At 46.6% G+C, this 60,948-nt stretch overlaps 1 protein-coding gene across 1 annotated transcript; it reads right to left on the bottom strand.

Annotated features, from left to right (window-relative positions):
* Nucleotides 1-2,121: 2,121 nt before the first annotated feature.
* Nucleotides 2,122-44,941, bottom strand: FAM174B (family with sequence similarity 174 member B). The gene is made up of 3 exons (XM_077871092.1): nucleotides 44,574-44,941; nucleotides 18,377-18,508; nucleotides 2,122-3,871 (listed from the first exon to the last, which is right to left on the bottom strand). Exons 1-3 carry the CDS (start codon nucleotides 44,924-44,926, stop codon nucleotides 3,868-3,870), a joined length of 489 nt encoding a protein of 162 aa, XP_077727218.1. The 5' UTR covers nucleotides 44,927-44,941; the 3' UTR covers nucleotides 2,122-3,867.
* Between the last annotated feature and the right edge of the window lie 16,007 nt (nucleotides 44,942-60,948).

The raw sequence follows: 60,948 nt of genomic DNA, 5'->3' as shown, positions 1-60,948 counted from the left end.
CTGCCAGGCCCAAGGTCAGCCCTGGCCCCACCGGTCTCAGGAGCCATCTGGGAGTTTGCTGGGGCAGACCTTTTCTCTGCCCTGGTGGGTTGCAGCAGACACCTCCCCAACCCCAGAGCTCACTCGCCCATCGCCCTCAAAGGATGAAACCACTTAACTACCGAAGACAAGACCTAACTCCAACACCCTCAGAAGACCCAGGAGACCATTAATGGTGAGAAATGTAGGCAATGTTGGGTCCTGCAAATTCATGACTCTGCTCCAGGAAGAAATGCGCCAGGGGGAGGTGGCTGCAGGGGGCACAGTCAGAGAGGCAGCATGGGGTCCTCACAGAGCCCGGTACTACCTCTGGCTCCAGAGCTGATCCTCTTCCCTCCCCTCCCTCCCAGTCCTCCCCTATCCCTCTCCCCTCCCCTCTCCTCTCCTCCACTCCCCAGTCCTTCAATCCCCTCCCCTATCTCCTCCCCTTACCCCTCCTGTTCCCCTCCTCCCTTCCATTCCCCTCCCCTCCTCCTCTCTCCTCCCCGCTCCCTCCCCTCCCCGCTCCTCCCTTCTCTTCCCTCTTCAGGACAGGGCAACACCAATGTCCAATCTGCTGACATGGTCACCACAGTCTCGCTGGCAGGTCTGGGGCACGGGTATATCCCATCCCTCGGATCTTGCTCTTCAGGGCCATCTCCCTCTGATTCCACTTAAATGGAATCCAAACACAGGACTCCCACTGGAGAGGGCAGGGAGAGGAGACAAAGACTTTCAGGGACAACGTGCCAATTCCTTATAAGAAGTCCTTTGGCAGGACTCCTGGGTGGCTCAGTGGTTGAGTGTCTGCCTTTGGCTCAGGGCATGATCCTGGGGTCCTGGGCGAGTCCTGCAGGGAGCCTGCTTCTTCTTCTGCCTGTGTCTCTGCCTCTGTGTGTATGTGTCTCATGAATAAATAAAATCTTTTAAAACAAAAGTCCTTTGGCATCAAGACTCCCATCTCTCCCCCATCCCACACGCTGTGGGAATAGCTCTGTGAATATACTCCTGAAAGAACACTCAGGCGGTAGGGGGAAGGGCTCTGACACTAGGAGTCACCTTTCCCCTCAGGCTCTCTGCAGGCCCCACATGACACACTGGGAAAGACCAGTTTTGTCTGCGTAAAAAGGGGCACTGTGGGGGCTGATCCCCCAACTGAATTCGCCAAAATAAAAGGCAAGGGTGCAGCATGGGCCAACTCTTGGGGCCCACCAACTCTGGAACACCCTCTCCCCCAACCAGGCTGGCCCCTCCCTGGGTGTCTGAAGGCCCCTACCCCCAGGAGACCCTACCCAATGGGACCTTCCCACAGGGGCTTGCTTCCCCATAGCCCCACTGGGAGGAGGAGCCACCCTGACAATTCCAGCTGCGAGAGAAGTGAACGAGCTGCTTCTCTGGGGAGAGTAAGGTAGAGCACGCTGCCAGCTCCTCCCTAAGTTCCAAGGACCCCACGTCGGGATGGAAGCAAATGAGCTATCCTTTCTGGCGCTCACCCACAGGCCTGCTGACCCGGCTTGGACTCCGCCCGTTCCTGCTGTTCACAAGCTGAAGCCAAGCCAGGTAAGGAGGAGGCAATAATCAGCCGGCACTTTGACACAACTGGTTCTTTCTTCTCCGGAGATACCCCAAGATTCTCCAAACACATTAGGTCTCAGTTATGTTCTTGCCAAAGCGGCAGCCTCCAAGAAATGATCAGATGCACCTACACATGCATCTGGAAGCATCCACCATGTGTCCTCCTGTCCTCCAGCCCGAGTGCATTCCTAAGCTGTCCTCTAAGCCACCAGGACCGGGACGCCTGGGTGGCTCAGTGGTTGAACATCTGCCTTTGGCTCAGATCGTGATCCTGGGGTCCTGGATCGAGTCCCACGTCGGCCTCTGTGCAGGGAGCCTGCTTCTCGCTCCGCCTGTGTCTCTGCCTTTCTCTCTGTGCCTCTCATGAATAAATAAAATCTTTTCAAAAATTTAAACACCAAGACCAGGCATCTCCCCCTGAGCCCCCCACCTCTGCCCTCCTCCCAGCCTTGAGCCCATACCCCTGAGCCCCAAAAGGCACCTTGCTGGTGCCTCCTCAGAAAACATCCAAACTGATGCACACCTGGGTCACGCCAAAAGGGTTTTATTTAAGAGCCTGTAGTGCTGAAGCTCAAGAATTTGGAAGGTCACTCTCGGCCAGCCAGCAGGTGGCCCGGTGTTGATGTGTAAGGCGGAAGAATCCAGCTTTCCCGCATGGAGTTCCAGTTCCAAGGTTCAGAGGGTGCCCAGCTGCTGGCGGCTGGTCCCCCTGAGTCACCACTCTGGCCCAGGAGTACCCTGTGGAGGGGAGGCAAACAGGGCGGAGGAGAGCAGAAGGAAAGCAAACCAACACATGAGACAGAGTGGGCAGAGGGACAGGTGGTCGTACAGGTGTGTTCTGCACTGCACTCCGCTCGAGCCGTCTCCCCGGGCACCCCCTCTTTCCTGCAGAGGCCCTCACGCCTTCCCAAGAGTCAGGGCCTCAGGAACCCAGGGACCCAGCAGACCTGATGGCCCTTCTAAGAACAGGTGAATCAGAAAAGCCTACAGAGTTTTCATCCAAAGCAACAGGGCAGACTACCAACAGGCAAATGCACAAACCCTGCACAATGCCAGAAAAGAAACAAGGGGATAAAAAAAAAAAAAAAAAAAAAAAGCAAAACCCCTCTCCAGAACAGATTGCCAGGACCCCAAAGGCACTGCTAAACAGAGCTTTAGCAGAAGCAGCTTGGCTGCAGCAGATAACCTCAACCCTTAGGAAACAGCAAAATGCAAGGTCTTCACCAACCTGAGAGGTCAGCCCTGCTTCTGGAAGCCCACAGACGTCTGGGCCCACAAGCTCTGAAACAAGCCACCGCCCACCATCCCCACCCACACCTGCAGGAGGAGGCTTGCTGCTGTAACCTCCTGGGTTCAGGAGGATTTCCAGGACAGCCTGGCCTACACCAACTTCAAACCTGGCCCCCAACACTGTGCCTTTTCCAGCCAACCCAACCCCCATTCATCTGAATCACCACAGTGATTTTTTAAAATTCCATTACCAAGAGCAACAGTGTAGAACAGGGCAGAGAAACACACAGAGGATGTTCCTAACGAAAAGTTGCCTTATACTCCTCTTCTCCCCCCAGAAAGGGAGAAATTCTAGGTGTACAGACACACACACCCACACACACTCATGCATGCACATGTACACACGCATACATATAGGTTTTTCCCTGATATTCAAAATTCTTTGTGAATTAGCTCTGATTCTGCTGAACCCTTCTTTTTAAAAAGGAAAGAAAAGGAGCCACAAACACCAGTATACTTCTGCAAGGGCTGGCCAGCTCATGACATTTCAACTGAACTTTCACACAGCCATCACCAAAAGCAGGCCAGAATTTGGCCAAGCCCGGAAGACCACCAAAAGGTCAGACATCTAGAATGTTGTAGATCCAGGAGAGCAGAATGTCAGAAAATTAAAAGCTGAATCCTTCAGGCTTTTTTTTTTTTTTTTTTTTTTTTTAGGTTCCTGTTAACTTCTGATCTTTACTCTTTACTTTTAATAACAGTTACCTTATTTTTTAAGTCAAAGTGTTTTGACCTCTGCCCCTTAGCAAGGCAAAAGCCTTCTTGAGGAGGAAAGGGTGGCATTTTAAAGGGGCTTCCAGAGCGTGGTAGAGGAGACTCCTGCAGTGATATTCTGAGCTGATGTTCGACACAACTGTGCCAGAGTTTCATCAACAACATTTGTTTTGGTTTCAACACCTCCAACGAGACAGATTCCAGATCCTTCACACCCCAGGCTGCAGCTGACCAACGTTCCACAGGATGCCAACATGCTGGAAATAGGTTTTACCTGAAAGAAAAGGAAGAACCAGTCAGTGCCCTCAGCAGAATCCTGCATCCATTCTGAGCCTAAAGTCTCCAGCCTGCAGGTCACACTCACCAACCACAGGATTTTTGAACATGCTGTCTGGAAGGTAACTCCTTCATTCCCTTCAGCTCCTACCTCAGGATCCTAGCTCCCTATGCAGACTCCCTAGTACATCACTTCTTTTCTCCTTGCATCCTTCCTTCCTAGCAATTCAACCAGTGTTTACATCGGGGCTCAGCAAAAGTTTTCTGTAAAACTCCAGAGAGTAAGTATTTTTCACTTGCTAGGTCCTACATTCTCTGTAACAACTACTCAACTCTGTTCTTGTGGATCAAAAGCAGCCACAGAGAGCATGAAAATGCTTGAGGGGCACCTGGGTGGCTCAGTTGGTTGAGCATTTGCATTGACTCAGGTCATGATCTCAGGGTCCTGGGATTGAGCCCCATGTCTGGCTCCCTGCTCAGTAGGGAGTCTGCTTCTCCCTCTCCCTCTTCCCCTGCCTGTGCTCTCTCAAATAAATAAAAATCTTTGATGGGATAAGCACTGGGCGTTACACCGTATGTTGGCAAATTGAACTTAAATAAAATATTAAAAGAAAGAAAAAAGAAAGAAGCTTGAGCATGACAGTGTTCCAATAAAACTTTATTTGTGGACACTGAAATTTAATTTGTAAACAATTTGTACATGTCGTGAACTGTTGTCTCCTAATTCTTTCTCAACCATTAGAAATGTAAAAATCTTGGCTCGTGAGCCACACAAAAACAGGCAGACCACCAGATCTGACCCACAGGCCATAGTTTGCGAACCCCTGGTTTACATCATTACCTGCTTCATATCTGACTCATTTAGGCTGAGAGCTCCTCGCAGGCAAAACCCTTGTCTGAGCTCCCTCACCTTTAACCTCCAGCACCAAGCACACAGTACCAGGCAATGTGGGGATACGAAAAACATTCATGCAGCAAGTGAAAGAAAGCTTGGAAACCAGATCCACTCAAGACCTCATTCATCCAAAGAGATACAAGAAAGGAGGGGAAATCCGCAAGGTCAAAGCCACCAATGTTCTCTGTTCACGCTGGATCATGGGCATCACAAAATCACACATATAAAAACAGTGGGGATTTAACAGAAGTTACAAAATAATGAATTTCTTTTCAAAATGTTACATGACCCCAAATATAAATATCATCATTATTGGGTGACTGTCTTTTAAAGGACATGGACATCCTAGTTTTAGGAAATATTTGCTGGAAAAGGGACATGATGTATGTCACTTACCCTCAAATGAGTTCAGAAAAAAAAAAAATCCATATGCACACACACAGAGCCATCACCAGGTAAATGAGGCAAAATGTGAAACCAGGAAAATCTGGGTAAAGAGTATACTATTTTTGTTCTTGCAACTTTTTTTTAAGTTTGAAATTACTTCTGAATAAAAACTTCTTTTAAGAAAAGAAAAAAAAAAAAAAAACAGATAAGGGTATCCTCATATTGGCCACTAGGGTATCTCCCTCAACAGACTGGAGGGTGAACAAGGCAAATCGCATAGCCATGTCCAAGCCGTGCAGGGTGGCTTTCCTCCAACACCCACAGGCACTGCCCCCCAGGCTGGGGTGGGGGTAACCTCCGAACGGCTGACATCCAGGGAGCCCAGGTATTCGCCCCCCGCCCCCATTCTACAGATGTAGCCTGCAGACCTCAAGTGTTCAGACTCCCACCAGGCCTCCCCACAATTATCAGGCTGCACCACTGCAGGTTCAACATTGAGGATGGGGCAGTGGGGGCTAGGGGAACCGGGGGACAGAGGAAAGAGTTTTCAAAGCTTTCAAAGACCAAACCATGAATGGGCATGCCAATATTGCTGATGTGGTGACAGCACATCTTGGGGATGCTACAAGAGCCTGTCCCCGGGTTTTCCGCCAGGATCTCTATCAGTGCACATCCTCCCAGGCATCTGTTTACACCCCTGTACTTAAATCTTTTTTTTTTTAAATAGAGTTTATTTGAGAGAGAGCACAAGCAGGGGGAGAAGCAGAGGGAGAATGAGAAGCAGACTTCTCACTGAGCAAAGAGCCGGATGCGGGACTCGATCCCAGGGCCCCAGGATCATGACCTGAGCCAAAGGTAGATGCTTCACCAACTCAGTCACCCAGGCACCCCACACTTGTGCTTATAGAATAAATGCACACAGTGGATGGTAGAATGGAGCAGACACAGGGATCCCCCCTCCCCACGAATCACCACACTCAGCACAATTCCTCGGTTCCTCCACAGCAGAGCTAAACCTGCAGGGCTGCCACCAGAAAGGAGAAAACAGAGCTTCCACACACCTGCACAGGGGAGCAGTCACTCTGGACACATGCAGTTGCCTTTAGGGGTCACCAGCTCCTTGGCCTCTTAAGAAGGAGGGGAGCCCCATGGCGAGTCTGAGCAGTGGGTTTAGCTTCAGACTCTCCAGTGATGCTCTGATTCAGGAGGTTCCAGGAGACCATGGACACAGACACTACGTCTCTTCATTTCATCCTGCTGCCTCCCCAAGGTCATGCAGCTTTGGGGTTTTCCTCTGGAGAGCTCTGGGGCTGGGGGGCAGAGGCTCACAGCTGCAGCTCACCTGGTGCTCCCTCCACTCGCTCAAACTTGCACACTTCACACATGCTATTAACTCCTCCTGCAACGCCCTCGCTCCTCCCTGGCCCTCAATCTGCTTTGGGGTGCTTCCTTTCAAACCCACCACCATCTTCCTCTCCTTTGGAAAGAGCTTCTTGCCCAAGAAAGGCACCCCTCCTGGCTGTCCACAGCACCCCATTCTTTCCTCCCCTGTGGTTCTCAGGCTGTCAGTGCTCCTGCTGTCTCCTCATCTCAGCACCAGCTTCCCAAGAGCAGGTTGGGCTCAGCCTGCCTCACTCATGGCCAATGGAACAAGCAGGCTCCCAAGCTGGACACATGGAGTGCGGGGTGAGCAGAGATGTTTTTTTTTTAATCTAAATTCAATTTTCCAACACAGAGTATAACACCCAGTTGAGGAAGATTTTTAAAAGGACTCTTTTAGCCTCCTTCTCTCCTCCAGAAGAGCCAAACTGCTACTGACACTCCTGCTTCATCATTAAAATAAACCCGACAGAGTCTCGATGCTGAGCCCACCCCCATCCTCCTTTGAAGCTCCCTGAGAAGTGAAGGCATGGTTAGGCGCCATGCCTCATGCCTGTTCCCTTCAAAAACTTCCAAGTGTCCTTCTTGCCCAACAACACTGGGTTATAACCATCATGGAGAGAGACGTGTCCCAACCTGTCCATGTCCCTCCCATGCTTTGTTTGGCAGCAGAAAAAGTCCTCAACACAAGAAGCCCCTGGCCAGCACCCTGGCAGCTGACCTCTCAGTGCAGCAGTGAGGGCCACCTCAGGAAAGGGCACACCGGCCACAAGAAATAAATGACAAAGGAGCAAAGGGAGGAGCCCAGGCCCTTGCTGTGAGGATGTGTGAGATGGAGACAGACGGAAGGATCACCACGACCTGTGAGCACTCCTCCAGCTTTCAACCCAGGACGCCAGAGAAGGGAACAACTGAATAATGTGGCTAGTTATTTTTTTAAAAAGCACTGCTGGTGAGAATTATTTGTGCTGGGTTCTTGTTTTTGTTTTTTCTTTGTGCCTGATTCTTACATAGATCTATATAAATTCTGTGTGTGTGCGTGTGCGTGTAGGCAAGAAACTGAGTAAGTCATGTTCACTTAACGGTAAATTTTCATTGCTGCACAAATTCCTGGTTTTTTTTTTTTTAAGATTTTATTTATTCATGAGAGACACAGAGAGAGAGGCAGAGACACTGGCAGAGGGAGAAGCAGACTCTATGCAGGGAGCCCGATGTGGGACTTGATCCCGGGTCTCCAGGATCAGGCCCTGGGCCAAAGGCAGTGCTAAACCGCTGAGCCACCCGGGCTGCCCCACAAATTCCTATTTGCATAGGTTCTCCCCTCATAGACCTGAAACTCAAAGAGTTTTGAGGTGCATGATACCTTATCAAGAACTGACCCCAGACTCCCAATATGGCTTTTCAAAGAAACAAAAATGTCTCATGACGTGCCCATTTTACACATATAAGCTCGGCATCCTATAAGGAAGATGACTAACAGAGCTTCATTCAAACTGGTCCGGGAAGGACTCCTGTTTGTTGTTTCAGGTCCAGGTAGGATACTCCCCCAGCATCCTCAGTGGGTGGTAGGGGCCTGGGTCACCGATGCCTTCCAGGCCTCAGAAGTTCACAATACCCATCGCCTCCACAGCTGTCCACATGTTGATGTTCCTAACAGTGCCATTCCTCACTCTAAAATCTTCGTTCCAGAAGATGAGGAAGCACGGGATAGGGAGAAGGGCCTTCCGAGTCCAACCTTGCAGAAGTCACTGCTCTGAGTGTGCTTAGCAAGTGCCATGGGTGTCCATGGGGACTCTGAGCCCTGGGGTTTCAGTCTAGGACAAGCAAGTCAATCTGTTTCCTCCTGCTCTCAGCCTAGCCTCCTGGGGCCTCTTGCTGCAAACAGCCACCAAATGCCCTTTGTTCCAAAGACAAGATGCCAGGCACAGCGCCCGGCATCACAGCAGAAATCCCACTGGTTTCTAATGAGATTCCCACAGGAAGCTCTACCCACAAGAGGGTGGGAAGCAGGCATTTCTAGGATGCATGACAGTATTCCCACAGGCCACAGCTTTTCCAGACCTAAGAGGCAAAGGAACAGGGAATGGAAGCATGCAGGTAGGAGCAGTGTGTCTCCCAGCCTCCCAGCAGCCTCCCTTCGGGCTGCACCTGCCACGGCCACTTTTACCACCCACGGAAGACAGGACAAAGGGCAGCATCTGCCTCACCTGGGGGGGTGGTGAGGGGGCACAGAAGTCTCCTGTAATAAAGCATAGGGGCACATGGGATCCCAAAATATCAGCCACAGCTGCACACCAGGCCAACCAAGCTCAAAGCACAAAGAGCCAGAACTCAAAACACCATGTGAAATCCAGAATCATTCCAAAACCCCAGGGTTCTCCATAATCTGTTCAGCCATCAGTTCTTTCCTCTAATTAGGCTTCTGAAGTGCAGAGTTGGAAAGACACTTCTACAGACTTTTTTCCCTCCCCACCCCTCCAAACCAATCCCCACCACCACATCGGGGGTCTTACCTCGAGGATGAGCACATCCCAGTTGCGTCAGAGCCTAACAAGAGGGCTCTGCACAGAAGCCTCACTTGGCCACCTCCTCTTCATTCCCTGCCTGGCTGATGCGTCCAGGCTCTAAGTCACAAAATGTTACCAAAGAACTGGCCATGCAACAGCATGGACCAAGTTACTGCCTCACCGCTCTGGCATGAAGAACACAACTCTCCTCTTTGTACTCACACAAAATAACCCAAGGTCCCCATTCAGCTGCACCAATTTAAATATGGCCCGTTTCCCAGAGGGAACCTCAATACTCATCAGCTACATCTACACAGAAAAAGACAAGTACCTGTGAGCAGATTATCAGGTGCAGACCAGGAAGTTCTCAAAAATGCTAAAGCGAACATAAAACTGGTCTTAAAATTCTTGTTCTTTCAAACTTACTGACCTATAAAGTTGTTTGCAATATGCTGTTCTGATGGAAAATGGTTTCAAAACAGCATGTGTAACCTGGTCCAACTTCTACAAAAAAGAAAATTCACAGATACAAACTCACACACACTCTAGTGGTTACCATTAAGCAGTGAGATTACAGGTGATTTTATTTTCCCTTTCTCTTATCGGCCACATCTACAGCATACATTACATCTATACTAGGAAAGGTCTTGCTCCGTCTTCCTGAACCATCCGTCACCTTTGGGCCTGAGGACCAGAGCAGGCTTGTGTCTAGTGACCTGGCTCCAAGTTCATGCGCATCCTGGTATCATTTCAACCACGAACAACACAAACTTCTACCCGGAGCTGCTTGAAGCACAACACACAGGGAGGCAGGCGAGCGCCTGGCAACAAAGAAAGCCTATGGGAGTCAGCAAATGGAGATATTACGGGATAAATGCTGACACCAGGAAAGTAAGCTGCAAATTAAGAGCTCACTGCTCAATGGAAGACACTGGAAAAGATAATGGAACACACCTGAAGAAAGCTTAGGAAGGGAGGCAGAGCCCCCGCCCCCTTCTGTCTTCTCCACACCAGGAGCAACTCTCCTGCCATCCATCCCTCAGCCCTTGAAAACAGACACCTGTGCCAAGTTCACCTCCACCTGCTTCGAGGATGGGAGCACCTCTCACTGTTGGCAGTGGTGCTAAATTCACCGGAGACAATGACAGATGAGAGCCCCAGCAGCATGATAGCCTCATGTCCCCTGACCTCACTCCTTCCCAACCAGTGCCATTTCAAGGACCTTGCACAGCTACCAAGTGCACTGGGCCCGGGGCCGCCATGGTAGGGGTGACTGGCTCTGGGGGTGGATTTAGGACTGTGTTTGGGAGCCTCATCATAGGTTAGGCCAGGAACCCCTCTCTGAAGCAACAACTCTTCTCCTATGCCATCCTGGGCTTTGCCCTCCTGGAGGTCATGGGGCTTTTCTGCCTGATGGTGGCCTTTCTCATCCTCTTCGCCACGTAAAAGAGCCATCCACGCTTCCCATAGGTCTTTCTCCCGTGTCTCGTCTGCCCAGTATGTTCCGTTCTCTCTACCTCCCCAGGCAGCCTGGGGAAAGTGCTTGGCTCAGCATTTGACAGAGGGAACACAAACAAATACTGTATTAATAGAAGAAAGAAGAAGGAAGAAGAAGAAAGAAGAAGAAAGAAGAAGGAAGAAGAAGAAGAAGGAGGAGGAGGAGAAGGAGGAGGAGGAGGAAAGAAGAAGAAGAAGGGAGGCATGAAGTTGCAAATCAAAGAAGCCAAAACATGGTTCTTTATGTAGATAAATAAAATTAAACTTCCAGTAAGACTGATCTAGGAAACCAAGAAAAGGCAAATATAATCAAGAATTATTAAGAATGGAAAGAGGATTGTGTCTGTACATTACCAAGATTAAAAAGATAGGAGAATGTTGTGAGCAACTTTAGGGTAATATATTTGAAAACTTAGATGATGTGGACAAAGTCCAAGAAATACAACCCATCAAAACTGACCCAAGAAGAAACAGATAAAGACTATATAGTCCTATCATGACTCAAAGAACCAAACGTCAATAGTTTTTAAAAAGTCTTCGCACTAAGAAAGCATCAAGTTCCAGTGGGTTTCAGCATGTTTTACTAAACATTTAGAAACAAATAATTCTAATCTGACACAAACTAGTCCAGAGACAAGGAAAATAAAGAATGCACCCTAACTTCTTTTATCAGGAAAACTTGTTCTACTACTAAAACTCTTAACAAAGCCTACCCAAGACCTTGCAAAGTAGGAAAAAGACAAACCAATCTTGGTCACTCAGAGAACCAACAGCATCCTAAACAAAATATCAGCCAACTGGAGATAGCAGCGTGCATGACTGGGCACCACAACCACAATCAAGCTCATCTTATCACATGGATGCAAAGCCAGTTTAGTATCAGAAAAGCCAACAAAGATAATTTCACCACCTTAACAGACTGAAGGTAACGATATGACCCTCCCAATAGAACTAGAAACAGCATTTAAATAAAATTTGACATTAGCTAACCAGGAACAGAGAGGAGCTTCCCAGAAAAGAAACTCTACCTACCACCCTACTGTGACCACCACTCTTAGTGGTCAGTATGGAAAGCATGCGCTTTAAGGTAAAGAATAAGATGGAATAGGGCGCCTGAGTGGCAGTCGGGTAAGGGTCTGACTTTTGGTTTCTGCTCAGGTCGTGATCTCGGTGTCAGGAGATCAAGCCCCTTGTTGGGCTCTGCCTGAGATTCTCTCCCTCTGCCCCTCCCCACTCCTCTCTCTCTCTCTCAAATAAACAAATAAATCTTTAAAAAGAAAATCCAGAATGTCTATTATCATCACTTCTATCTAAGTGACTTAGAGGCCAAAAGTGAGTACAAAAAGGCTTAAAAAAGAGATGAAATGTTGAAGGATTTGTGGGGGGGCTCTCATGAGTCCAGGTTGATATATCTACATAGAAAACCCCCAAATCCCCATTTATACTACTACAATTAATGAGAGTTTGGTGAGGTTTCTGGATTGTTTAAGAAATCAGTATTTCAAAAAATCAACCATAATTCCAGACACCATGAACAAAAAATGAGAAAATTATATTTTTTAAGCAATATAGGAGACACAGTCACAAATCATGTGACAGTGGATTGCAGAAGAACCTGTCTTTGAAGCTGTCCCCAAAGTAGCAGGAGAGAGAAGCCAGCAGCCCCGGAAACAGAAACCCAAGCATGGACAACAAGCCTGCTAGACACAGGCTCATTAGGGCTAATGATCTGGGACAGAAGGCTAACACAAGTGGATTGGCTGGGACCTGAGTCCAATGGGACCTTAGGTCCTTCCTGATGTCTTTCCTCTACCCCCTAAAATGGATTAGAATGGTGGTGGAGGAGAGACATCAAGGTGCCTTAGGTACTTAAGGTAATTCCTGTATTAAAAATTACTGGGACATGTCTTTAGCCCATTTCATGATTGGATTGTTTGTTTCTTTGCTGGTGAGTTTATTAAGTTCTTTATAGATCTTGGAAACTAGCCCTTTATCTGATAGGTCATTTGCAAATATCTTCTCCCATTCTGTAGGTTGTCTTTTAGTTTTGTTGACTGTTTCTTTTGCTGTGAAGAAGTCTTTTTATCTTGATTAAGCCCTAATAGTTCATTTTTGCTTTTGTTTCTCTTGCCTTTATAGATGTATCTTGCAAGAAGTTGCATGGCCAAGTTCCAAAAGGGTGTTGCCTATGTTCTTCTCTAGGATTTTGATGGATTCTTGTCTCACATTAGATCTTTCATCCATTTTGGGTTTATCTTTGTGTGTGGTGTAAGAGAGTGGTACAGTTTCATTCTTCTGCACTTGGCTGTCCAATTTCCCAGCACCATTTATTGAAGAGACTGTCCTTTTTCCAGTGGCTAGTGTTTCCTGCTTTTTCGAATATTAGTTGACCATAGAGTTGAGGGCCCATTTCTGGGTCCTCTATTCTGTTCCATTGATCTATGTGTGTTTTTGTGTCAGTACCACATTGTCTTGATGATCACAGCTTTGTAGTACAACCTGAAATCCAGCATTGCGATGCCCCCGGCTCTGGTTTTCTTTTTTTATGTTCCCCTGGCTATTTGGAGTCTTTTCTGATTCCACACAAATCTTAAGATGATTTGTTCCAACTCTCTGAAGAAAGTCCATGGTATTTTGATAGGGATTGCATTGAACATGCAAATTGCCCTGGGTAGCATAGACATTTTCACAATATTAATTCTTCCAATCCATGAGCATGGAATATTTTTCCATCTCTTTGTGTCTTCCTCAATTTCTTTCAGAAGTGTTCTGTAGTTTTTAGGGTATAGATCCTTTACCTCTTTGGTTAGGTTTATTTCTAGGTGTCTTATGCTTTTGGGTGCAAATGTAAATGGGATTGACTCCTTAATTTCTTTTTCTTCAGTCTCATTGTTAGTGTATAGAAATGCCACTGATTTCTGGGCATTGATTTTGTATCCTGCTATACTGCCGAATTGCTTATGAGTTCTAGCAATTTTGGGTGGAGTCTTTTGGGTTTTCTATGTACAGTAGTATCATGTCATCTGCAAAGAGGGAGAGTTTGACTTCTTTGCCAATTTGAATGCCTTTGATTTCTTTTTGTTGTCTGATTGCTGAGGCTAGGACTTCTAGTACTATGTTGAATAGCAGTGGTGAGAGTGGACATCACTGTCGTGTTCCTGATCTTAGGGGGAAAGGCTCTCAGTGTTTCCCTATTGAGAATGATATTTGCTGTGGGCTTTTCATAGATGCCTTTTATGATGCTGAGGAATGTTCCCTGTATCCCTACACTCTGAAGAGTTTTGATCAGGAATGGATGCTGTATTTTGTTAAATGCTTTCTCTGCATCTATTGAGAGGATCATATGGTTCTTGTTTTTTTTCTTGGTGATGTGATCTATCACGTTGATTGTTTTACAAGTGTTGAACCAACCTTGCATCCCAGGGATAAATCCCACTCGGTCATGGTGAATAATCTCCTTAATGTACTATTGGAGCCTATTGGCTAGTATCTTGTTGAGAATTTTTGCATCTGTGTTCATCAGAGATATTGGTCTATAATTCTCCTTTTTGGTGGGGTCTTTGTCTGGTTTGGGAATTAGGGTAATGTTGGACTCATAAAATGAGTTTGGAAGTATTCTTTCCCTTTCTATCCTTCAGAACAGCTCCACCAAAGAAGACATACACATGGCCAACAAGCACATGAGAAAATGCTCCGCATCGCTGGCCTTCAGGGAAATACAAATCAAAGCCACATGAGATACCACCTCACACCAGTGAGAATGGGGAAAATTAACAAGACAAGAAACAACAAATGTTGGAGAGGATGTGAAGAAAGGGGAACCCTCTTGCACTGCTGGTAGGAATGTGAACTGGTGCAGCCACACTGGAAAACTGTGTGGAGGTTCCTTCCTCAAAGAGTTAAAAATAGAGCTATCCTATGACCCAGAAATTACACTACTGGGGATTTACCCCAAAGATACAGATGCAGTGAAAAGCCGAGACACCTGCAGCCCAAACTGTGGAAGGAGCCTTGGTGTCCATTGTAAGATGAATGGATAAAGAAGATGTAGTCTATATATACAATGGAATATTACTCAGCCATTAGAAACGATGAATACCCACCATTTGCTTTGACATGGATGGAAGTGGAGGGTATTATGCTGAGGGAAGTAAGTCAATCAGAGAAGGACAATCATTATATGATTTCACTCATGGGGAATATGAAAAATAGTGAAAGGGATTATAGGGGAAAGGAGAGAAAATGAGTGGGAAAAATCAGAGAGGGTGACAAAACATGAGAGACTCCTAACTCTGGGAAACGAACAAGGGGTAGTAGAAGGGGAGGTGGGCAGGGGGATGGGGTGACTGGGTGACGGGCACTGAGGGGGGCACTTGATGGGATGAGCACTGGGTGTTATATTATATGTTGGCAAATCAAACTCCAATAAAAAATATACAAAAAAAATTACTGGGATGGGGTGCCTGGGTGGCTCAGTGGTTGAGCATCTGCCTTTTTGGTTCAGGTTGTGATCCTAGGGTCCTGGGATTGAGTCCTGCATCTGGCTCCTTGCAGGCAGCCTGCTTCTCCCTCTGCCTATGTCTCTGCCTCTCTCTCTGTGTCTCTCATAAATAAATAAATAAAATCTAAAAAAAATTAGCATGTATTGAGGGGCTCCATGCTATTGTCATGTCAGATAGAGGTGGAGTGCTCATTATTAAAGTGGCCAATGACAGTGCTCCAGAGCATGCCCTGAGACATAGTTTCCTACCTGCTCTTGCCTTACATCAGACCAGGGAGCAAACTCAGACTTTCAAAAAACAAAAGTATTAATATGTTACCTTAACATCTACCAGGTGGTTCAATTTAATCATTTGCTTTTAGAAATAAAATCATTATGTTGAAGAGATATCTGCCTCCCTGCATTACTGCATCAGTATTTACAATAGTCAAGACATGGAAACAGCCAGTGTCCGTCGACACATGTACAGATAAAGAAAATGCAGTATAGGAGCACCTGAGTGACTCAGATGGTTAAGCCACTGCCTTCAGCTCAGGTCATGGTCTCAGGGTCCTGAGATTGAGCCCCGCATGGGGCTCCCTGCTCAGCGGGGAGTCTGCTTCTCCATCTCCCTCTGCCCCTGCCCCTGCTCGTGAGCTCTGAAAAGAATAAATAAAATCTTAAAAAAAATAATAAGGGAAATGTGGTATATATACACAACAGAATATTATTCAGCATAAAAAAAGAAGGAAATCAGGCCATCTGCAACAACATGGATGGACCTTGAAGCCATTATGATAAGTGAAATAAGCAAGACAGTGAAAAATTAATACTATATGATCTGACTCATGTGTGGAATCTAAAACCAGAAAACAAAACAAAACAAAAACAAAAAAAACCACCTCATAGAGAAAGAGATCTGATATGTAAGTGACCAGAAGCAGAGGGCTGGGGGTGGGGGATTTGGGTGAAGATGGTCAAAAGGTACAAACTTCCAATTAGGATATAAACAAGTCCTGGAGATATAATGCAGAGCATGCTGGCTGTGGCTAGAGCTACTTTACAGTATATGTGAAAACTGCTAGCAAGGTGCCAGCGTCAATACAGCACAAAGTGTCAGCCTGGGAAAGGCACTGGCTCCATTGTCTGAAGAACCAAGATGAGCTGGGAAATGTTCATAATCCGGTGGTGGTTTCAATATGCACTTTCTTTTCATGATCCCAGCCTCAGTATCAACCCAGCAGTCTCCAGACCACAATAACCCCTGTATCCAAGTACTCAAGAAAGGGCCCCTTTTTCCACCTTGCACTAAAGTAGGAGTCTAAAGATAGAGTATCGGCACAGATTGATTGTTATATTTCTTTGTTAGGGTCTTTTTCCTGTTTGGTGAGATGGAAGGCTTCCACCTTTGGTTCAATCACTAAGCATGGATGAGATTCTATTCAGTATCTCAGAATCAAAACAGTACATTGATCCACTTAAGCCCTCAAGTGCTCTCTATTGTATGATGCTCCTGGCCTGTGGGATGCAGCAGGACCCTCTTCATCGTGGCTAATAATGAGGACATAGTTTGCTTCCCATTAGGTTTCATTTCTGTGCAATGAATGTGAGACAGATAAAATGGCTAAGCAATAAAACCAGGACAATCACTGACTTTCTGATGTGTCTATTATGTTCCAGTATGAATGAATACCACCAATTGTTTTGATTCTACTCAAAGAGTGCTACTATTTACCTAACACGCAAACTACAGCTAACGGTTTGCTCTGCTGCTCACAAAAAAGCAATCTGTGTTTTAATGTTTGCGCGTTCTTAATAAAATTTAGGTGTGATTCATTGACAAACTCTGTTTCTAATATTGGTATGTATATAAACATGATAATGCAGCCTTTTTTCAGACGTGAGGATAAAGAAAATAGTATTTTTAAGTCAAAAATACACACAACACATATATATACTTACACCTGCTTCTCCCTCTCCTGCTCCCCCTGCTTGTGCTCTTTCTCTCTCGCTCACTCTCTCTCAAATAAGTAAATAAATAAATAATCTTTGATAAATACCTAAACAAATGACAGTCATTTCATATTCATGGATTGGAAGATTCTCATAAAGGGACCGATTCCCTCTTAAACTGATGCATGGAGTCAAAATCCCAAACATCGTTTTGTTGAATCTGACAATTGATTTATACAGGAAAGCCAAGAACAGCAGAGGCTGTGCTGATGGAGAACAAGTCAGGAGAGGTGTGGAGGACCTGCCTTCTCATGTATAGCAAAGCTGTGTGTGCTGGTTAACCTTTCATGTCACCTTGACCAAGCGAACGGGTGCCCAGATATTTGGCCAAACACTATTCTGAGTGTGTCTGTGAGGGTGTTTCTGAGGAGATTAACAATTTTAGCAGTAGCTTGAGTGAGGTAGATTGCCCTCTCTAGTGTGGGTGGGCCTCATCCAATCAATAGGAGGCCTGAGTAGCACAAAAGGTAAGTAAGACGAATTCATTTTCCTTGCTGACCATTTTCAAGCTGGGACGCTTGTCTTCTCCTTCACGTGGACCTGGTTCTCAGACCTTCAGGCTTGGACCTTTATAATACATCTTTCTATTGGTTCTGTTTCTCTGGAGAACTCTGGCGTAGAAAGTTCAGGATGGGGTCCAGCCCAGATTTGTGTCTCCCCTTTGTTGGTAATAACTGGAACATTGGGCAAACAGCTTCCTCTTCTCTGAGGCTTTGAGCTCTCATCTCTAAACTACACTCACCCCCAGCCTTACAATGAGAATCTCATATATCAAGAGGACACTCCTAAAGGATCCCAAAACCTAACTACAACCCTGAAGTCACAGTCATTCTGACTTTCCTATGGGCTACCTTTTTAGGTCACACCCCTGCCTTTGGAGCTCATTGGTAAATGCCATCCACCGTTTTAGGTCCACCCCATCCCATGCTCTCAGCCATGAGTTTTAGAGCAGCTGAAAGAAAAGTGTCCATTTGTGTGCACCGTGTGTAACACATACAGCTGCTGGGACCTGATCCCCCCAGGCAGCATGTGACAAGCTCTCTGTCTGACACTCAGCCTTCCTTGTCTTCATGCAAAGTGGATTTCTCCAGCGTTCATATCTGGGGAAAGTGGGAATAACCACATCTCTGCAAGCATTTCTCTGCTGGCTTTCTGGGTGCTGTATGTTCTAAGAGGGGATCAAAGGGGTCCCCTCCATACACAGAATGTCCCAAGGTTAAACAAGTAACCAAAGCACAAGGACACACAGACACCACACCTGGCCTCATGTTGTTTTCCAAGGTGAGCCATCCACCACCCCAACGCCTGAGAGACCAGGAAGAAGCTTCTGTCCCCACCCGATACCTGTATTTGATGTCAAATACTGTGGAATCCTCATCCTCATCATCCTCCTCATTCAATGGGGCCATTTCCACTCGTTCAGCTGGAGTAGTGATGATGTCATACTTACGGGTCTTCTTCAACCTCTTTCCCAACCTGGAAGAAGAGAAACACATTCCTGAGAACTATGATCCCCCAGGGTAAGTCACGTAGCCACCTCCAACCCGCTCCCAGAAGCCCTGGCAAACCTCCCAGCTACCGCCCTTTTGGCCATGGGACTTCTCCAGACTCCTGACCCCCTAGTCCTCATGGTCCTCACCTGCAAAGTAGAGATGATTATGCCTGCCTTGAGTACTGCAAAGCCCCATCATCAAGATAAATAATATCCCCAACGCAATATTTTTAAGAGGGCAAAATTAATGCAAAGAAAATCTGAGATGAGCAAAAGATCAAATTGTTCAATGAAGGCAGGATCCAGCACTGCATTTGCAGGGGTATAACACACCTGTCCCCTGGCCCCCTTGCTCCCTCACCCTCATCTTGGCCCTGCTGTGTCAGTGTGTCACCACTGCATGCACAGATGACACAGGTGACCCAGGCAGCATTGAGAGCAGTGCCCGCAGGTAACCGGGTGGGATCTGGGTCAGGGCTTGGGCATCCTCTACCTGTGTGATCACAGACAAGTCAGTTCATCACCCAAAGCCTTAGTGTCCCCCTAAATAAAAAAGGATAAGGATAGTATTTATCCCTCACAGGCAAGAGAAGATTAAATGAGATCATGTATGGAAGGAGCCTATACACAGGAAGCTCTTGGCAAAAATTACCGTTAGTAATAATAATAAATAAACAGAAGTGCTATAGCCTCTCTCGTATGACAAGGACTTGTAAAAACAAGTCAATACTGTTTCTATCACGAGGATTTACGAGGATAGTGAGTTACAACACTACGCTTTTACCTCTGGGATGGTAAAGGGCCACTGTGGGCCACAGGGAAAGTGCTAAGACAAGCCTTTCAGCCTCTGGCATTAGTTGCTCTGCACAAAGGATACAATATTTATCAGGGCATGGCTGAAAGCGTATGACGCCACTGGGAATAATACTATTATCCTGACTACCGATGCTCTTTGCATTTATTTCTTCACTATCTCAAATGTTTTCCCAAATGCCTTGTATTCAATGATGTCCCTCCTCCTTTTTGAGTACATTTGATACTATGAGAAACCAGCCAAGCCCCTTGCCCCACCAAAAAAAGTCGTAAATGGGGCACTGAAGAATCATATGCTCCTGCTGACAGAATAGCTCCTGTAAGCTATTCCCAGGTGGCCGCCACATCCAGGACACACACGAGATCTCCTTGTCCCCAGCATACAGAAATCCTTCGCTGAGTTTATAAAATGATGAAATGAGAAGCTCGCTTTCAGGTTTCTCAAAATTTCTTCGTGACAACAGATTGTTCTTGTCTTACCTAATACACTTTACCAAAAACATGAAAGTGTCATTTATGTAGAAAAATATGTTTATCTGTATGTGCATCTGTATCTTTGGCAAAAAGCACCTGCTCCTCATGGTCCTCTGGGCAGAGACTTTGAGAGACAGGAAGAAACCAGCTATAAAGCCTGATGATCCCCACACCTGATCATAAAGCTATCCGTCCTACCCTGAGGCACGTGCACTCGTGTGCACGCACGCACGTACACACAGGCATGAGTGTGTGTGAGTGCCTGGATTTCAAATAAGAGATAAAGCACAGTGTCAATGTCAAGCTTGGAGTCAGAAGGTAAGAGGGGCAGAGCCTATCGCCTCCCCAGTGGCCCTGCGACAGTGGCATTTTAGAAGCAGGTTCTGTGCAGGAGTATAAATGCTAACCTTGTAGACACCACTAGTCCTACATGCTCACCATCAACAGAATCTTTTTCTCTGTCCACCTTTCCGCAAAAGAGCAAAATAAGCCTTTGCATGCTGCCCTGGCTGACTCATAATCCCTGACCAATCCCATCTCCAATACTGAATGGGAGAAATGAGAAACTGCTCCATATACCACAAGTCCCCCAAGACAAAGCCACAAGGAACCACCTATGTCCCCAAGCCCTCAAGACTAGAGTCAACACCCCCTCCCATGGATGCAGACCCGCATACCACACCTTTGTCAAGAAAACAGCCCACATGTCCACCCAGATGATTCACAACTGTTCAGAGCTGTTGGCAAAACGTAGCTTTGTAAAGGAGCAGGGCTTGCCCTTCTGCTGACCCCACCTGTGCCTGGGTCACCCGTTCCAAACACACATCTGAACATTAAAAAAGGAGATGTCCCATAAACCTGAGGACTTGCAAAAGCCCCCTGTGGATGCCAAAAGGGACAGACACACTGATGGTTTCAGATAAAGGAATCACAGTGCTGTTTGTAACTCTTTTCCAGGGATCGTGAAGCCTAGAAAATGCAAAATCTGATTTGAAAACCTCATTGCACACTTGGAACTTCAAACCTAGTTTAGTCATTGGCCCTGGGGCAGGACTGACAGCTGACCCTAGAAGAAGGTCCAGGAGCTCTGACTTTAACTCTGCTTCATGGGAGTGGGTCCCTATCACCTATAAAGTCACCTCCCTTCTTTCTGATTGTTTATAGTCTTGTCATGAGAAAATTAACCTATTTAGGGGGGGCGGGACCAGATGCGGAGGAGTAGGGTCCCCAAGTCACCTGTCCCCACCAACTTACCCAGATAACTTTCAAATCATCCTGAAAACCTACGAATGTAACCTGAGATTTAGAGAGGACAGCTGGAACGCTACAGAGGGAAGAGTTTGCGCTTCTAACAAGGTAGGAAGATGGAAAAAGAAAGAGAAAGAATCCAGTGGGGGAGGGGCCCCGCGAGGAGCCGGGCCAAGGGGGCGGCGAGAGCCTCGGGGCAGGAGACCCCAGCCCCGGGGAAGCAGGAACTTTAAAAACCCGCACCGGGTTCTTCCCGGAGGGAGAGGCCCTTAGCAGGGAACCCGGGCAGAACCCAGGAGGGGCAGCGGAGCCCCCAGGTTCCCGGGTCACTAGCAGAGGAGGTGCGCCCGGGGAGAGCGCGGCTGAGGGCTGGAGCGCGCCCGGCGGGGCCTCGGGAGAAGCGGGTCGGGCAGGCGGCGGCTCCGCGGAGGGGGCTGCGCACCCCGGGGGGGTTCCAGGCGCAGGCCCCGGAGCCCAGGGCGCGGGGGACACAGCCCAGGATCCGGCCTCCCCCGGGACAGGCGGAGGCCGCGAGGGCCCAGGACAGCAAGGACGCTCCTGCCACCAGGCGCCCCCGAGCTGTGCAGATCGGTGCCGCCCACCCCAGCGCCCCCCACACCCGGAGCATCCAGGCTCCCGCGGACTGGGAGCTGCGGGAGTTACTGGAGAGCTGACTCCAGGGCTGAAGAGCTGGCCGCTGCCAGGGGAGTTGTCCCTCCTGGTGTCACCCTGAGCCTGGGACGGAGCAGGGCCGCAGGGAACAGGGTAAACAGCTCCCACCTAGTGGTGCACCAGGCAGGGGCGAGGCAGCTCCCCAGGTGCACACACCTGAGAATCAGCACAGCAGGCCCCTCCCCCAGAAGACCAGGTGGAAGGACAGGGGAAAAGCAAGTTCTTGGCGGAGCAGCCCTGGAAAGCTCCAGGGGAAGTCAAGGGATTTACAGTATATAGAACCAGAGGATACCCCGCCTTGTTTTTGTTTTTGTTTTTGTTTTTGTTTTCTTCCTTTTTCCAATACAATTCATTTTTAGCCACTGTGCACTAAGCAAAATGACTAGGAAGAAGAACTCACCACAAAAGAATCACAAACAGTACTCTCTGCCACAGAGTTACAGAATTTGGATTACAATTCCATGTCAGAAAGCCAATTCAGACGCACAATTATAAAGCTCCTGGTGGCTCTGGAAAAAAGCATAAAGGATTCAAGAGACTTCATGACTGAAGAATTTAGATCTAATCAGGCCAAAATTAAAAATCAATTAAATGAGATGCAATCCAAACTGGAGGTCCTAACAGCGAGAGTTAATGAGGTAGAAGAGTGAGTGACATAGAAGACAAGTTGATGGCAAGGAAGGAAGCTGAGAAAAAAAAGAGAAAAACAATTAAAAGACCATGAAGAAAAGTTAAGGGAAATAAATGAGACTCAGAAGGAAAAATCTACGTTTAATTGGGGTTCCAGAGGGCACTGAGAGGGACAGAGGAAAACATATTTGAACAAATCATAGCTGAAAACTTGCCTAATTTGGGGAGGGAAACAGGCATTCAGATCCAGGAGATAGAGAAATCCCCCCCTAAAATCAATAAAAACCGTTCAACACCTCAACATTTAATAGTGAAACTTGCAAATTCCAAAGATAAAGAGAAAAATCCTTAAAGCAGCAAGAGACAAAAGATCCCTAACTTATATGGGGAGAAATATTAGATTAACAGCAGACCTCTCCACAGAGACCTGGCAGGCCAGAAAGGGCTGGCAGGATATATTCAGGGTCCTAAATGAGAAGAACATGCAGCCAAGAATACTGTATCCAGCAAGGCTCTCATTCAGGAGAGATAAAGAGCTTCCAAGACAGGCAGGAACTGAAAGAATATGTGACCACCAAGCCGGGTCTGCAAGAAATATTAAGGAGGACTCTGTAAAAGAAAGAGGAAGTCCAAAGAAATAATGCACAAAGACAGGGACTGAACAGGGATTATGATGACACTAAATTCATATCTTTCGATAGTAACTCTGAACGTGAATGGGCTTAATGATCCCATCAAAAGATGCAGGGTTTCAGACTGGATAAAAACACAAGACCCATCTATTTGCTGTCTACAAGAGACTCATTTTAGACCTAAGGACACCTACAGCCTGAAAATGACAGGTTGGAGAACCATTTACCATCCAAATGATCCTCAAAAGAAAGCAGGGGTAGCAATCCTCATATCAGATAAATTAAAGTTTATCCCAAAGACTGTAATAAGAGATGAAGAGGGACACTAAATCATACTTAAAGTGTCTATCCAACAAGAGAACAATCATGAATACTTATGCCCCTAATGTGGGAGCTGCCAAGTATATTGATCAATTAATAGCCAAAGTTAAGACATACTTAGATAATAATACACTAATACTGGGAGACTTCAACATGACGCTTTCTGCAAATGACAGATCTTCTAAGCACAACATCTCCAAAGAAACAAGAGCTTTAAATGATACACTGGACCAGATGGATTTCACAGATATTTACAGAACTTTACATCCAAATGCAACTGAATACACATTCTTCTCAAGCACACATGGAACTTTCTCAGAATAGACCACATACTGGGTCACAAATCAGGTCTTAACTGATACCAAAAGATTGGGATTGTTCCCTGCATATTTTAAGACCATAATGCTTTGAAACTTGAGCTCAATCACAAGAAGAAATTTGGAAGAAATTCAAACACATGGAGGTTAAAGACCATCCTGCTAAAAGATGAAAGGGTCAACAAGGAAATCAGAAAAGAATTAAAAAGACTCATGGAAACTAATGAGAATGAAGATACAACCATTCAAAATCTTTGGGATACAGCAAAAGCAGTCCTGAGAGGGAAATACATCGCAATGCAAGCATCCCTCAAAAAAATTGGAAAAAACTCAAATACAAAAGCTAACCTTGCACCTAAAGGAACTGGAGAAAAAACAGCAAATAAGCCTACACTCAGCAGCAGAAGAAGAGAGATAATAAAGATTCAAGCAGAAATCAATGAAATAGAGACCAGAAGAACTGTGGAAGAGACCAACAAAACCAGGAGACCAACAAAACCAGGAAAGAATTAATAAGATAGATAAACCATTAGCCAGCCTTATTAAAGAGAGAAAGACTCTAATTAATAAAATCATGAATGAGAAAGGAGAGATCACCACCAACACCAAGGAAATACAAACGATTTTAAAAACATTATGAGCAGATATATGCCAATAAATTAGGCAATCTAGAAGAAATGGGCGCATTTCTGGAAAACAGCAAACTAACAAAACTGGAACAGGAAGAAATAGAAAACCTGAACAGGCCCATAACCAGGGAGGAAATTGAAGCAATCATCAAAAACCTCCCAAGACACAAAAGTCCAGGGCCAGATGGCTTCCCAGGGGAATTCTATCAAACGTTTAAAGAAGAAACCATACCTATTCTACGAAAGCTGTTCCGAAAGATAGAAAGAGATGGAGTACTTCCAAACTCATTCTATGAGGACAGCATCACCTTAATTCCCAAACCAGACAAAGACCCTACCAAAAAGGAGAATTATAGACCAATATCCCTGATGAACACAGATGCAAAAATTCTCAACAAGATACTAACTAACCAATAGGATCCAACAGTACATTAAGATTATTCACCAACCATTATCCCCGGGATGCAAGGTTGGTTCAACACTCATAAAGCAATCAAAGTGATAGATCATATCAACAGGAGAAAAAACAAGAACCATATGATCCTCTCAATAGATGCAGGGAAAGCATTTGACAAAATACAGCATCCATTCCTGATCAAAACTCTTCAGAGTGTAGGGATACAGGGAACATTTCTCAGCATCTTAAAAACCATCTACCAAAAGTGCACAGCAAATATCATTCTCAATGGGGAAACACTGAGAGCCTTTCCCCTAAGATCAGGAACACGACAGGGATGTCCACTCTCACCACTGCTATTCAACATAGTACTAGAAGTCCTAGCCTCAGCAATCAGACAACAAAAAGAAATCAAAGGCATTCAAATTGGCAAAGAAGAAGTCAAACTCTCCCTCTTCCCAGATGACATGATACTGTACATAGAAAACCCAAAAGAGGGCAGCCCCGGTGGCGCAGCGGTTTAGTGCCGCCTGCAGCCCAGGGTGTGATCCTGGAGACCCTGGATTGAGTCCCACGTCAGGCTCTCTGTATGATGCCTGCTTCTTCCTCTGCCTGTGTCTCTGCCTCTCTCTCTCTCTCTGTCTCTGTCTCTATGAATAAATAAATAAAATCTTTTAAAAAAAAAAAGAAAACCCAAAAGACTCCACCCCAAGATTGCTAGAACTCATACAGCAATTCAGCAGTGTGGCAGGATACAAAATCAATGCCCAGAAATCAGTGGCATTTCTATACACTAACAATGAAACTGAAGAAAGAGGAATTAAGGAGTCAATCCCATTTACAATTGTACCCAAAAGCTTAAGATACCTAGAAATAAACCTAACCAAAGAGGTAAAGGATCTATACCCTAAAAAACTATAGAACACTTTTGAAAGAAATTGAGGAAGACATAAAGAGATGGAAAAATATTCCATGCTCATGGATTGGAAGAATTAATATTGTGAAAATGTCTATGCTACCCAGGGCAGTTTGCACATTCAATGCAATTCCTATCAAAATACCATGGACTTTCTTCAGAAAGTTTAAACAAATTATCTTAAGATTTGTGTGGGATCAGAAAAGACCTCAAAGAGCCAGGGGAACATTGAAAAAGAAAACCATAGCTGGGGGCATCACAATGCCAGATTTCCCACTGTACTACAAAGCTGTGATCATCAAGACAGTGTGGTACTGGCACAAAAACATAGATCAATGGAACAGAATAAAGAATCCAGAAATGGGCCCTCAACTCTATGGTCAACTAATATTCGAAAAAGCAGGAAACACTAGCCACTGGAAAAAGGACAGTCTCTTCAATAAATGGTGCTGGGAAAATTGTACAGCCACGTGCAGAAGAATGAAACTAGACCATTCTCTTGCACCATACACAAAGATAAACCCAAAATGGATGAAAGATCTAATGCAAGACAAGAATTCATCAAAATCCTAGAGAAGAACACAGGCAACACCCTTTTTGAACTTGGCCACAGCAACTTCTTGCAAGATACATCTATGAAGGCAAGAAAAACAAAAGCAAAAATGAACTATTGGGGCTTAATCAAGATAAAAAGCTTCTGCACAGCAAAAAAAAAGTCAACAAAACTAAAAGACTACAGAATGGGAGAAGATATTTGCAAATGACCTATCAGATAAAGGGCTAGTATCCAAGATCTATAAAGAACTTATCAAACTCACCAGCAAAGAAACAATACAATCATGAAATGGGCAAAAGACATGAGCAGAAATTTCACCAAAAAAGAGATAGACATGGCTAACATGCACATGAGAAAATGCTCCACATCACTTACCATCAGGGAAATACAAATCAAAACCACAATGAGATACCACCTCACACCAGTGAGAATGGGGAAAATTAACAAGACAGGAAACAACAAATGTTGGAGAGGATATGGAGAAAGGGGAACCCTCTTGCACAGTTGGTGGGAATTTGGTGGGAATGTGAGCTGCTACAGCCACTCTGGAGAACTGTGTGGAGGTACCTCAAAGAGTTAAAAACAGAGCTACCCTACGACCCAACAATTGCACTACTGGGGACTTACCCCAAAGATACAGATGCAGTGAAACGGCAGGAAACCTGCACCCCGATGTTTATAGTAGCAACGTTCACAATACCAAACTGTGGAAGGAGCCTTGGTGTCCATCAAAAGATGAATGGATAAAGATGATGTGGTCTATGTATACAATGGAATATTCCTCAGCCAACAGAAATGACAAATACCCACCATTTGCTTCAACGTGGATGGAACTGGAGGGTATTATGCTGAGTGAAGTAATTGAATCGGTGAAGGACAAACATTATATGGTCTCATTCATTTGGGAAATATAAAAATAATGAAAGGGAATAAAGGGGAAAGGAGAAAAAATTAGTGGGAAATATCAGAAAGGGAGACAGAACATGAGAGACTCCTAACTCTGGGAAACGAACTAGGGGTGGTGGAAAGGGAGGTGGGTGGGGGGTTGGGGTGACTGGGTGACGGGCACTGAGGGAGGCACTTGATGGGATGAGCACTGGGTGTTATGCTGTATGTTGGCAAATAGACTCCAATAAAAAAATATATACAAAAAAAAAAATCAACCTATTTAGTTTAAAATAAGACCCCTGAACAGTGAAGCTGGGAGAAGGGAGAAGGGAGAAGCTGGAAAACACCACCAGTCTCTAGAATGCCACAGTCTACTTGCTTTCACACCAACTATTCCAACCACAAGACCTCAGAAAAGAATTTTAAACCCCAAGATTACATAGAAGATATTGTGGTTAATTGTATTTGTCAACTTGACTGGCCACGGGCTGTCCAGACATTTCATTAAACATTATTTCTGGGTGTGTCTGTGATGGTAACTCTGGATGAGATTAACATTTGAATTGGCAGACTAAGTAAAAGTAGACTGCCCTCCTTAGTGTGGTGGGCCTCATCCAATCAGTTGAAGGCCTGATCGGACTATAAAGCTGCTCCTCAAAAAAAAAAAAAAAAAAAAGCTGCTCCTCACACAAGTAAGAGTTCCTCCTGCCTGACTGCCTTGGGGCTGGGACTCTCTTTTTTGTTTGTTTCTTCCCTAGCCTCAGACTTAAACTGAAACATTAGCTTTCTTGGGTCTCAAGCCTGCCAGCCTTACGATGGGAACTTATGTCATTGTAGACTCTTGGGTGCCTAGAATGCAGATCTATTCACCCTACAGATCTTGGAACTTGTCAGCCTCCACAAACTCATGAGCCAGTTACTTAAAAGATATGTATTAATCTATTGATCATATTAATATGAATGATTAATTTATATTGATATAATTCATTTGTTACATATTGATATATACCCATTTATCTCTCGATAGATAGATAGATAGATAGATAGATAGATAGATAGATAGATAGATATACAGATAGATAGACGGATCTATGGATATATACATCTTCTTGGTCCTTTTCACTAGAGAACCCTGACAAGTGCAAAAGGCCATTAGCAAGAGCCCTCACATGTGCTTTATTTTTTTTTAAGATTTTATTTATTTATTCATGATAGTCACACAAAGAGAGAGAGAGGCAGAGACACAGGCAGAGGGAGAAGCAGGCTCCCTGCAGGGAGCCTGACGTGGGATTCGATCCCGGGTCTCCAGGATCACGCCCTGGGCCAAAGGCAGGCGCCAAACCACTGCGCCACCCAGGGATCCCCTCACATGTGCTTTAAATGCCAGTTTTGACCTCATGAGCTGAAGAAATTACATTTCAAACAATCAACTCTCTGAGACCCAAAAACCCTTCACAAACAAGTAGCAATGTCACTGTCCACTGCTGGACGTGTGATCAGGGAAACTGGGACCTGTGTAAAGTTGCAGAGCCTCAGACTCACTGGCAGAGGCCTCCGTGGACAAGTACCATCATGGGCGGGCAGGTGGGTGGGCAGTCACTGTCCGACATATGTACACCCTGCATCGGAGGCAGCAGGATGGGAGGCTCCCCACATATTTCTCACCATAGAAGGCGACCCCTCCTTCCATAGCTGTACAAAAGTAGGAAGTGAGGAAATGTCTGAACCATCAAGGAGCCTTTCCCACAGACTGTGTCCTGGGGCTGCAGAACAGGGCCATCCAGAGAGAGAGAGAATGTGGGAAAACAGAAAATGGACAGCTCTCCAGTCTAAATAACCTCACCAAGTCCTGCTCTGTCCTCTCCGAGTGTGGACACCCTACCTCATCTTTTCAAATTAATGCTAGTTCATGATAGTTGGGCTCTTACTTGGTGCTAGCTAAGTCATTCACATATACAATCACGTGTAAAACTTAAAAATCACTCTAGAAGGTGCTGCTGTATGCTTCACAACTGAGGAAAAGGAGGCTCAGGGTGGTAGATATCACCATGGCCCTGGCCAAAGGCCACCCCAGAACAGAGCTCCTTGAGGGTCACCTTGAACCACCCATGCCTGCCAAGAGGCAAGGTGCCAGGTGACTCTTTCTACTTCTCCATCCAACTGCAGCCCCACTCTGCACCCCCACCAGACTCCACACCCGCTCAACCTTAACACCAAGAAACTCTCTCTCCCATCGGACTTTCTGGAACTTGCCACTTAACACAGCTCCCACATTTCTACTTGGAATTGATCAGTGCACACTTCTAATAAACTCTTTCTGAATCATGGATCCCTGAGGACAGGAGTTCCTTTGAGGCAGGCTACCTCTGCCTTCCTTTTGGCATCTGTGTCTTCAGTGGCTTGGGTGAATCCCCTTCCCACAAGGGCCCCGTGGTGGAGGAGGCCTGGCCACTGACCACACGCCCAGCTCCAGGAGTAGACACGGGACCAAAGCCGGAGCCAATAAGTGTGTCACAATCCCCAGGCCAGGGCAAGAGAGTGGGGAGTGGGGGCCAATCCGAGCCAATGGGCCTTTGCCAGCAAGGCTAGGACAGGGCAGTAAGTGTTCTGTCCACTGGCCTTGAGACCCCAGTGAAGTAAGCCATCCTGCCACTTTCTAGAAATGGAAAAGAAAGCCAACATAGCAGAAGGCAGATAGGGAGAGAAAGAGACCAAGTTCCAAATCTACTAGAAAGCCAGACCTCCTTGACAGCTCCCAAAGCCAATCTGGGCCAGGGTTTTTATGACACACAATGTAGAGAATCCAGAATGCCACAGGGTCTGGAAGGAAAGCAGGCAGCAGGCACAGCATGCTGGGAAACCAGTGCTGTCACACTGCACACCATCTTGGGATTTTCTGACATTCTAATAGTAAAACTTCCACATGTAAATATCATTTTCTCACTTCATCAAACCCTTTCAAATTTTGGGACTCATCCCTGCACTAGACACAAAGAACCACACAAAGTGCTTCAGTGACAATATCACAAAATTTTTTGCTTTAGGGCCACCAGGCAACAGGTTTTCCAAGAAGACAAACATCCCGGTGACTCCTTCCCACAGGGCAGTTTATGAGGCCGGAGGAGAAGGCAAAGGCTACATGGCCACAAAGACTCTGAGGTCCCCTACATCTCTTCAGGGGACAGCGGGTCAGCCTGTGGACACGGCCCTCCTCTCAGTCACCAGCCCAAGGAAGAAGGCTCTAGACACCTGGTTCTAGGGCCCAGGTGTAGAGTCAGACCTGAGTTGGTAACCCAACCATCATGGTGGGGGGGACACAAGGCAGGACAGCAGCTTGCCCAAACTGTCGGCCATATAGCTTCTGGTTAAGGAAGGAGATCTGGAGAATCAAAGAAGGGAAAAGATACAGTTGGCCTGTGCTCCCCAGCACGGCCCCTTGACACTATTTCTCCCTCCTGGAACAAGGTCCCTTTAAACTGAGTGGCCTCAACGAAGAGATGGCAAATGGTGGCTTTAAGTCAATGCTCACATTGTGCTTCACAGAATAGGCAAGACCAGAGAAGTTCTAGGAGACAAAGGACCCTTCCACACAAGCCAAAACACACATTTTTAACAAGACAGAGGAGAAGTTCAAGATTCTTGTCCTCGGAAATGTAATCCGAAAGCCAGAGGATTTGTTTACTCAAAGGCCCTTTCAGCATCTGGTCAGAAGTGGGTTTCCCAGAGAGACTGAGCCTGCCCCGCCTGTGCAAACACGAAGGCCCGGAGCAGAGCATCGGAGCCCAGCAGGCCAGCAAGGAGTGGGGCCTTCTGTCCCAGCCCTGCCCCATAAGAGGAACCCAACCACACAGACCTTTAAAGGGTTAGCTTGTAATGAGATGTTGGCTTGGGGGCACAGAGGGAAGATCCACAGACTACACGTCCCGAGGTGGGGTTTGGACCTCAGCTCTGCACTTCCTTTGTTAAGTGCCTCTGGGCGACTCACTCACCCGAATCCTACCTTCATATCAATTTCTACCACTTGCCAGGTTCAGTTGGGGCTCCAGAGATGAATCCTCGTGGTACCTCCCTACCCCAACCACCAATCACCCCCTGGAGCCACAGCTTTCCTGTTTCCCTGACAAGACATCCCCAGGACACCCAACACGAGTCTGGTTTACCCCTTCTTCAGACTCCTGGGATCTCCATTCATGGGCCTTGCCCCCACTGTGGGGCACCATCTACATGCAACTCTGAAACCCACGTGGCCCTCTTGCCTCATCACTGCACCGAGGTGACAATAATGGCAGCCACCACGATGGGGCACACTCAGAGCCAGGCATCACAGGCATGGTCTTAACGGAGCCTCCAGCCAGCAAGGCCTCGTGGAGTCAAGGACACAAAAGCCAGAAAGCGCTGAGTGACCCAGCCCACAAGGGGGACTCAAATCTAGGCCTACCACATGCCAGAACCTCCAACTCAGGAGAACAGGAAATGCAGCCGAGACACCTGGTGTCGCCACGTCATTCTCAGGCAGCTGATCGTCCAACAGTGAGTGCCCGCCACCTCCTGCCACCGCCAGAGGCCACCAGCAGGATGACTGTGTCAACAAAAAGAGGACACGCTGTACTTTTGACAAGAAAGTTTCAACCTCCGTACTGATGTCAGGGCTCCTGAAGTAATCTACAGGTTTAATTAAATCCAATAAAATACTGACAGATTTTTGCTGGGGAATCTAGGCAAGTTGATGCCAAAGCTCAGAGAAGGAAAAATTTTTAAAACGTAGTAAGAACAGCCAAGAAAATTCTGAAAAAGAGGAGTATGAAAGGAAACCAATCCTAATTGCATGTTTACCCAAGCCTGGGGGTTGGGAGGTAAATGGGGGTTCTGCTCATGGCCTTAGAGCTTTTTTCTGAGGTGATGAAAACCCTCTAAAATCTACTGAGGTGATGGTGACTGTGCATACACTAAAAACCATGACTCGGACCCTCTAAATGGGTAAACTGTATGATATGGGAATTATATCTCATAATGCTATTATTAAAAATAGGGAAAGGGGATGCCTGGTGGCTCAGTGGTTGAGTGTCTGCCTTGGGCTCAGGGCATGATCCCAGATCCTTGGATCAAATCCCACATCAGGCTCTCTGTGGGGAGCCTGCTTCTCCCTCTGCCTGTGTCTCTGACTCTCTCTCTCTCTTTCTCTGTGTGTGTGTGTGTGTCTCATGAAAAAATAAATAATAAATCTTTTAAAAAAATAAGTGAATAAATAATTAAATAAATAAAAATAGGGAAAGGTACATATATATTTATATGAATATGTACACACGTTACATTCATTTCTACACTTTAAACCCCTGGAAAGATTCACAGGAAACTGATAGCATCCAGGGAAGGAGGCATGGTGGCTGAGGGAATAAGAGGTGAGAAGATTATTCAAATTATATTCTCTGGCTTCTCAGGAATTTTGAACCATGTGAATATACGACCTATTTTTAAAATGAACAAACAGGGAAGTAAAAATTTGAAGTCACTAATGGTATAACATTTTTTTTTTTAGATTTTATTTATTTATTTGACAGAGAAAGAGAAAGCAGGAGCAGGGGAGCAGCAGGCAGAGGGATGGGGAGAAGGAGATTCCCCACTGAACAGTAAGCCCAATGCAGGGAGCCCAATGCACGACCCTGGGATCATGACCCGAACTGAAGGCAGATACTTATCCGACTGAGCCCCGCAGGTGCCCCGAAGATAATGTTTTTCAATGCAGCAGCCATGAGTCAGGCCTGCTCTTCCCTGGAGCTGGCCCAGGCCCCTCTACTCAGCCCAGAGACTGCAGGTCACCTCTGCACATCCCATGACTTTAGGAGTCAAACCCAACAGCCACACCTTCCCTCCAACCTGGCTGATTTTGTTTTTAAGCCAATTTGTTTTAAGTGGTCCTTTGGCTCAAGGACCAGTCTGTGGCCAAAACCACACTACTTGTCACAGAGGACATATGTCCCCTTTGACATTTAGAAAAATTAATAAAGAAAATGAGAACAAAATGAGGGGGAGGCCAGATCAAGCAGCTGCTGGTGGTTGGCTGAGCGGCCACGCAGCCTTCATGCCTGGTGGGGCTTCTGCTCTGGGGTCAGAGGCTTTTCCCATTTTTCACTCTGATCTCTACTCCGCACCTGCAGCCCCAGAGCCTAAGACATAACTGAGCCTTCCCTAGAAAACTAAGGAAACTTGAAGAAAGAAAGAACCCAATTCTAAAACCACCTTGCAGCTTCCCTGCAGGGAAGCAAGTGCCAGGAGAGGCAGGGATGACAACGGGGTCCCTGGAGAATGGGCAATCAGTAGGGGTGACTCCAAGCTCCAGCGGTGAGGCCACCACTGCCTCCCACCATGGCAGGTAGTCAGGATACAATTCCCAAGTCCAACCTTCCTTCCCACCCTGCCTTGGGGGGCCTCTGTGCTCCACCCCACACCTTCTTTTTAAAGTAGTTTAAGCGAGGGCAGCCCTGGTGGCTCAGTGGTTGTTGCGCTGCCTTCAGCCCAGGGCGTGATCCTGGAGACCTGGGATTGAGTCCTACATTGGGCTCCCTGCATGGAGCCTGCTTCTCCCTCTGCCTGTGTCTCTGCCTCTCTCTCTGTGTGTGTCTCTCATGAATAAATAAATAAAATCTTTAAAAAATAAAAAATAAAGTAGTTTAAGCCAGCCACTGAATGCGGTGAACCCAGTGCAATATGAACCTTGTCTCGCCCTGCTCCAGATGGGCATCTGCCGTTCAGTTACAGGAGACACAGCTTTTCCTCCAGTTGCAGCATGAGCTTCAGGGTCACCAGGGACCCTGCCCTAGGACGGTTCTGGTCAAACCATCCAGAACACAGTGAGAACCATCCAGACATGGTCAGAAGCACCTCCACACCTTACCCCTGTGCCAGCACTGCACCCTCCCCACCATGCCAGGGCTCCTCCATTCCAGCACCCAGATCCCAGGCAAGCACAATGCCTCAAAGCACCATGTCAAAAAAAAAAAAAAAAAAACAACCTCAAGTGCCCCAGAGCCCCACAGGACACAGGAAACCCAGGAAGCAGGTCTGGTGTGACACAAACATTTGAACAAACAGGACAACCAATCCTCTGTCTCAGAGCCAAAGACACAAGGAACGGTGCTCAAGAGCCCGGCCGAGACGGATGCCCCCCGTTACTGTCACATGGAACACAGGCCCTGTGTTTCCAGATATTCTGATCTGTCCAGAGAAGCAGACCTAGATTTTTATGCAAAGACTTCTGAACCATCTCAGTTGTTAAAAACACTGTGCACATTAAAACAAAACAAAAAGAACTCATCTGGGGACCATGAGTTTGCAACCCCTGACTCTCCTGGCCATAGTCACAGACGCCAAGCATGGGTGATACTGAACAACTCAACTAAAGATCATGAGCCCAGCAAGATGGAATGATACACCTGTTCACCAGAGGTCTTCCTCGTACTTGCTCACCAGCAGTTCATTTGATTAAGGGGACCAGTCATTTATACAACCTATCTGCTTCCCTCCCCTTTGGGCACCACCCCCTTGGGGTTAACAGAGAGGTGCCATTTCTGACTGAGCCTGACACTGGCATCCAGCACACAATGCACATTGTGCCCTGGGCGCGCTTACAGTTCCTATAAGCACAGATCATACAACATGGACCACGCAACCCCAAAGAGCTCAATCACAAGCCTTAGGGCTTTTCTCCAGTAACAACGCTACAGCTTCTGGCCTCCATCTGCTCTCCACACTTGTTCCTCTTTCCCTCTGTCAATACCTGAGGGACACATCAACTTTCATTCTTTCAAGACAAAATAAGCACTCCCCGGATTTAAACCTGTTTGAAGAGTCACATGCAACATGAGTACAACAAATACACCAAGACCTGTTTCTCCGGCTCCCAGGTGTGTTTGCAAAGGGCTGGGTCCTCCTAGTTTTTGTATGAGGTGCCAGGTGAGGGAAGCAAGGCATGCAACATGTGCCCTCTAGAAGCGGCTCCCTTGGTTCAAGGGCAGTGGCAAGATGGCCAAGAGGGACACTTTTGGACCCTGCAGACCCAACCACAGCTTGGAAACTCTGAGGTCACTATGCTTTAGGACATATGTCATGAGCAACCTTTTCTGCATCCACTTGTCCCTGTCACATGGTAGAGGAGACGTGGGAATGTCACTACTCACCGCCACCACCCCCACTTCAGGGACAGTCACTTCTCACAGAAGCTCCCAACCTCCTCACCCCAGGCCCAGATGTCCGGATGTGTGGCTGGCACTTCTGTGAGCAGTTCCACAGCACACCATCCTCTGCTTCCCCTTCTGCCCTATCTGACCACTCCCTTCACCTTAGCCCCTCCTCCAGGACCTCCAGGGAACTCCCTGACACTCCCCTCTCCCTCTTTCTGTTCATCCACTCAGGCATCCAGTCCTCCCCACCTGTCCTTCCGGCACCTTCTACCTATCTCCGTGGCCATCCTGAGTCCCCACTATAAGCCACATCCCGATTCACCCACTCACTCAGCAAATACTTATGAAACCCCTAGCAGGGTTGGCAGTACTAAAAGCAGCACTTGGATTACTCCATCTGCTCCTCTGACCCAATACAAGTCCCCGTATCCTACAACTAGAATCTGCATCTTCCAAAATCAAAATCCAGCTGCGAAAGGAAAGGGTGGGGACCGCTGGCTCCAAAGTCAGACCCTGACCCTTCCCCAGCTGCTTGGCCTTGAGCAAGACTCCATCCTCTGTGCCTTGATTTACTTATCTGTAAATTGAAGAGGCTCCAGCGGCACACCGATCATAGGAATGAGGAAATGCAGAGAAAACATTTAGTACATAGCCTGCTATATAGTAAGAGCTTAATAAGGATCAGCTGCTACTATTATTAACACCATTTCCTTTTTTTTTTTTAAGGATTTTATTTAGTGCTCATTTTGGCAGCACATATACTAAAGAATTTATTCTTGAGAGACAGAGAGAGAGAGAGGCAGAGCCATAGGCAGAGGGAGAAGCAGCTCCTCGATGCGGAACTCAATCCCAGGACCCCAGGGTCACGACCCAAGCCAAAGGCAGACGCTCAACCACTGAGCCACCCAGGTGTCCCACATCATCACCATTTCCAAGCAATCCCTTTCCTCAACCCTCCCCATGGCAAATCCTGCTTGGCCATCTGGTCCAGGAAGAACTTCCTCATCCTATCCCTGCACCAAGCCTAATCCTCCTCCTCCCGCATTTTCCTTCCCAGACCATCCTGTCCCCAGTCAAAGCACCTGAGGCCATCCTTTTGCAATTTATACTTTTGTTTGCAAATATTACTTTTGATACATCCTTCCCCAATTGAATTGGAGTCCTTCTTACCTACCCAGTAGAATCATCCAAGAGCATTATCCCACCTCCCAGATTGAACTGGAAGCTCCTTAGCCTCTGGGGTGTTCCCCATAGCATGTGCCCCCTATGCTCACAGTGAAAAGAAAGCTCCATCCATTCAGCCACGTTTTCTCCTGGGTCCTTGGTGGAGAGACCCAGCTGTACCAGACCAAAATCCAGCCCACCGCAGCTTAGAGGCCCAGAAAGGACCAAGCTGAGCATCAGAACACCTGTGCCTTAGTTCTGCTTTTCCTACAAACTCACTGGATGACCTCAACAAACCCTTCCCCCTCCAGGGCCTCAGTTTCTTCATCTGTACAATGGAGTAGAAGGAGGGAGGTCAGGAGAGCTCTGTGTGCTACAGCCTCTCTCTGCTCCACACTTGCCAGTGGGCATGGATTTCCTCTCCCTAACCCCCGCCCCACCCAGGGGAAAATAAATACCAAGTCCAGGTTCCTGGCAGATCACCCTTAGATTAAGCACAGATTTTTTTTTAAGTGAAACCATGACAACATGATTCTAAATTCATGGTCCCAGAAATTCCCTCTGCAAAGAATAAGAACTAAAGCATCAGCCATAAGACTAAAATACCAGCACAACCCCTGAAGCTTTCTCTCCTTAAACCCAGGAGTGTGCTATGTAGACGCTAACAGGGAGAGTCCCACCCTAGGGGTGCCTCGTGTGCCAAGAAGGATCTGCGTTTGCAAAGCCCTGTGAAACCAACGCATTTGTGGGCATGAGAGTTTACGGGTAAAGAAGCCATATAAGGCAGAGGGCTCAGGGTTAAATTAAAGAGGGATTTTTTTTCTCCCTTTCCAATCTGATAGAAGAAAGAGGTGACAGGTGCCAGATCCTCACAGGCGCATTTATAAGGGTAGTCATGAGGTACCTCCTCCACCCAGGGTCCGCCGTGTCCAGGGAGGCTCACGCAGGTTAAAGAGTCACCAATTACATTTGAAAGAGGCCCAGAGGCAGATGCACCTGCCTGACAACTTTGGCCATATGGCCATATCCTCATTTACAGGCAGAAGCAAGACCAAAAGGTCTGGTATAAATTACATCTGTTTTCAGGTCTGTATTTTTAAATATAATAGGACACTTAGCTATTTAACAGGGAGCCAGGGGCTTGGTTGACTCCATGTCATTCTAAATAAGCCCGATAGGCCTCGGAGGCATGTACTGCAATTAGAGCTAGCCCGTGAAAGCCCGGAAAGGCTCAGTAAACCGCTCATGTCAGACAACCAACAGCCTGCAGCCCGGACTCTCAGGGAGCGTTGGCACTACTGACATCTCAGGCTGAACTGTTCTTTGTTAAGGGGTTGTCCTGTGCACTGCACGATGTTCTGCATCATCCCTGGTTCTAAATACTAGATGCCAATAGCATCCCTCATCGCAAGTCATGACGATCAAAAATATCTGCAGACATTTGCCAAGTGACCCCAGGAGGGCAAAAGTCCTCGCTGGTTGAGAACAATTTGAGGGAACCTCTGTGTGCTATGACTTTGTTTTTTTAACTTGGTGGAAAACAGAATCAAAGGACCACTCTACACTCTTTTTTTAATCTGTATTTCTGCTGTCTTAGATTTATTTAATGTTCTTTCTTCTCTGTGGTATATAAAATTAAATGTGGGAGGGAAATTGGATGGAAAGCGGCCAAAAAGTATAAACTTCCAGTTATAAGACAGTAAGCCCCAGGGGTGTAATGTAAACATGATGTTGTACTTTGTACCCAAGAGCTGGTAAACGAGTAGATCCCCAAAGTTCTTATCATAAAGAAAAATAAATGTTTTTGTTTGTTTAGTACCTCTGTGAGGTGACAGATGTTCACTAAACTTATCGTGCTAATCCTTTCACAATAAATGTAAGTCAAACCACTAGGCAGTCCACCATCAACTTACAAAGCACTACGTCCATCTTATCTCAATGAAATGAGAAAAGCAATCAAGCAGAAAACCCACTAAAAATTAAAATCAAATCAGGATAAATAGGTTTCACTTCTATAGCTTTTCCCTCAATTCAAAACCTTGGTCACATCATCAAAAAATAACCTGACACTACACAAGCTCCCGAATCTCTCTTGAACTCATAAAAAGTCACTTCGCTTGCTAACCACGCTCCGCTTCAAGCTCTGGTTTATTAAAATAATATTCTCAGGACGCCTAGGTGGCTCAGTGGTTGAGCATCTGCCTTTGGCTCAGGTTGTGATCCCAGGGTCCTGGGATCAAGTCCCACATCAGGATCCCCATGGGGAGCCTGCTTCTCCCTCTGCCTATGTCTCTCATGAATAAAATAAAATCTTCTAAAAAAATAAAATAAAATAATATTCTCATATTAACAAGCCATAACTAAAAACATGTCAGAATGGTTAAGTCTCCCCAAATCCCAAAAAGTATGAAGCTGTTACGTTTTCTCTCAATAACATTTGTTCTTATTATAAGTGTAAATACACAGATGATGGGAAATTGGGAGAATCTAGGATAAGCAGGAAAGTCTCTATTCCTTTCCAAAGTGCTGGCATAGGAAAGTAAATGAGCTTCTGCAGTCCCAACACCTTCAGGACGTGGTGGTACACACCTGCCACCAATGCAAGTGCGACAGCCAGGCAGTGTCAGACCACCTAGGATTCAACTGCCTGCCCATCCCCCAGGAAGCACCAAAACCCTCCTTCCACATAAGAGGATTTTACAAAGCTTTTGAAATAAGAAGTGGCTGGGAAAGCAGCCAGCAGAGATCTGGGAGAAATGTGGCCTGGGCAGCAGAGCTCAGAGGCTTGCCAGGATGGAAAAGGAGAGTCGTGGTGGAGGTAATGGTTTCCCTGCCTTGTCTCTGCCCTGTTCTGTTCGTAAGGTGCTAGAGAGTCAAGTCAGACTCCTTCCAGATCTCGAAGGGTAAAGCTGGACCCCAGAGAGCAGGTGGAGAGGGGCACCTGGGTGGCTCAGTGGTTGAGCATCTGCCTTTGGCTCAGGGCATGATCCCAGAGTCCTGGATCGAGTCCCACATTGGGCTCTTGTGGGGAGCCTGCTTCTCCCTCTGCCTGTGTCTCTGTGTCTCTCATGAACAAATACATAACATCTTTTTTTTAAAAAAAGAAAGAGAGAAAGCACCTGGGGCACAATCCTGGCTACATTGTACCATCCCCAACTCCACGCAATCCACTGGATATTTCTAAACATCAAAAATGAGAGGAATTGCAGTTTTCTACTTCCTAGACACAGCCTCCTTGTTGATTTCCTTCTAGCTCTCAGAGAAACATATCAGGTATCAGACCTGGGGGGCAGCCCCATTGCCAGCTGTGCAGAACCGCGTGCAAAGACATGGGTGAGGGGCACGTGAACACATGCATACGCACACACACACACACACACACACACACACACAGAGGGTACCCTGCATACAAACTGCCTTTCTCTCCTTCCATTTTGCCACCAGCCTTAAAACAGTCTTCCTTAATTATTCAGATACATGAAAAAGGTGTCAAGGATTCTGCAGATGGAGAGATGTTCTTGATTAATAAGTACAGGAAAGAGGGCGCTGCTCAATCTCAGTAGAAAATGAGAAAATGCCAAGCAAACCAACATGGGACCAAATTACACCACCTAACTGGAACAATGAGAAAGTCAGATGGTACTAAGCATCTCCCATCTCTGACGGGGGAACCCTTGGGCACTGCAGGAGGGAGGGTTGACTGGTACAGTCTCAAGAAAATCAAGGATGAGCAGCCCTGAGACCCAAAAATTCACTTGTGATGTATAACCCAGACTCTTTCATACAGGTCCTTAGGAAGGCACAACCAAAGACACAGCCAGGAGCCAACAGTACAGACAGGGAGAGCAGTAATGAACATATGCCCATTGTACAGAAATTCAGATCATGTAAAAAGATGACCTGAAAAATAATAATTACCCACATCCACAAATGTGCATGCACACATGAATTTCTTTGCATATTCATCATATGTTTATTATTTAAATGAAATCATACTAAATATGCTGCTTTGGTTTTTTTGTTTGTTTTTAAATCTTAGATTTTATTCATGAAAGACATAGAGAAAGAGGCAGAGACACAGGCAGAGGGAGAAGCAGGCTCCATGCAGGCAACCTGACATGGGACTTGATCCTGGAGCTCCAAGATCACATCCTGGGCTGAAGGTGGCGCTAAATCGCTGAGCCACCCGGGCTGCCCTAAATATGCTGCTTTGTAACCCATTCCACTTGATAATATATAGTATCAGATCAATGTCATCATTTCTTTTAAGTAGGTGCCATGCCCAGGACGAAGCCCAACACGGGGCTTGAACTCATGACCCTGAGATCAAGAACTGAGCTGAGATCAAAAGTCAGACACCCAACTGACTGAGCCACCCAGGCACCCCCATAGTCACAATATTTAAGAGCTGTACAGTATTGCGTACTTTCCATAAATTATTTAACCAAGACCCAATTATTACTTAGGTTATCGAAATATTTTCACTACCAAACAGAACTTCTCTGAACTTCACTAGCCATGCATCTTTGCTTCCTCTTCTAATGAATAAAATTGGAAGAAAGATATAGTACATGAAAAACATGTGTACCTGGGGGATGGAACTGCTCCATTAAGAAGTATACATCTTGGGGCACCTGGGTGGCTCAGTGGTTGAGCATCTGCCTTTGGCTCAGGGTGTGATCCCGGAGTCCTGGGACCAAGTCCCGCATCAGGTTCCCCGCATGGAGCCTGCTTCTCCCTTTGCCTATGTCTCTGCCTCTGTGTGTCTCTCATGAGTAAATAAATAAAATCTTTTTTAAAACGTATATATCTTTTTCATTATTACATATATTCTGTGCTTTCAATTTTAATAGTTTCCTTGGATCCACATTGTTTCTGTTGTCTGGCAAGGTAGCTCCTTCACGGAAAAGACAAATGGGCTTGGGTTGCTGCTTTATAAGCAGTAACCTGACTATACTCTTCCTCCCTGGTCTGCGTTGCTAAGGAAATGGAGGGTCACCATCCAAGCAAATACCTACCTCGCAGGCTTCCGGCATCAGCCATGCATTTGGTCACAGAGGACTTTCTGAGGAGGATCAGTAACATAAATTACTTACGAGTTCAACATTCATTTGCTAAAAATATCTTCATTAGATGCCAGCATGTGCTTGGAGGCTACCTGGTGTTAGAGAGACACAAAATGATCAAGGTCCAGCTCTGCTCTTGGGAGCCCCCAGGCTGGAAAGCAGAGGGACATATGTTCAGTGGCTGTTACAACTACACATGGGAACTTCAAAACTCCAGTATGCTCTGGGAGCCCTGGACTCCTGGCTGTGGAAGCTTTTCTTTTTTCTTTTCTTTTTTTTTTTTTTTTTGTGGAAGCTTTTCAGAGGGAACAGAGGAGGGCAATGAGCTGGCCCTGTAGTCATGGTGGCAGAGACCCCAGGCAGAGGGTCAGAGTGGGGCAAGACATGCAGGTCCCGGGCCACGTGATACCACTGGAGAGCCTCTGGAAGCCCAGCAGGGCTGGAGCTGCAGGCAGAGCCGACTTAGGGGGCTCGAGAGTGAGGCAGGGCCCTGTTGATGAAAAGCCAGCATTGTCCGTAGACTAAGGAGCTGTGCTTGGGGGTGCAGATGGGCAGAGGAAGGATGAGACCAGGGATGGAGGATGGGCAGGGACAGGGCTGGCAGCAAGAACAGCAGTGTACATGAAGGCTCTTGCTATGACTTGGACACAAGAAGTGGGGAGACAAGCCAGGCCGAAATGCTGGCAGGTGGGGGCACTACCACAGGGGGAGAGATGTGAGCACAGGCCAGAAAGCCTCGCGGTTACACCAAGGGTGGAATGGCCAGGACTCAGTGACTAAAGGAAAGCAGGACACCCAGCCAGGGCAGCAGGTGGTCTGGAGTCCTGATGAACTGACCCTGCTGAGGACCATGGAAGAGGAAAGGCCACAGTACAGACCAACAGCAAGATGGGGCATGGGCCCTGCCTCAGCCACAGATTTATGCCACGTTCTAGAAGATTCTCTAAACTAGTGGGTGGGTAACTAACTCTGCTCAATGTGTGTCATTGAGGCCCCTTCCAGCTGTAAAATGCTGGGAGTTCCTGTCTGCATCAGAAACTAGAGTGGCAGCGGTCCACCTGCACACTCACCCCAACAACAGCATCTTCCCTGGAAGAAGAGGTAGATCATGTACATAACCAGCTTCTGTGAAATCAGAACCTCCTCCCAACACTGTGCCAACAAGTCAATGAGGGCTGAGTATCAGCTCCCCCTGCCCCCCTCAAACACGCAGCTCACATCTGGCCACATGCTGCTTGCTTTTCTCCTCCACCCCTGGGTAATAAGGAGCAGACTGGCAAAATAGTTCAAATACCTTCTTAAAAAGCACACTGCCTTGTAGGCTGGGAGGCCTATTTTGAGCTAAATGTTTCAAACCTCCATGCTCAGAGCTGCTCCGGGCATCAAAGCTCACCTCCAACTGAACAATCCGGAATCAGTAAAGGTGCCTCCACTGAATGCCAGGCTGGCATCAGGCACCGAGACACAAGGAGGACAGGACACCCGTGTCCCCCAGGGCTGTCTGCTGAGCATGGGAGCTTGGCACTAAACCCAGCCACCCAGCACAGCGTGAGAAGGGTTGTGCAGAAGATGCGCAAGGCTAGGGCTGGGGCAGGCCAGAAAAGGAAACAAGGGCCTCACTCGGATGTCCCAAAAACCACACAGAGGAAGGAGCATGGGAGCTGAGCCTTGGTGCCCTCATGGCGGATACACAACAGAAACTGACCCGGGAGTGGGAAAGCAGAGGCTTATGCCATGGAGAATAAGAAAATAAGCAAGTGGCAGCAAGGAGGCTGAGAAGGGCTGGCTGATGGCTGCCAGATGGGCTGGGGAGGGTTTGTAAGAGCCCTGAATGCCACACCCAGGTGACAGCTACACCGGGAGCTACTGAAGTTTTTAAGTAGAGGAGTGAGGGCAGTGGAAAGGATGGGGCAAAGGAGGGGGGCAGCAATTCAATGCCAAAAGCACACAGAGGAGGCCAACACAGTGAGGAATGTGAGCTGTGCCAGGGCAGGGGATGGGGGGATGGATGTGGAAACACAGCACCCCCTTCCCCATTTTCTCAGGACCTCTGACATTTAATCCTACAGACCCACAAGGAAACACCTTGACTCGGAATCACATGGCAACAGCAAAACCTCCACAGATAATTCCAGACCCTGCCTTTCCAGGTCTGGTTTCCGCTGCTATGCTGAAAATGTTCCCCCGGGGAGAGCCAGCCCCTGGCCCCAAACCTCCCAACAGCTGATCAAACAGCAAAGGACGCTGTGTACACTTGGAATGGGGCGGTGGGCAGTGAATAACAGACACACACACCCAGACTTCCCAGCAGCACCGCCTAAGCAACAGGATACATTTGGTTCATTTCCTGCAAAAACAGGATCTCCCGGGCATTCTGGGACGCCCTCCTGGCATCCCAGGTAGCTCTGCCTCGACTCCAGGGACCCAGGTCCTCCTTCCTCATTGCCCAGACACTTTCTCCCTGAACTTAAGCAACCCACAAAAGCCTCTCCAAGACCCCTCAGGCCCTTGTGAGTCTCGAGGGGGCAAGCTCTCAGGCAGGAGCACGGAGAGCCTCTCCATCGGTATCCCCCGCCAACAGAAAGTCGCTGGGACCACCCAGGGTCACCAAGCATCCTGGAGTCCAGCTGGGATCCCCAGCGCCGAGCGCACATCCAACACAGGTCCTGGGCACATCACCGGGCGCTAGACACTGCTTTTTTTGGCAGCACAGGGAAGGAAGAGGGAGAAGGCAGCTGGGGCATTGAGGGGGCGCAGAGGCAAGGGAGGGAACAATAGTAAGGTGGGTAAGTTAAAGGCACACGGACCTGGGTCAAATTCTACCACCACCGCTAAGTCTACTTGCATAAACCACCCCTCCTCTCCCGGGCTTTTTTTTTTTTTTTTTTCCTCCATCTGTCAAATGGGTATAAAAATAAATTCCGTGTAAATATGAATGCTTCGTTGTCCGAATTGGTGGCGCTACTGTTAGCACTAAGGATCGGCGGAGCTCAGGATCCAGGATTCACGAGAGCCGTTGCTAAAGGCGGCGAAACCAGACGCGGCGGTCCCGCGAGCCAGGCCGGGACGCTCCCCCGCGGAGCCTCGGTGCGCGCAGGTGCGGCGGGAGCGCGGGGCCGGCGGGGCAGGGCGCGGGCGGCCAGACCCACCTGAAGACGCGGAGCAGCAGGCAGGCGATGAGCAGCGCGGTGAAGGCGCACGCCACGATCACGGCCGCCTTCAGGGTGGGCAGGTCGCGGAGCAGGCTGGACAGGCGGGTCACCAGGGCGTCGCCGCTGCTGTTGGAGCCGCCGCCGCCGCCGCCGCCGCCGCCCGCCGGCGCCCCAGACCCCGTGCGGGTGGCGTTCCCGGGCCCCGGGCCGGCCGACGGCCGCGGCGGGCGCTCGGGTCGGGGCTGCGGCGCCGCGGCGGACTCGGCTCTGCGGGCGCGGGCGGCGGGCGCGGCCAGGAGCGCGAGCAGGAGCAGCAGCAGCGGCGGGGGCGGGGGCGGCGCGGCGCGCATCGTGCGGTCGGCGGCCCGGGCCCCGCGGGGGTGCGCGCGCGGCTCAGCCCGGGGCCCCCTGCGCCGAGGCCTGCACCCGGGGCTTCCGCGGCGGAGGCGGCTGCGCGGTGCGCGGTGCGCGGTGCTCGGCAGGAAGCTGCGGCGCCCGGAAGAACCCGAGCCGGAGCCGCCGCCGCCGCCGCCACCACGTTGCACCGAGTCATTCGACGGGCCGCGGCCCCACGTGGGCGGGGCAGGCCCCGGGGCCCGGGTGCGCGCTGCGCCCGCTCCCCCGGGGCCCCGCCCCCTCCCCCCCCCCCCCCGCTGCGCCGCCCCGGGCCCTGGGACCCCTGCCCGGCAGCAAGCCGCGGTCGGGCTCGCTATTGTGCGAGCGCTGTGCTGCGGGGTTTACCTCTTCTTTCTTTCATCGGAGCCTAAAACCCCTTTAGGAAACAGGTATTTCTTCATTCTCATTTAACCGTTGATTTAGGACTCAGAGAGCCAGCTCACAGCAGCCTAGATTGTGGCGGACTAAGAACCAACGTCCATGGGACCTGGAGGTAAACCCCCGCTTTACAGACGACGAATCAAGCCTCCCGAGGGAAGGGGTTGCCCCCATGTCTATGCGTTGCATTATATTTTAGCATCTCCCCATTTTCCTTGTTTCTCTCAAAAGAGTTCCTTGTCAATTTTCAGACATGTTGCACCTCTACTTATGAAATGGCTTGGGAGGTGCACTTCTGCCTTCGTCCTTTTGCTGCGGGACAGCGGTTGGGGGGATGAATAATCTCCATCCCAGGCTGAAGTTTTAAGGACTCAAGAAGTAACTCACTTGCTTCCATCTTAAGCTAAATGATGCTTAAGTGGAGAAAGACAGTAGCGGAGGGTTCCAGTGTGGGTACTGATGGAGGGCACAGAGGGCTTTCCTAGAGCATTAGCAACTAGGCTGAGAACCTTCCACCTTTGACCTTGAAGATGGATCCTGACAGGATACTTTGTAGTGGTGGCCGAACAGGTAAAGACATTGAAAAGAACTAACTTCAAACAGCTCTCTCCTGATCCTGCTAGAGAAAGACACAGATAAATAAAGCTACTAATGTGTATCAGTTACCTGCTGCTGCCTAACAAGTTACCCCAAAACTTTGAGGCTTAAAACAGCACACAATATATTATCTCACAGTTTGTGTGGGCCAGGAATCTGGACATAGCTGAGTTCTCTGTTTTAGGATCTCTCGCATAGGTGTACTCTGGTCTTAGCAGGTGCTGGGGTCTTGTCCAAAGGTTCAACTGGGAATAAAGGAGCTGCTTTGAAGCTCAATCAGTGGCTGTTGGTCAGATTCGACTCTTCCCAGGCTGTTGGACTGACAGCCTCAGCTCTTCCCTGATTGATGGCAAGAGGCTGCCCTCTGTTCCTTACCACATGGGGCTTTCCTATGTGGCAGGCTGCTTCATTAAAACGTACAAATATGCAAGCCAAGAGTCTGCTAGCAAGGAAGAAGTCACTATCTTATGACACTTATCATAGAAGTGACATTCCAACACCTTTGCTATATTCTATTGCTTGGGGGCAAGTTACAGCTCTTGTCCACGGTCACAGGGGAAGGGATGACACAAGGGTGTGAATATCAGGAAGCAGGGATTATTTGGGCCATCCAAGAAGATGCCTGCCACTGTATGTGATTCATTTTGATTTAGTGGAATGAGCAATAATCGGGTTAGCACCCAGGGAATGCTATTTGAAATGTGTGTTGAGTATTGGGGCATGCGCCAGTGGTGATAAATTTGGACAGAATCTCTCCCAACTCTAAAATACCACTTTATGGTATGTCAGAAATGTTGCTTTGGTAGAAAGCCAGCATTATCATATCACCATGAGAGAATTTATAAAAGAAGTTCCTTAAAGTGCTATCTCTGACGCCCATGACTTTGCGACACCACCTTCAAAGGCATAAACCTCCTATGTCATGGGCTCATATTTGTGTCCTTATCAGAAATTCCTATGAAGTAGAGCAAAGAGGTCCTGGGCTTTAGAATCTCTCAGCCAGGGTGAGAGGTTTGACCATAAGTGGCCTTGGCCAAGGTACTTAACCAGCAAATCTAAGTTCTTATTAATGTCTAAAATAAGGACAATAATACTTAGCTCCATAAGATCATTTGAAGCACTCATTAGAAAGGAGAAAAATATTAGTACCCTTATCCTTATTTTGCCACAATTCCTGGACCTATGTAGACTTATTTGATTATTTAACATTGATTTAACACCAATACTGTAAAAAGCATAAATGTTAGATTTTTTTAGTAAAATGAAACTTTAGAATCTTTCATCCTTCCTAATTATTTGCTGTGCAAATCATTATAACAAAGGACACACTTATAAATTGCCCTAAATTAGAGCTCCTTAAACATTTAGATTCAACCATCCATAAACAGTGACATTTTTAACATGGAACACTGGTGATATCAAACAGAAACCAACTCTGGCTGATTTCAGAAAAAGGGAGTTAATCGGCAGCATATTGTGTTGCTTCTAGAATCAACTGTAACCTATAGTAGAAGTTCTAAAAGTGTGGTCTGTGGACTCCTGGGGTCTCTGAGACCCTTCCAAGGAATTTTCTAAGTGAAAACTAATGCCATTATGATAGTAAAATGTTATTTGAGTTTTTCATGGAGTTAACATTTGCACTAATGGTGCAAAAGCAATGATGATGAAAACTGGTGGTGTCTTATTTCTCCAAAGAGGACATCCAGATGGCCAACGGACACATGAAAAGATGCTCATCATCACTTATCAGGGAAATGCAAATCAAAACTACAATAAGATATCACCTCACACCTGTCAGAATGGCTAAAATCAACAACTTACAAGACATGACAGGTGTTGGTGAGGATGTGGAGAAAAAAAGAACTGTCAGGCACCTGGGTGGCTCAGTGGTTGAGCATCTGCCTTTGGCTCAGGTCATGATCCTGGGGTCCTGGATCGAGTCCCATGTCAGGCTCCCCGCCTTCTTCTCCCTCTTCCTATGTCTCTGCCTCTCTCTCTGTGTGTCTCTCATAAATAAATGAATAAAATCTTTTTTTTTTAAAGCAACCTTTATGCACTGTTGGTGGGAATGCAAACTGGTGCAGCCAGTGTGGAAGCTCCTCAAAAAGTGAAAAATAGAACTACCTTACAATCCAGCAGTCACACTATTAGGTATTTACCCAAAGAATACAAAAACAGTAATTCAAAGGGATACATGCCCCCCAATGTTTATAGCAGCCTTATCTACCATAGCCAAGATATGGAAGCAGTCCAAGTGTCCACTGATTGATGAATGGATAAAGAAGATGTGAGATAGATTGATATACAATGGAATAGTATTTTTCCATAAAAAAAAGGATGAAATCTTGCCAATCTCAAGGACATGGATGGAGCTAGAGTATATTACGCTAAGAAAAGTAAGTCAGGTAAGAAAGACAAATACCATATGACTTCACTCATATATGGAATTTAAGAAACAAAAGAAACAAACAAAGGGAAGAAAAAGAGAGACAGGGATGCCTGGGGTGGCTCAGCAGTTGAGCATCTGCCTTTGGCTCAGGGCGTGATCCCGGAGTCCAGGGATCAAGTCCCACATCAGGCTCCCTGCATGGAGCCTGCTTCTCCCTCTGCCTATGTCTCTGCCTCTCTCTCTCTCTCTCTCTCTCTGCCTCTCATGAATAAGTAAATGAAATCTTAAGAAAAGAGAGACAATTCAAGAAACAGACTCTTAACTATAAAGAACAAGCTGGGGATCCCTGGGTGGCGCAGCGGTTTGGCGCCTGCCTTTGACCCAGGGCGTGATCCTGGAGACCCGGGATTGAATCCCACGTCAGGCTCCCAGTGCATGGAGCCTGCTTCTCCCTCTGCCTGTGTCTCTGACTCTCTCTCTCTCTCTGTGACTATCATAAATAAAAAAAATAAAAAAAGTAAAAAGAACAAGCTGATGGTTACCAGAGGGGAGGAGGTGGGGGATGGGTGAAACAGGTGATGGGGATTAAGGAGGGCAGGTGTCATGATGAGCACCGGATGATGTATGGAAGTGTTGAATCACTATATTGTACACCTGACACTACTATAACACTGTCAACTAAAATAAAATAAATTAAAATAAAATTTAAACCTTAAAACTGATGGTTTCTTATCGTGTATCATGACAAACTATACTCATAGTAATTGTATTCTTCACAACCTGCACAATTGCTAAAAAAAAAAAAAAGAGCCAGTTTCACTTTAGAATATCCTTGATTTAGCCATGAAATTATTAAATCTTGACCCCTGAGAACAGAACATTTTAATACTACATGTGGTTAAATGGGAAGTATGAATAAATCACTTCTGCACACTGAAGCATAATGATTGTCTTAAGAAAAAGCACATGTGCAGTTCTTAGAGTTGCAAACCAAACAGCCAGTTTTTTCACAGAATACCATTTCCAATCAAAAGAGTCCTTGACAAACTTTCAGACCTAGTCTTTGGCAGGGATTTTCTCAAAAATGAGCAGGATGAGCCTGTCACTTCAAGGACAACAACTGACAGTATTGTAGCCAATTAAAAAATTCAAACCTTCAAGTGAAAATTTGAATTCTTAGAAAACTTGTCAATTAGGATGCTTTTTGCAGCGAGCTAGACTGCTTCCCAATCTTTCAAGACTTTTTCTGATTAGCTTTCTGATTTAGAATTATATAAGGAAATATGTAAAAATTTAGAAGATCTGCATAAATCAACAAGCCAACTTTTCTAAATGGCCAATGGGCAATGTTCTAAAAATCGCGTGTGGGTAACAGATCCATTCACAGTGTGAGGTACAGAAATGGATTTCAATGAAACAAAGCACAGAAGTTCATTGTCATGGTTTTAGATTTCATGTTGCAACTGATCTCTAAGAAACTACCAGTTGCAGGGCACCTGGGTGGCTTAGTTGGTTAAGCATCTGACTCAACTTGGGTTCAGGTTTTGATCATGGGATCAGCCCCACATTGGTCTCCATGCTGAGCATGGAGACTGTTTAAGATTCTCTCTCTCCCTCTGTGCCTCCCCCCTGCTCCTGTGCTCACTAGCTCTCTCTCTCTCTCTCTTCCTCTCACTCCCTGCCTCTCTGTCTATCTCAAAAAAAGAAACTTCTAGTTGCAAGTTTTGGTGTAGTATCAAAGAATGTTCATACTCTCTGAAAAGGCTATTAAAATTCTCCTCCCTTTTTTGACCATGTATCTGAATGAGGCTGGATTTTCTTCATATTCTTCAACCAAAACAACAAATCATAACAGATTGAAAGCAAAAGTAGATATGAAAATTCATCTATCTTCTCTTACGACAGACATTAAAGAGATTTGCAAGGAATAAAGTTAAAAGAATGCCACTGTTCAATTTTTTTTTGAGAAAGCAGTTATTTTTCATGACAATGTTGATGTTAACATGTTAATGTATTTGTAGTTTTGTTTTTAAATGAATTAGTAAGTATTTTTAAGTTTTCTCCATTTTAGTTTTTAAAAGATTTATTTATTTATGGGACAGAGGGAGAGGGAGAAAATCTCAAGCAGACTCTCTGCTGAGTGCAGAGCCAGGCACAGGGCTCGAACTCATGACCCTGACACCACGACCCAAGCCAAAGGCAAGAATCAGATGCTTAACCAACTGAGCCACCCAGACACTCCAGTTTTCTCAATTTTAAAGTTCTAATGCAGTTTCCTGGCTGACTCAGTTCATAGAGCAAATGACTCTTGATCTCAGGGCCGTTAGTTCAAGCCCCATGGTGGGGAGTGGAAATTACTTAACATAAAATAAATTTCAAAAAAAATTTAATTTCTAATGCAGTAAATACCAATAAGTATAACCTACATCACAAAAGCTCTTTGAGGTCCTTCATCTTGATTAAGACTGGAAATCAAAAAGAAACCAAAACATTCTGAGACTAAAAAACTGTTCGAGAAAGGTTGAGCCTAGAGATTCAGTTCTGGGGGGGACAAAAAGCAAGATCAGTTAGGATACTTGCTGCTATGGAAAACAGAAAACTCAATTTGAACTGATTTAAACAAAAAAGGAAATCTCTTCTCACATAAAGGAAGTCCCAGATAGGGATGCTCCAGGATTAGCTGATTCAGCAACTACATAATGTCGAGGACCCTGGACCTAACAATCGCTCTGCCCTGCTACCATAGTTTTGGTTTCAACCCTAGGAAGGTGGCCTCCTGAAGATCACTATCAGTGATCAGGGGGGCATGTCCTCTTGTCCATATAGAGCAGAGAAGAAAGAAGAAAGAGAGCACCTTCTTCCACCATGCCATATAAACCCTCCTCTAGGTCTGACTGGTCCATCGTGAGTTAGTGCCACCAGGGGAATGCTGTGCACTCACTGGACTGGACCTGCCTTGGAGCTGACGTTGGGGCAGCCCCCTGAAATAAACTAAAGGAGAGGGAAGTTTCTTAAGAGAGCAGCAAGGGAAGAAGTAGATGCTGCATCGGCTGCAACTCTCATTCCAACGGGTAGGAAGCAGAGGAGTGATACTGGCTGGGCTGCTAGCACCAAAGTCAAAATCAGACTCCAGGAAGGATCCAGTTAGCCAGCCACTCATCAGTGGCACTGTCCAGCAGATGTTGTACCGGCTCCAGCACAACTACTGGACCATAGATGCCACTGCCATTACCACTGCTGGAAAAGTGAATTCTAAACTGCCCTCGAATTGTATCACTTGCTTGGAAATTCAAAGTCCTGGGCTGGAGCATCTGATTGATTTACCTAAGCCACATATCATTCATTGTCCAAGCTGCTCCTGGTGCTGGAGAGGGTATATCCCACAGCTTCCTACTGAAAGGTGGGATCCTCTTCCATCAAGATTCACAATGCTGGGAAGCCCATCAAAATAAGGACATCCACATGCGGGGTAGCCAAAAATGACAAATGCTCCCTTTAGACAGATGAAAATTCTTAGGAGAAAACTCAGTTCAAACAAAGATAGGTAGATAGATGATATTCTTTCTTTTTTTAAAGATTTCATTTATTTATTCATGAGACACACAGAGAGGGAGGCAGAAACATAGGCAGAGGGAGAAGCAGGCTTCCTGTGGGGAGCCTGATTCAAGACTCCATCCCAGGACCCTGGGATCACAACCTGAGCCAAAGGCAGATGCTCAACCACTGAGCCATCCAGGTGCTCATAGACATTCTTAATATACTCATGCTTTATATATACACACACAGATCTATGCTTATTTGTTTATTTATTTATTTATTCATAGCAAACGCAAGAGAAGTCATTTAATTCCGGTACACCATTTACTAGCTGTGTAACCTTGCTTAAGACTGCCAAGCCTCAAAAAAAAAAAAAAAAAAAAAGACTGCCAAGCCTCTGTTTGCTATCCGCAGTATAAGGATAATAAGAAAACCTACCTCATAAGAGTATTGCAAGATCTAAAGTATTCATAACGTGCTTAGCACAATATTTAAGATGCTAATTATTAATATCAGAGCAATGAAGAAGAAATATTGACAAGGTAGAAAATATTTATCTGTAAATTGTTTTTCCAACCTTCAAGGCACACCAATAGCCAAGGGGGGTAGTTTCTGATTTCCTGCTGGGGACAGTTCCAGAGTCAGTAGCTGAGAGGCAAAGCCAGTTACCTTCGTTACTAAGTGTGTATATCACCTTTCATTCAGAGCAGAAACAACCTTTGGACATGTCTCACCTACTTACATGTCAGCCCAGAGGAAATGGGTCTCAGACAAGTAACCAAACCCTTTGGAAGATAGGCAATCTCAGTTCTCTGGTACTAACAGCTAACTTAACATGGAAGAGCACCAGAGAAAAAAGACTAGAAGGAAAATATACCAACATATTAATAGTAACTACCCCTAAGTCTGCAGCCACAGGGCATGTATATTTTCCTTACCAGAATTTTCTAGTTTGTAAAATAAACATGTATAAATTTTGTAATTTTATATGTAATAACATATAATTATGTATTCATATATTGTTTATCACATATAAAATATGTGGTACATATTTTCACTCTTTTATTGTCTAAAACTGATCACGATAATCACTCTTGTTAATATAACTTTGGGAAAATGTTTACACAGATGACCAGAGATCAAACATCAGGGTGAACGTAAGGAAAACGTGAAAGGAGGGCTCAGGAACCTGAGGGCTGCCACTGCCACTTCCGGCACCACCTCATCCCCACAACAATCCTTAGTGAAAATAATTTTTAAGGAAAGACGTAATGAGGGTAAAGAAGTTCAAGATGATGGCCACTGTGGATTGAGCTTTACATGCATAGCTGTACTTAACTTCCAACCCCCAGGGTAAATAAGCATCAGCAACCCTATTTTGCAGATGGTGATTCATCATCTTGAACTTCTTTATCCTCATCTCAGTTTCTCAATTTAGGCACTTGAGAGGGGTACGTACACTTGGGCTGTGGGAGAAAGTTCTGGCTTGGGGAGGGGTCCCCTATGGGCCTTGGGGAGTGATTGCTACTCCCATTTGGAGAAGCAGCTCACCAGCCGTCCTCCTGACGGGCATGCACAGCAAAGGACTGGAAGCCAATGCGGCTCAGCCAAAAACCCAGAGAAGTAACCCACACTGTCTCAGCCAGGCTTTCCCTTCTCTTTATTCTGCCAACAGAGCTCATGTCATCTGGAAGGCTTTTTTCCATAGCAGATTTGTGTGTGTGTGCTCCTGTGATGAGCCAGCCACTGTAGGGAATGAAGAAGCTTGTGACATGTGGCCTTGGGTCTTAACAAAAGCCATTCTGATTTGCAGATGAGACCTTTTGGTCACTAATCTCATCACTAGTGAATGAAGTTTCCAGACCTAAGAGAAAGGGGTCAGGGAGAGAGGATCATAGGCTTCGAGTGCAGTAGACAACCACTGCAAGAGGTGAACAGGAAACCAATTATCGAGTGCTTACTGTATGTAAGACTCGCCTCACTCGCAGTGTCTTCCAATCCTCGCAGCCACCTCTGTGGTCTGCGGTCTCCCTGGGGCCTGAAGCCCAGAGGGGTCGGGCAACCGTCTGAAGCCACACCAGTTGGTGCCAACGGGCAGACAGAGCCTGATCTCCACACACACACACACACACCGGTCTGTCCCACTCCTAACCAAGGCTGAGACTCTCCAAATTGTCTGCCAGTCAATTAGAAATGTCCTGTGAGCCTCCATGGTGCCGTGAATATCAGAGTGCATGTGGCAGAGCAATACTGGCTTAGTGGGAGAAGGATCTGGAACCCTGTTCAAAACCCCTTCTACACAGGTCTCAAGTCACTGGCATAAAACATACTCCTGGAATACCCGCAAATGTCATGTTCAAATCATATTCAACAATGGGCTCTTTTATACACGTTTCTGTCACCCATGTAATAAAAGGAACTGTACTTCTCTCGCTGTTACATCCTTTTTTTTTAAGATTTTATTTATTTATTCGTGAGAGACACAGAGAGAGGCAGAGACACAGGCAGAGGGAGAAGCAGGCTCCCCATGAAGAGCCTGATAGGGGACTCTATCCCAGGACCCTGGGATCATGCCCTGAGCCAAAGGCAGACGCTCAACCACTGAGTCACCCAGGTACCCCCACTGTTACATCCTTGCATGATTTCCTCCCACTTCTCCTGGGTGGGCTGGGAGGCTTGCAGTAACCCCACCAGGGGGCAGGGAGCTGGCTTCACAGCCATTCTGTCACAGAACCCCACAACCAAGTGGCCAGGAGGGGCAGAGAGCACACTAGCTGGCTCTCCCCTTCACTTCAGTATGCCAGGTCCGTTAGTGTCCTCGAAACTGGGCGGGCAGGTCACCAGAACAGATAACGCATGTATGCCACAGCTCTAGCACGGTTACAGTCCCCAGGTGAGAAGAGAAGGAGGATAAAAGTGGGCACCCAACCTAACTCAGGAGGGTGAGCGGCTCTCTGGTGCACCTGCCTCTAAAAGGGCTCCCAGCATGCAAGACTTTGCATTTTAAAGTCAAGCAAGGGGTGCACCTGGGTGACTCAGTTGGTGAAGCATCTGCTTTTGACTCAGGTCATTATCCCAGGGTCCTAGGACCAAGCCTAGCTTTAGGCTCCCCGCTCAGCGGGGGTTCTGCTTCTCCCTCTCTCTCTCTGCCCCACCCCCCACACTCATGCTCTGTCTCAAATAAATAACTTTTTTTTTTTTTAATAAAATCAAGCTAGGGTCACTTCCCAGTTGTCTCATTTCATCCTGGCATAGGCCTAGGGGGGAATTACATTGATCACCTCCTTTCCCAGATGGAGAAACTGAGACTTAGGCAGGGAAACGAGATGTCTACAAATAGCCCCATAAAACAGCTTCTGCCCACGATCAATTTCAGAAAGGGGCTCTGAACTCTGCTTTCTGAAGTTTGCCAGAGTGATGGAGGGAGGGCAGGAAGAAGTCAAAGAGGAAGGAAGAAAGGAAGGAAAAGGAGAGGAAGGAAAAGAGAGGGGGAGGGGAGGAAGGGGAGGGGGAGGAGAGAGGAAGAGGGAGGAGAGAGAGAGAGAGAATGTGTGAATGGGGACACCTGACCATCCTCCCACAGAACATGCTCCACCTGGGCAGTCCCTTCCGGAGGATGCAGGCCAGCCCTCGACTTGCCCCCCACTCCGCTTCCTGTGGAGCTGACCGAGCACCAGCTGCAGCTCATTTTACTCCCCCCTAGAAACAAGCATATCATCATATGATATTCATGCCTATTTTTATAAATAATTCATCTTTTTTTTTTGCACGAAAGTTAAACAGCCTGAAGCTAGAACATTTAAAAGGAACGTTGGTGCCTTATTCATAAAATAATAATGTGCTGCTTTGCCAGACAGTTTGTGAAAGTCCTGAAGCTAAAATACACGGAGTTCTGGGTCTATTTTTAGCCTGGAAAAGGCCTTCCGATGTCTTTCTCAGTTCACACTTGATAAGGGCAGTGTTATGCTTTCTCTGAATGTGGGCTTTCCCAAATCAGTTACATTCACAGAGGGAACTCTAAAAGAAAACTTGGCCAATAGCGTATTTATAAAATCTGAGCCCCGGTACACAAATGCTTTTTTTAACTCCACCAAAAAAATAAATTATAAACAAAAGGATAATGTAGTCTAGGATCAACCACAGCTATGGAAAATGGGGCCACGGATTGTCAATGTTTCCATGAGTCTTTTTCCCAAGCTGACAGGGAGATTTCTTTTGCAAAATGACAGCAAACCCAGAGCTGGAAATGCTTAGAAACAACTGATAGACAATAAGATTTGAGCCTCCAGGTTATGATGGGTTCTCCCTTCCCCTTGAAGTCATACAACAGTGTTTTACAAGGTCCTTGTCACCTATGATGATCTTTCAACTACAAATGTGGAGCGCCTGGGTGGTTCAGTCAGTTAAGTGTCCAACTTTTTTTAAAAAAAAGATTTAATTTATTTATTCATGAGAGACACAGAAAAAGAGGCAGAGACATAGGCAAAGGGGAAAGCAGGCCCCATGCAGGAAGCCTGATGCCCACATCAGGATCCCTGATCCTGATGCTCTGATTCCTCAATCCAGGGACTCCAGGATCACACCCTGAGCCAAAGGCAGATGCTCAACCATTGAACTACCCAGGCATCCCAAATGTCCAACTCTTGGTTTCGGTTCAAGTCATGATCTGATGACTGTGAGAGTCATGTCCCTCCCCCTCTTCTCCTGTCCCTCCTCACCCCATGAAAAATATAAAATCTTTTAAAAAATAAAATACTAAGATCCCTCTTGCCATATTATCTCCAGAAGAACACACCAAGACTCATAATGTTGTTGCCTATGACCTAGGACAACCAACTGGTTTGCTAGGGACTCTCAGGTATAAACTAGAAAGTCCCAGGCAAAGCAGGACTAGTTGGTCACCCTACCTATGCCAAGGGATTCTGGATCGCTGGGACAGAGGCAGGGGAGAAAATGGTGACTATGCCCTTTCACATGTTTGGAATATTGAACCTTGTGAGTTTATGACTTGTTCAAAAAAAGTAAGTTAAAAATGTTCTGTTGAGAACTATTCACCAGGCTGTGTTTTACAGTGAGGTGATACCCTCCACCCTGCCATAGGAGTGGAGACCACTGAAGTCCGGCCCATGGCATGTGCTCCTTTGATCAAATTTAATCCATGCAGCTAGGTAGAACTAAACCCAAAACCACAAAAAGTAACAGCTGGGAGACATCTATTGAAGCTATTGTCTCTAAATCTGACCCCAGGTAAAACATTGACACATTATATCATTTCACCTCTGGGAATTTGTGATAAGGAAATAAGAATGAACACAGATATTTAGCAACCAAAACATCTGTGGCAGTGCTATTAGTGATTATAAAGAGACAGAGACAACATAATGTTTAACAGCAGCAGATTGATAAAATAAACAATAGAATACCAGGACAGTAGAATAATATGCAACTTTTTTTTTTTTTTTTTTTTTAAGAGAGTGAGCAGGAGTGCATGAGCAGGAGATGGGCAAGGCGGGGCAGAGGGAAAGAGAGAATCTTAAGCAGGCTCCACTCCCAGTGTGGAGCTGAATGTAGGACTCAATCCCACGACCCTGAGATAATGACCTGAGCAGAAATCAAGAGTCAGATGTTCAACCAACTGAGCCACCCAACCACCTCTAATATGTAACAATTTTAAAGATTTTTTTTATCCATTCATCTTTTGATGGACAAAGAAGATGTGGTCTATATATGCAATGGAATATTACTCAGCCATTAGAAATGACAAATACCCACCATTTGCTTCAACGTGGATGGAACTAGAGGGTATTATGCTGAGGGAAGTAAGTCAATCAGAGAAGGACAAACATTACATGGTTTCACTCATACGGGGAATATGAAAAATAGTGAAAGGGGTTATAGGGGAAAGAAGAGAAAATGAATGGGAAATATCAGAGAGAGAGACAAACCATAAAAGACTCCTAACTCTGAGAAACGAACAAGGGGTAGTAGAAGGGGAGGTGGGCAGGGGGATGGGGTGACTGGGTGATGGTCACTGAGGGGGGCATTTGATGGGATGAGCACTGAGTGTTATGCTATATGTTGGCAAATCGAACTCCAATAAAAAATATACATAAAAATAAAAATAATAAAATAAAATATGCAAGATGACATAAGCCATAGCTGGACTTCTATACTCTGGCTTTTTTATGACTGATATTTAAAATAATGTATCAAGAGGTCAATCCCCCCAAAAAATAATAAAATACAAAAATAAAGCCTCATATTGGGACACACGGGTGGCTCAGCAGCTGAGCATCTGCCTTCGTCCCAGGATCGAGTCCCACATCGGGCTCCCTGCATGGAACCTGCTTCTCCCTCTGCCTGTGTCTCTGCCTGTGTGTGTGTGTGTGTGTGTGTGTGTGTGTGTCTCATCTCTCATGAATAAATAAATAAAATCTGTAAAATAAATAAATAAATAATATAAAGTTTGGGGGTTTCTTTTAAGATTTTATACGTTAAGGATGCCTGGTTGGCTCAGTGGTTGAGTGTTCACCTTTGGCTCAAAGTGTGATCCCGGAGTCCTGGGGTCAAGTCCCACATCAGGCTCCTCACCAGGAGCCTGCTTCTCCTTCTGCCTATGTCTCTGCCTCTCTCTGTGTGTCTCTCATGAATAAATAAATAGATAATCTTAAAAAAAAAAGATTTATATTTTAAGTAATCTCTACCCCCAATGTGGGGCTTGAACTCACAACCCCAAGATCAAGAGTTGCACACTCTACTGACTGAGCCGTCCAGGCACCTGAAGTGATGCTTTGGAAGAATCTTTCATCCTGAAATATGTTCCTGATATATTAAATGATACAATAAATAATAAATATGTTAAAAGCAGATTACAAAATATGTATGTTTTGATACCACTTTCGTTAAGAAAATAGTACAGGGTCTGGATCTCTTAAATATTATGGTAATAAATGAATGAACCAACAGTTATTACATGTCCAATTTTCCCCACACAGCAGTCTGCGCTATCATGACATGTGATCAAAATGTTTTAATAGCATTAAAAAAAACGTTCTGTTAATATCAGATGAGAGGGCTGTTTTTCTTAAATGAGTGCACCTCCAAGAATGGCAAGTGGAGTGTATGAGACCCCTGCAAAACTAACATCATCACATGTAAGTTCTGCTTTGTTTATTATTTAATTAGTGCCTAAAATAGGGATCCCTGGGTGGCGCAGCGGTTTGGTGCCTGCCTTTGGCCCAGGGCGCGATCCTGGAGACCCGGGATCGAATCCCATGTCGGGCTCCCAGTGCATGGAGCCTGCTTCTCCCTCTGCCTGTGTCTCTGCGCCTCTCTCTCTCTCTCTCTGTGTAACTATCATAAATAAATAAAAATTTAAAAAAAATGTTTAATTAGTGCCTAAAATATATACTCCAAAGGATTTTATCATTATTCACCTTAAAAGCTCAAAATTTTGTGGGCACCTGGGTGACTCAGTTGGTTAAGCATCTGCCTTCAGCTCAGGTCATGGTCTCAGGGTCCTGGGATTGAGTCCCAAGTCAGGCTCCCTGCTCAGTGGGGAGACTGCTTCTCCCTCTCCCTCTGCCTGCTGCTCCCCCTGCTTGTGGGCTCTCTCTCTCTCTGTCAAATAAATAAAATCTTGGGGGGGGGGGGTGGGAAGCAACGCAACATTTTGCCAAGTTCCGTAAATACTCATTCTCACAACACCAGAAGGTAAGTGGGGCTCACATGGTTGTTCCATTTCAAAGATTAGAGAACAGAGGCCTAGGGGGGCCATCTAACTTGCCCCGAGTTGGACATGAACATGTGTGGGCCTTCTCCCCCTGGGGCAGGTCTGTTCTTTGCTGGCCTACATCTGGTTAGTATTGTCAAACCATGGAAACAGTGGGCCGTTGCCAGAGAGAAATATTTCTATCAAAGTTTCTCAAGTGTCCCCTAGGAGAGACCGCCAACAACCAGTGATGACATAATACTGGCTGATGGAGGTCCCCGCCCCGCCGCCCGCTGCCCTGCCCCCACCAGCCAATCATGCTGCAGCACTGAGTGCCACCCACAGAGAAACTTTTTATGGGACTTCAATGGACACAAAGTCTTGAGGTGCACTATGTGGGGAGGGCCCCAACCTCTGAGCCAGTGCTGGACCATCTGTCCCCAGCTCCTTTTGCAGTTCAGCATTTGTCTCATACACATCGAGGTCACACTCATTTGTTTTCTTCTCAAAATGAAGATTCTGGGGAGGTGAAGACCAGCTGGCCAGAACTGAACAAGCCAGGAAAGTAGGGGGGCAGGGGGGGCACCCTCAGGGTGGCTGTTTATAAAATAAATAGGGTCCGTGGGGCAGACTCCAGCCTGCTTGATGAGAACACACCAGCCATTGTCTCTGTGTTTTTCAGAGTCTGCAAATGGGAGTAACCCCCCGTATCCAGAGACACCCCGCTATGCCTATCTCACTGTGGTTCCCACAACTGGCATCAGCGACCTCGCAGTGAATGCCTGAATGAGGTTTCACATTTGCAAAAGTTCCTCTTTCCATTCCCAGGCAGAGCTATTTGAAGGACAGGGACAGGGAAATGATCAGTTTTGAGATGGTCCCAGGTGGCATCTCTCCCATTCCCCACAGCGTGAATTCCAAACCTCCATCCCTCTATGGATGCCCTCTCGCTCCACTCTGGACCCTTCTAGCTTCAAAACAACCTTTCAACCTGTTTCCAAACAAACTACTCTACAAACTACTCTACATCCCCACCCACCTTTCCTGGCTCCCCTTGGGTCTCAGGGCTCTGCCCTCCTACTCAGGAGCCCCACTCCACTTTGACTCTGGATCCTGTCTCCTCCGTGCCCTCAAAAGCTTTGTTCTACCAACTGCCTCCACTTTCTCCAGGATCATCAGTCCTCTGCTAGATACTCCTGCTTTAAAAAAAAAAAAAAAAAATCCCTGATTTTTTAATGTCTCCCTCCTTGTTCTTCAACATCTCTTGTTGCTCCTTCCCTGAACCTCTAGGCAGCATTTGAGGATGCGAGGCTCTTGGAAGTCTCTGCTCCCTGGAGGGCTGAGACCTCTTTCTCTCCAGGTTT

Source organism: Canis aureus, chromosome 2 (genome assembly GCF_053574225.1).
Source record: "Canis aureus isolate CA01 chromosome 2, VMU_Caureus_v.1.0, whole genome shotgun sequence".
Lineage (NCBI taxonomy): Eukaryota > Metazoa > Chordata > Mammalia > Carnivora > Canidae > Canis > Canis aureus.
This window is presented reverse-complemented; position numbering and strand designations above follow the sequence as displayed.

What these genes read in the sequence shown, in the direction of transcription:
- FAM174B (XM_077871092.1), bottom strand. Translation starts at nt 44,926, where the DNA reads ATGCGCGCCGCGCCGCCCCCGCCCCCGCCGCTGCTGCTGCTCCTGCTC. An exon ending in CTGCTGCTCCGCGTCTTCAG is followed by an intron (nt 18,509 to 44,573) that starts GTGGGTCTGGCC and finishes CTCTTCTTCCAG; the next exon opens with GTTGGGAAAGAGGTTGAAGA.